This window comes from Acanthopagrus latus, chromosome 20, assembly GCF_904848185.1.
Source record: "Acanthopagrus latus isolate v.2019 chromosome 20, fAcaLat1.1, whole genome shotgun sequence".
NCBI classification, from domain to species: Eukaryota; Metazoa; Chordata; class Actinopteri; order Spariformes; family Sparidae; genus Acanthopagrus; species Acanthopagrus latus.
In genome coordinates this window covers 17,684,537-17,745,484 of record NC_051058.1, presented here as the reverse complement: position 1 = coordinate 17,745,484, position 60,948 = coordinate 17,684,537, and the positions used below count along the sequence as shown (strand labels likewise).

The 60,948-nt window shown below is 43.9% G+C and overlaps 3 protein-coding genes across 22 annotated transcripts in view; 1 reads left to right on the top strand and 2 right to left on the bottom strand.

The window, feature by feature from the left end:
* Positions 1-241: 241 nt before the first annotated feature.
* Positions 242-37,908, top strand: LOC119009963 (neurotrypsin-like). Of its 2 annotated transcripts, none has more exons than XM_037081729.1 (15): positions 242-290; positions 10,274-10,474; positions 16,004-16,046; positions 23,688-23,930; positions 24,124-24,262; positions 24,354-24,532; positions 25,004-25,151; positions 29,378-29,556; positions 29,907-30,048; positions 30,423-30,643; positions 32,341-32,482; positions 32,586-32,867; positions 33,465-33,587; positions 33,682-33,950; positions 34,761-37,908. In XM_037081729.1, exons 1-15 carry the CDS (start codon positions 285-287, stop codon positions 35,312-35,314), a joined length of 2,871 nt encoding a protein of 956 aa, XP_036937624.1. In that variant the 5' UTR covers positions 242-284; the 3' UTR covers positions 35,315-37,908. The 2 variants fall into 2 exon arrangements, with proteins under 2 accessions (XP_036937624.1, XP_036937625.1); XM_037081730.1 differs by having other exon boundaries at positions 270-290; positions 10,277-10,474.
* On the bottom strand, positions 17,304-21,822 carry LOC119009964 (E3 ubiquitin-protein ligase TRIM21-like). Its single transcript, XM_037081731.1, has 2 exons — positions 21,717-21,822; positions 17,304-20,557 (listed from the first exon to the last, which is right to left on the bottom strand). Exon 2 carries the CDS (start codon positions 20,546-20,548, stop codon positions 18,860-18,862), a length of 1,689 nt encoding a protein of 562 aa, XP_036937626.1. The 5' UTR covers positions 20,549-20,557; positions 21,717-21,822; the 3' UTR covers positions 17,304-18,859.
* A 6,708-nt stretch (positions 37,909-44,616) lies between the features above and the next one.
* Positions 44,617-60,948, bottom strand: part of LOC119009403 (calcium/calmodulin-dependent protein kinase type II subunit gamma-like) — a 42,217-nt gene continuing 25,885 nt past the window's right edge. For 2 of the 19 annotated variants that reach the window (XM_037080630.1, XM_037080632.1), the window contains 10 exons: positions 60,543-60,583; positions 58,146-58,229; positions 56,393-56,437; positions 55,983-56,037; positions 55,690-55,770; positions 51,481-51,621; positions 49,663-49,738; positions 49,445-49,539; positions 48,501-48,737; positions 44,617-47,496 (listed from right to left, as the gene is read on the bottom strand). In XM_037080630.1, the coding sequence (XP_036936525.1) occupies positions 48,505-48,737; positions 49,445-49,539; positions 49,663-49,738; positions 51,481-51,621; positions 55,690-55,770; positions 55,983-56,037; positions 56,393-56,437; positions 58,146-58,229; positions 60,543-60,583 (851 nt within the window). In that variant the 3' untranslated portion in view covers positions 44,617-47,496; positions 48,501-48,504. The remainder of the gene's footprint in view (positions 47,497-48,500; positions 48,738-49,444; positions 49,540-49,662; positions 49,739-51,480; positions 51,622-55,689; positions 55,771-55,982; positions 56,038-56,392; positions 56,438-58,145; positions 58,230-60,542; positions 60,584-60,948) is intronic. The other 17 variants (XM_037080637.1, XM_037080642.1, XM_037080634.1 and 14 more) reach the window with 13 other exon arrangements.

Here is a 60,948-nt window from a genome sequence, read left to right as displayed (position 1 = left end):
TGGACAAAATGTCTGAAAACTAACTTCCTTTTCTATCATTTAATATTAGACCACATTATTCAATAACTCATTGACACACATCAGTGAGAGCTTAATGATTTAAATATATTTATTTTAACCGGCGTCACGATCAGGTAAGAAACACCAGTGACAATATTCATGTACAATAAAGTAAAGTAAACAAAAAAAAAAAAAAGAAAGAAAGAAAGAAAGAAAGCAGTCCACTGTATTTAACCGTTCAGCCTGCTGGGAGCTTGCTTATCTCACTGCAGCTGTGCACCTTCATGCAGGTGAGGTCAGTGTCATGTTCCTGTCATTCCAGTGTCCTTGTTTGTGTGTCCTCTGTGTTTTCATGGTGTCTTTCGCCTCTTTTTCCTCCTGTCTTTTTTCCCTCCACACCTGCCCTGCATCTCCCTCATTGGCACTTCCCTCCTCTCTGTGTTTTTCCAGCTCATCTGTTCAGTCTCTGTCCCTGCTGTTCTGTTTCCCTACGTCTGTTCTGTGTCTGTCATCAGTCTTCACCTCACGTTCGACCTGAGTTCGCTGCCCGAGTCCTCCTGATTTCCTGCTTTGTTCTTAGTTTAGTTTTTTTTTTTTTTTTTGCTTGTGGATTATTCCTGTATGTGTTGTGGACTCTAGAGTTCATCTTTATTTCATTAAAGCTTCACTTTTTTTCAGTTACCGACCAGCCTCTGTGAAACTCTAACAGGCAGACTGTACACTCATTATAACAGCTACGTTTTCATTGGTAGAAACAAGTATTCAGAGCTTTTAAGTAAAAGTATCACTGTAAAAATACTGTGGCGTAAACGACAATGCAGCCCAGAAGAAGTCGCCTGATGGCACTGCAGCAGATACTTCTGTATCTCTGGTCAGGTGGCAGCAGAGTGAACAGACTGTGGCTGTGGAGAGTTTTGTCTTTTAGTTTTTTTTCTTCGGGTTCTGTGTAGACGCCTCGCTTCCTCGTTGTCACTGATGCTCGTCAGATGGGCTCCAGTGATCACCTGGGTGGTTTTAATCACCCGCTGCAGAGCTTCCTGTCCTGAGTCGTGATGAACCGTGCCAGTTTGTGAGGTTTCCAGTCAGGATGCTAACAAATGTTCCGTAAGGGTGGTGAAGTGTGGTGACCACGAGAGGTTCTCTGTCATACTGATTCCCAGGATCCTCTAACATTTCACCTGCTCCCCTGATGTAGACAGCGGTGTGCGTCTTTGCCACCTTCTCTCTAAAAAAAACAATCATCTCCTTGGTTTTACTGACGTTGAGCAGTAGATCGTTCTGTGAACCACTCTGCAAGTATGTTCTATAGGTCTGAATGCTGATGCTGGATATGAGGAAGCTAATTTCAGTTTGTACACTCAGCTGCATTATATCTCACAAGACAATGACTTGACGTAAACTAAATCTTTAGTCGCAGCTGCTAAAGCTTCCAAAACCAATGAAGTAGAGCAGAGAGTGTAATATTCACCATTAAAATGACTCGATTTAAAGCTATGAAGTGGCAGAAAATGATCAAAGTTATGATTTTACATATGAATTATAATATAAAATGATGCTAGAAGTGTTTCAAAAGTTACGGAGACACATGACAGGCTGTTTCTTCGTTCATACGTGACCATGTCTGCAATAAATCACGTCCTACAGCTGCTATAAATAGAACCGACCGCCCTCGTACAGATTTGTCATCTCTCGAAACTGCTTTTGTTTTCAGTCTTCGGTTCTTGTTTTCTGGAGCCGGTGACATTTCAACAGGCTGCATTTCAGTGAAGCCGTTGACTCGGAGACAGAAGGTCACCACGGTTAGAGACACACGGGGGGATTTATGTGTCAAACCTCTTCTCTGCTGTCCACGTGTCAGAGAGCGGCGAAACAGAAAAGGTTGAACTCTTCCAGACTGGAGAAAACATGTAGTTTCTTCTAGTTTCCTGTCCCGATAGTTGACTCAGAGTGAGAGGCTGGAGGACGTCGATAGTTGAGTCATCTCTCAGAGCGGGAGGGTTTAACGGTGACTTGTCGAGGTCTCTGGACCTCCTGTGGGCAGCCAGAGATGGAGGATGAGACGCTTTTTGTTAATTTTTTTTCTGAAATAACTGAAATCTTTGGGCCAAGAATCATGTGAAAATGAGTAGAGAGTAAAATCAAGACATTTTGTTACAAAACAAACCAAAGTTTCAGCGTGTCTAATGGATTGTGTGCACAATTATCTGATGTTTTTCTTCTTATTTTGGTGATTACAGTTTTTTTTAAATCCATTTCCATTAAAAGCATATTTCAGTGAAAAGGACTCTTGAGGCGCTCGACGATGGTGTGTACTTCCATCAGCTGGTGGCAGTGTCGTCTCATAATCTGCTCTGAACTTCCTGTTTGACACGACACACAAACATAAAAATCCCCTTTTTTTTCAATCAAATAGGGAGACATGTTACAGGAAACACACTGATTTACAGTCAGTCATTCATTCGACAGGCACTGAAAATATAAATGCAAGCATTTTGTTATATTCAATCAAAAGGAATTAACAGGATCAAATAGATTTAACATGCAGCATTTGATCAGCTGCAGCAGTCAGATTGTTCAGTTTCATTATCAGATGCAGACGGATGAAAACATTCTCCACGCTGGATGTTTTCTGTGAGAAACATCCTGACAGCCGATGATAAATGACGTGCTGCCTCCCCGGAGGATGATGAGCAGAGCATCAGCCCTCTTCATCCTCTCCTCCTCTTGAAATTTATGCAAAACACACGTTCTGCTCGCTGCTGAGCAGAGATGTACTGCATGTTAGTGTCTGTCAGGGCTTTTTATATTAATGTGTCTGGCGGTTTCATCTTTTCTGCGATCATTCGCGTATTTCTCTGTTTATGCTCTCTGTGGCCAAAAGTAAACGGACACCTTGACAGCACACCAGTATTCGATTGTTGGATGTCTAACCTGCAACCGGACAAAGTGAGCTCGCTGGGCTGGGAGATTATTTTTAATTTTATTTGTAAAAGTTGAATTTTTCGATTAATATTATCATAAATGATTTTGGCAGGGTAGATCAGAGGCCAACCTGGACGTGATGATGTCTTTACGTCAGCTCTGTACCTTGAACATCACACAAATTTGTGTTGTCAGTGTCGTGACATCAGCATTTTAACTCAAAGAACTGTTTTGCCAAAGACCAGCCTCACCACAGAGCAGCTTAGCAATGTAAATGCTGTTGTGAGACATCTTTACAAGACAGCCTGCAGGCCTGAAGACCATAAAGATGAAAAACTGGAACAAGACTTTATATCTCCCAGTAATCGTCACATAGGGGTTTTAATTCTCCTTCTCTTAATGGAATTCTGTTAGCCGACTGACTTCCTCCGTTAAAAATGAGATTTGCATCGGTACGGTGATGTGTGCAATGAACGAGCAAATCATTACTACCGTGATAACAAAGTGTCCCTGACCGGGAAGCTGAGTCAGAGCACATTGTGTTGGTGGATGTGAGGCCGGAGGAGTAAGTGACTCTGGCAGCTGCTACATCTCACTAACTCCCCAACCCCGGGTCCAATTTATTCAGCCAGGTTGAGGATTAGACGCTGTAACATCACAAGCTCTTCCTTTAGGCCTCTTAGCTTCAGCCCTTTCATCTCTCGTGTCCTGCTCCCCCCGCCAGCCCCCTTTTGTGCTCCACCCTCAGTGTGTTCCCTCTCTTCCCATCCGTCCTCCACCATCCTCCTTGATTTTCCCCATCTCTGTTTTGTGGCTGTCAGCGAGATGAGAGGAAAAAAGCGGAGCAGGAAGCGAGAGCTCTCTGCGGGGACTCGGCTTCTTGGCGTGATAAAATAGCTGTGATCTTTTTCCTGCAGAATCAACACTGTGTTTGTGTTTCCCTCCTATCTACACTTACACCCGTGGCATTCTTCTGCTTTTATTGATGCTGTATTGCCTTTTTTTTCATTTTGGGGTTTTGCGGGGTGTGAAATGCCAAATGAAAGAATTGGACCCTGTGCACTCTTTCAGCCCCGCTGTTATCCTATCAGAAAATTATAAGAAATGTGTTCCAGGTGTCCCGTCCGTGTGTCAGAGGCATCTTCAAGCAGCACAGTAATGGGCGTGCAAGTAAAAGGAAGTCGGATAAACGGAAAGGGAGGAAATTGAAATATTACAGACGAGAGTGCAAGCAAACAGGATGATTACCACTGTGCTCGCCAACCCATTCACACATCCCTCCTCATCCCCGCAGTGATCTGGGGTTCGGGTAATGGTGTCTCTCGCCGCCACTGAGCGGAGGCAGTGACATTAAAGGCGGCAGCGACTGGTAATGAATCGTTAAAAGAGAAAATTTGGAGCTTTAGTGATCCGCTTCCATACCAACTGTCTTAGCTGTGGGGATTGGATTGTCTCCATGTTTGGTGGGGGGGTGGGGAGGGGACGGTGGGGATGGGTGTAATGGGATTTGAGGAAGTGCTTCTGGGTGGAACTTGAACACACACACACACACACACACACACACACACACACACACACACACACACAATACATATGACAAAACCTCTGAGTGTGCGCGCGCTTGTTTTTAAGCTAATCTTCAAAGCTTTCACATTTTCCAGAAATCCATCGTGACGGACAGAGAGCAGCGAGCCTGAGCAAATTTTTAAATTTATTTTTTTAGTATTTTTCGATCGGTTCTCGACCCCCTTCTGTTGTCTTTTCCCGACGCCTTTTTTTTTTTTTGTCCTGCACATGTACACACAAACAGTCGAGGATGGGAGACGAGCCGCTGCCATGTTGCCATGACAACCAGGCGTTTGCAAAAGTCAGCGTGATGCCAACTCTCATCCAGGATCACATATGGGCTCGTGCATGTGTGTGTGTGTGTGTGTGTGTGTGTGTTGGGTGGGGGGAGAAAAAGGAAAAAAAAAAAAAAAAGAGAGAGAGAAAGAGACAAAGACGCCTGGCAGAAGCAAACAAGCACACATGCCGTACAGTGTATGAGCATGCATGTGTGCGAAGCTGATATTACTTTTATATTGCACCAGTTCCTCCATGTTGTTTACACGCCGCGATGCAATAAACAGAAAATTAGGAAGGAGCGAAATGGGGGAAAAAAAAAACAACCAAGCGACGCAGAGATAACCGCAGAGAGACAGATGACGACGATAAGAGAAATTGGATTTGGGTTAAAGATAGCAAACCGTTATCACTGAACGCTAACATCAAAGGCCTCGTTGGCGGGGGGGAAACCATGGAACTTTAGAAAAAAAAAAAAAAAAAAGTTTAATTTCACAAGTAATCTTCCAGCCTGCGGCTCATGGGTAAAACAAAAACTCTGTGAAGTAGATGAATTTAACTAATCTCTCTCGCACAGCTTCAGGGGATCACAGAGGCGCAGGGATAGAAAATTGCACTAGCGCCGAGTTCGGTTGTTAGATTTATGAAACAGAGACATCTCACCCCGCTAATGGGCCGAGCACAGAAGGTGGTCTGTCCCTGCCCTCAAACACAAAAGGAAAAATGTGCTTTTGACCAGGAAAATTAGCCCGAGAGGATGAAAGGTCTTTGCACTCACAGGTTGACTGACAGCTGTCTCCTGCCCAGATGTTTCCTGCTGTGTGGATGAGAAGGGGAGTGGTTGATGTTGCATCAAAACACAGTGCTGATACAGCAAGACAAGAAGGATGATGGATGGTGTGTGTGTGAGTGTGTGTGAGTGTGTGTGAGAGGACTGTGAACTCCAGTTTCATAAAAGCAATCCAGGTTAGAGCTAAAATGATGAGTCGATCAATCAACGGAATTTTAATCTGCATCTAATTTGAAGAGTTATTCACTGATTAAGTCATTTTCAGAAATACTCTGTGGGTGACAACGTTGGTCGGTCCAGCAGTTTGCTCCAGACTCTCTCAACAACTACTGGATTGATTGCTATGAAATCTGTCCAGACATTTGTCGTTCCCAGAGGATGAATCCTACTGACTTTCGAGATATCCCCATGTTTCACCTGGTGCCACCAGCAGGACGAAGGTTTGACTTACACAGTCAAGTAGCTTGATGCCTATCAAGACTTTCCAGGTGATACAAAACCAGCAACAACAACAAGTCCGATCAGTGGAGGCTCCTTCTTGCTACCCGCAGGACTCAAAGGATCTGCTGCCAACACCCTGGTAGTCTGGTATCACAGGACATCCCAAGAGTGGAGTCTACATGGATCAGACATTTTCTGGTCTGATTTGGATCCGGTGAATTCGGAGGACAGTTCAGCAGCTTAAGCTCTTTGTCAAGGTCTTTGGTTTGGTTGTGTGGTGCGTGGATGGTCAGGACTCAGGGTTTCCCAGCAGAACAGTGCATCGTAACTCAGATCACTGTCCTTTCAGTGTTGATGCGTTTCAGTGTATAAGAACTTCGGTGATCCATTTCATTTTCATCTTTTCGATCATTGCCATTCCCATCAGCCTCAGCTCTACTTACCACAGTCATCCATTCGTTTCCTGCCAGATATCCCTGTCCAGGTCATGATGGCAGCAAGGTAGGCAAGGTAGTCCAGATGATCCTCTCCCCAGCAAGGTTTTCCAGCTCCTCCTGGGCAGGGGATCCAGGATGAGAAATATATTCTCTCCAGATGTTCTGGATCTATCTCGGGCTCACCTACAGGCCAGGTGTGCTTGGAAAACTTTCAGAAGAAGCTACCCAGAGAGTATCTTCATCAGATGCTGGAATCACCTCACGTTTGGCTTGAAGGAGCAGCATTCCTCTGCTGAGCTCGCTGCAGATATCTGAGCACCTCAGGGTGAGCCCAGTTACTTGGAAACTAATTTTGTGTATCGTCTCATTCTTTCTGTCACCCGCAGCGTTTGATCATCGGTGAGAGCTGGAATGTAGGACGACCGGTAAAACGAAAGCTTTGCCCTCAGGCTCCGCTCCCTCTTCATCAAGATGTCCCAGTACAATGGCTAGATTGTGGCTGGTACCACAACAATCTGCAATCTCAAGCTAAATTTGATCCTCACTCGGGCAGCAACTCAAGCCACAATCTACCATTGTTTTTTTGTCAGAGAACCATGGCTTCAGACTTGGAGGCGCAGATTCTCATCCCACATGCTTCATATTTGGTTGAAAACCAGCTGGTTTCTTGCCGAAGGTCAAGGTCCGATGGAACCAAAAGAACTGCATCATCTGCAAAGAACAGAGAAGTGATTCCCCAAACGAGAAACTCTCAAGACCTCTGCTGGGAATATGGGCGAGTTTTTTGAGTTCAAGAGTTCATTCAGATGCACTTTCCACCTTTTGACAATATCCCCCAGTCAGGGTTAAGAGTTCTCCTCCCTTGCTGAACATAGCCTGAACCAAGCTGAACCAAGCTGTTATTCCCTTCGGAGTTGTCGGATGGTTTGCGATCATTTCCGCTAACCAAAATTTCTTCTTCATAGCCTACTTGAACTCCCTCCAGGTTTTTGCTTTGGTGACCATCAAAGATGCAGTCGCTCTGGTCCTCCGCTACCTGTCAGCTTGACGGGCTCTTAGGAAGCTTTTAGAATAACTTTTGGATATGCATGAGCGCTGGCTCGTGTATCCTGTTCGGAGCGTTGGTCATGCACGTCCTCAGAAATTAAGGCTCCGCTTGCATGCAATATGCACATGAATGGCAGGAGCAGTGAAGGGCCAGTATGAGGATGAGACGGGGTTGATCAGGAGTCAAGCAAGCAAGTCATCTTGTTATCCCTGCTTCTGCTAACGTTTGCCATCTAGTGGTATCCGCCGGTGACATACGTAGTATATAGGCAAGTATGTGAACAACTATGTTCTCCATGCAGCCAGCGTGTGAGACAGTATCCAGTTCTAGCTTCTCAAATACGAGGATCTGTTGCTTTTACTTCGTCTTCTATTGTAGTAAACTGGATGCATTTGGGTTTTAGAATGATGGCCATGTAAAACAAGCATTGTCATGGCCCTTTTTCATGATTTTATTCCATTTTATAGACCAAATGTTCAAGAATATAATCAGCAGAGTGATCAGTAAAAAGAAAAAATACTTGGCTGTAGTCCTAATTCGTTTCATTTCTCTCTTTCTGAGTGTCTTTGCTACACACACCCTCACTAGATGTGGGTGTGATTGCATTTATATTGGATCTGATAAGAAACACACACGCAATCTGGAAAACGCTGAGCTGACCACTTCTCCCCAGCAGCACAGTCCAATTGCTGAGTGAAGACAAAACATCCTGGCAGCCGGCTCTGTTTTTTTTATTTTTTTTTATTTGCACTGATCTGAAATGCCTCTTCTTGGATCAGCTTCAAATGCAACATTTCGGGGGCAAAGCATGCGGGCACTTTTGTCAACAGCCATAATCAAAATGCATGTGTCTCTGGAAGAGTTTTGTCACCATCAGCCAGAATCTTTGCAGAGCGGATTTTTTTTTTTATTTCGCAGCCAGTTTCTGTTTTGGATGTGCTCCTCACAAAGCTGATTATGTTTTAGCAGTTTTACAAACAACAGCTGCAAAAAAATAAAAAAAATAAATAAAAAAAATTGGTCAAGTGGGAACATTTATTATTACTGAACACAGACAACTTTTCCCTGATAAACAGCCAATCTGGCCTCTTGCAGCTTATTTGTGTACGATATATTTATATTTATTTGACAGCTTTAGTTCTCGTTGTCATATATCGCTCATCGACTATTCCTACATTTAATGTTTTGATGATGCTGGTGGAGAGTGTTTCTCCATTGATTTGTCACCTGTCTGTGCATTAGAAGAAGCAGTTTGACAGAGAGATTCGGATTTGGTTTCTATCGATGTGGAAAGAAATGCATTTCCTTGCGACAGACACTAGGGGCGTTATCCGTATATTTACGGATACACGGACATCGGTCACATTCGTACGTGGAAACTAGGCGTTAGCGTTAGTAACACATCATGTTTTGGCTTAAAATACCTGGTTTCCTCGCTACAAACACCACAGCAGATGGTCCGACTTCCTGCCAAAAATATCTTTCTTTTGTCTCCAGAAAAACAGCCAGAAATTGTCCTAAGTCTCCTTAAAAATATCCTCTCGTTTCACACTTACAAACGTTGAAACCGAGACTTGAACTGGAGTCACTCAGCTCAGCTTTGTCGCCTGTAACTTGGCCACCGTCCCCTCCACCCCCCGACAGGGAAGTCACATATATACATGTTGTTTTAATGTGATATGACACCTTTTGTGGAAACTGTTGTGTCCTGCAAAGAGAACCTATGAAATGTTACCCACCTGAATGTGCATTTTTCAAAGAGAATGATAAATCAGCCAAAAACACGCAAGACAAGTGCATACATGGTGCACATTTCCACACATCTGAGTCTGTAGCCTATTTGTGCCTTTTGATTACATTAGATTATGTCGCTTTTCCACCCAAATTAGCGGATCCACGCACGTTTTTAAGCGCAGCTCAACCTGCAAAAAATGGGCTGTGTCTGAAACATGTCGTTGTACGTTTTGCTGAAACAGCTGTATAAAAAGAGAAAACAACAGTAGACCGCACAAGACCACATCCCAAATTCTTCCTTTATTTACGTGCCACCTCTGGATGTTGATAATATGTCATCACTTTCGTTCAAGTTCACAGCTTGTCTTTTTAGATCGAAGCCAAGCCGAGGTGTTAAAAACCCCGTGTCTACTGAACCGGGTGTAAATATTGAGTGTACACATGGCCACTGCACACAAAACCCAAACTTAGTGGGTTTCAGTGGGACCAGTGGAAAAGGAGTATTTGGGGAGTCTTTATTGTCGCCGAGGGGCAATTTGGTTTGAAACAGTAGTCGGCGAAAAGTCTCGGGTATCTGTTTGATTTGGCACCGCCAGGGAAAGTAAACCTCCTCCCTGATGGCAGGATGGAGTGCAGGTGAATTTACTGACATTCATTCATCAGCTGAAGAGGTCACAATTGTCCGCAGAGCCCCAGAGCTAAATATACAACATGACCCACAGAGATAAATGTGCAGCAAAAACACAAGTCACATTCAAACAATTCATCAATGATGAATCACACAGCTGACACACACACACACACACACACACACACAGAGAGAGAGAGAGAGAGAGAGAGAGAGAGAGAGAGAGAGAGAGAGAGAGAGAGAGAGAGAGAGAGTGGTGGCATTAGGTTTTTTTTGCAGAGCTCAACACTATTTCAACCAGAATCGGATCGGTGTGTGTGTGTGTGTGTGTGTGTGTGTGAGCGTCTGTGTGCGTTAATAGTGCCGCACCCTGTCCTCTGTGCGTAAAAACCTCCCACGTACATCATCACACACCACGTTTCTTCTCCCAGCAGCGGGACGAGGAGAGGAGAGAAGAGAGGAAGAGGAGAGCGGTTCACCTCGCCGACAGGTTCGGGCTCAGAGATGGGAGAGGAGCGGCCGCTGCTCAGGCTATGACACGGACACACCGGGCGGGAAGGATGGCTCTCACCAGCCGGGAAATGTTGTGCTTGATCGGAACCGCCTGCCTCTGGCTGCCGTTGTTCGCGGAGGTACGTGAAGCCTACACCTCTCTGATGATGATGATGATGATGATGATGATGATTTTGCAATGTGGCCTGTTTTTTTTTTGTTTTTTTTCCCCTCTTTTCTCTCTTGAGTCACGGTTTGATGACCTGAGCTAGACTGGACGCACAATCCTTAAATCGGGTCCATAATTTATGATTGATTTGTGTCGTGCATGTTTCCCTCCGCTCCGTTGATGCGTTCAGGGTGCACCTCCAACAAAAGCAGGTGCATAAAGAGAAAAGGAAGAAGGGGCATTGAAACACCTCATAATCCGCCTTTTTTGTGCCAATTAAAGGCGCCATCAAAGCGCATTGTCCAATTAGGCGGGACAGCATGTTGTCCCTCACACATGCAGGCTCTCAATCACAACCCCTCCACCCTCCTCTTCCTCCTCCTCCTCCCTCCTCCAGCCCCCCCTCGGCGGGGGTATCATGAGAGGAGCCCGTCGGTGGCTCCTGTGCCCCCGCGGTGATGTGGGACCGAGCCGTGCCGGGCTGCTGGAGCCTGTCACAGCAGCTCAGTCAACACGCAGACAGACTGAAAGTGAGGCAGGTTGTTGTCGTCAGCTGTGGGTCAGAGAGGACCTCAGCTGGAACCCCTGAATTCCATCAATTAATACTAAATCAATCCATTAATCATTAGATCCACACACACTCCTCTCCTCCTCCTGTGTTGTACCACAGTAAGTGTGTGTTGTGCTAATGTGCAGCAGATGAGCTGTGTAGCCGCTGTAGAAGTCATTAGTGGAGCACAGTGATGTGCAGGATTTAATTAGAGCTGCTAACACTGGAAGCAGCCGTGCATGTAGCACAAATAGCACACTGCAGATGAGTTTCAGCTCTTTTTTTTTTTCTTTTGTTCATTTCAACTTCATTAGACAAATCTTTTTCATCGGGAGGAGACCGAGCGGAGGCCGAGTGGAGCTACGGTACAGAGAGCAACCAAACCCCTTAAAGATCGTCTGTAGCATGCAAACTCTGCTTCACTCTCGATCATGTGTGATGTATTTTCTGAAATAAGAAGTTTTCAGTTTGCTTCCACTGAATAATCCCTGGTTCTTGAAGTGGTTCTGGTAAAAGCCTCATTCACGCTGTCTCGTCAAGGCGGGAATATCGCGCCGATGCTCTGCCCGTCATCGTCTCTGTGAAAGTTACTGAGGTGTAATGAGGCGACAGTTTCGTTCCACCTCTGATCTTCCAGCGGAGGTACTAACAGCCGCAACAGAGGATGACGTTCCGAAGGCGTTCGCAGTCTGACAGCTAATCAGATCCTTTGCACATGAACTAAAGAGAAATGTCAGCCCTCAGAGCAAAGTTACAAGACCAAACAACAGGGATGTGGTAGCAGGTCGCGTCTCCTGCATGTAACGTGAGAAGGAAAACAAACTTCCACCCGCCCGAAAAACAGCGAGAGGCGGGCGGCTCCAGCAGTTGGCTGGTGATGACTGAAAGAGGAAAAGCTGCCGTGACCCGATCAGCCCCGTCGACCGAGGCTTCAGTGATCAATGTTCTGCGGGAGTGAGAGCCAGACACAGTCCACTATTTACTGATGGTGATTATACGATGTCATTTAGAGCAAAAGACGTATTTTTGTCGCTCTCCGTGATGCATGGTCCAGGATCCCAATCACAACACTTTATTACCGCATCCGTATGATTGCAAACAGTTTGTTTTTATAGATTTTTAGGTCTCAACGTAATGACTTGTACCGTCACTCCTCTTCTGGTTCCGCAGTGCTGGCGTTCTGTGTGAAATGACTCGATGGAGCGGTGTTGTGCCGGCGCTGCTCGGTTCAGTGGTAACAAACAAAGGCAGCATAGAGGCGAGCCTTCGTTCCTGCGATATTACTGAATCTCTGTGTGAAATGGTTGTAAAGATCCTTGGAAATCCTGGTGCTACAGGATCCAGCCCATGTTTCCTCGGATCAAAGTGTCAGAATACGACACCCACACGTCGGTTCCCATTCAAGTTTTTGGGCTATTTTTGGTTCCAACCAGATACGACGTGTATGTCTTGGGTTCAAAACCAGCTGATATTTTGGTGAGGGTATGCTTTTGACAGGGAAACGTAGCTTCTTGGGTCCGCCAGCGTCATGAGAAGATGTTGGTTTATCCCACAAAAAGTGTAACTCACAGCACCTGGTTTAATATCAGGGAAAGATACGAGACTTGACCATTATTAAAGAGTCAAAAGAGACACATTTAGATTTGTAATTATGTCAGAAACTGGTAAAACAGTTAGTTGTGTAGAGATGAGCTCTAGGAGAAAGAGTTGACACCTCAGAGTTCAGACTCAACACACCAGAAATGATGGCGGCAACATTTTAGAATCAGTAGATTGAACTTTTCTACAGACTTCAGTTGTTCAGACAGAACTGACCTATGAGGACAAGCACAGTCCAACAAGCTCAACATGGAGGAAACTGTCGTAGCTACTAAAACACAGGTTGAGCCCGACTGACACGCCTGATGGCGGATAAAATTGGCTGATGTTGGCCTGTGACAGATATCGTATCGTCCTGTATGTTCTCGATATAAAAACATGTTATGGGTTTGAGGAACACGGTGCAGAAAACGCTGTCTTACATTTTACATTTTGCCCCCTGATGTCGGCATCGGCCCCGAAAACTGCCCAGCGGTCGCGCTCTATTTAATTCTGTAAGTCTATAATGGAGACGTGAAAGGCAGATAGGAACGGTGCCGGGCTGCCCTCATTTTTCGTGGGGAGATTTTGTGCCCGGTGGCAGACAAAGAGCACAGCGAAAGCTAGTTTTGTGGGGAAACAATCAAAAGGCGGATGGTGTCATTGTTATTCAGCCATTACATTGTGCCATCGGCAAAAAACAACAACAACAACAACAAAAAAATGTGTCCATCAAATAACAAACAGAATCGATGTTCCAGCCTCTAAAAATGAGAAACTCTTTTTTCTGGGGGGGGTTTTGTACTGACGGTTGGACAAAACCAGCAGTTTTGTTACATGAAATTGGGCTTTATGAAATAATGATGGACGCTGGACGGTGATTAAGTGAATATGAAGCAGGATGATGACTGTAATCTTTAGTCACCTGCAGCTCAGACACAGAGGAGACGGTCTGCAGACAGGAGCAGCTGCTGCTAATGCATTTGCTTTAATTTAGTGTTTAAATTACTGTTATTATCAGAAAGTGTGAGTGGATTTTAATTCAACAACCAGTTTGAAGTTAACACACATTTTTTGTTTTTTTATCATTCAGGACTAAAAGCTCTGACTGGAAACATCATTTCAGAGCTGTTGTTCTGTTCATCGCTGCATCTTTATTTCCTCTGTTTGTTCCAACGTCCTGCTCTGTTCAGTGTGTGTGTGTGTGTGTGTGTGTGTGTGTGTGTGTTTATGTTTGTTTGGATGCAGTGGACGCAGCTGCAGGAGCGTCATAACTGATTAGCGCCGTAATCGAGCCGTGTGATTGATATGAATGGAGATATCAGCACCCGTGTTCACTACCACAGGTCACCTGTTCCTGCTCTAATATCATTAGGATGAGCTGAGACCTCTGGGAGGTGTGTGTGTGTGTGTGTGTGTGTGTGTTGGAGAGAGACAACTGAAGATCAGATCTCACCTGTGTGAAGGTGAAATGTGTTGTATTTCACTGCCCTCACTACAGTTATTCTTCCACAGCGGAAGCACTGTGTGTGTGTGTGTGTGTCTGTTACGTATATGCGCGTGCGTGTGTGTGTTACGTACACGTGTGCATCCTCCCCTCTCCTGCACGGTGCCCCACTGTGGCGAGGTGTGACCTGATTTCTGAGAATGAAACAGACACTCTGTCAGATGCCATCTGAAGCTGTCTGCTACTATCTGTGTGTGTGTGTGTGTGTGTGTGTGTGTGTGTGTGTGTGTGGGGTAGTGTTTGCTCCGAGCTCTCACACCTGGGCGGGTTCCACCTGGTATATTTTCTCCCTTTTGACTGGTGAGGCCCGCTGTTACTAAATGAACTCATCCAGAAAATGTGTAAATTGTCAGAAAACTCCTCCGTTCTTGTTGCGATCTCGTCTCGTGTTTGTGTGTTTTCTGGCTCTGACCTGAGAGTGTTTCATATTCAGAGAGCGAACGCAGCCAAGGTTGAACCCTGCGATACAGAATGTTCCACTTTTTTTTTCTTTATTGCGCCGTTCGGACGAGAATGAGTCAGCTTCATCCTTTTAAGTGGCCGTCAAACTTGTGGGCTGACTCCGAGCTGTTTTCATCTAAATGTGTTTGCGGTTACGCAACGCGCTCGAGGAGACCGGTCATTGTTTTCAAACACTGAAAATAACATATGATCACGTTATTGATGAGTGGACGGCGTGTGGACGTCGGAGTAATGACATGTGGGACGTTGCTCCGAAACCGGTTTGACTGCAGTAGCACTGAGCGGCCTGAAAACTCGCCAACACGTCAGAGAACGCTCAGACGGGCGATAAAGAAACGATATTGTCAAAAGTTAAGGCCGTTTGTGTCAAACATGTGATGTCTACAGCAAGAAACTGACACCCAGTAATAAGAAAAAAACATATAAAATATACAAAAACATATTTTTTTGAACAAACACTGTTTAGTTTGGTTAAGGGAGAAACTAAAAACTGGTGTGTTCACCTCATGGATCAGGAGCTATGAGCCAGATGGATGAAGAAACAGATTTTTTTACACTTTGTAATGTCCTGCATGCTAAATCAATGGCCCATTTCCATATTGATACGTCCTTCAATCAACTATTTTGATTGGTTTTTGGATTCCAGCTTCCTAAATGTGAATATCTTCTGGTTTCTTTATTCCTCTGTGACTGTAAACTGAATGACTTTTGGTCTGAGGACAAATCAAGACGTTTGAGGACGTTTGAAACACTGAGTGATATTTTTCACCATTTTCCGTCATTTAACCGACCACTGATCGGAGAATAACAATGACTATAATCATCGGCTGCAGCTCTGCTCAGCATAAAGACTGTTAATGGGGGGAGAAACAGCTGTCCTGGCTCTGTTGAAATGCAATTAGCGCCTCCAAAGCACATGAATGAATGAACACGCTCTTTTGTTTAATCCACATCACAAACTCTAAAGTTTAAAATCAACGCGCTGCGTGTTAGGAGGGGCTCTCGTGCTCCACTTACTTTACAGACTCCAAGAAAAATCGAAGCAGATCTGTTTATTTCCCAAAATGTCAAACCATGTTTTCAAGCGATGAGGCAAAAAATCCTGAAAATCTGTGACAGTGATTCACGAATACAAACTAGATCTACAAATGTGTTTTTGAGAATTGGTGAATGAATGTCGGTGGAGTGACGCGTGGACAGTTTTTGTGTGTGTCATCCATACGTTTAATTTGTGCATCGTGAAACATCTCTTGATTAAAATCTGCTGGGATATACTCTCTGATTCACAGACCAAAGTAAAAGAAGTCGACCTCGTAACGCTGATGTTCAGTCTCACTGTTAATCTTCCTATATTGCCTTGAATTCTGAGGTTGTTAACGTCTCTCCCCTCGTCTCGTCTGCAGGTGGTGGCGGAGGACAGTTACTTAAACGAGGTGCAGAACTCAGGTAAGTGGGAGGTGATGCTCCTGTCTCCACACCATAAATCAATCTCCTCCTCCTCCCCCTCCTCCTCCTCCATCTCTTCCCTTTTCTGCTTCTATCTTTTCCCTCCAGTTTAACCCACATTCTGTGCTCAGACGCTCATGATTCCCCTCCGTCTCTTTTTATCATCCCCGCTCCCACACTCACTTACAGTCTTACCTCTCCTCTTCCTCCCTCCGGCCCTCGCACCCCTCCGCTTCTTTTTAATTTTCCCCGAGAGGAGGCCGTGATGGGGGGGTGGGGCGAGGAACTCCTCCTCCTCCTCCTCCTCAGGCTCATTTTCCAGTGTTGAAATGTCGCTGCTTTTACAGACGGACTGGCGAAAATCACACGCAAATACAAACACACATGGATCGCACAGAAGCCACCACAAAGCTCTCAGAATATCACCGTTACCGTCGATTTTTATGACCAGAATTTGGAAAATGTCGCACAAAATGCTCATCTGTGGCCGCGTTTTCCCTCCTGCTACCCTTTTTTTTCGCACCAAATTGAATCAAATGCAGGTGAAATTGTGGCAAAAAATGTGAACACACAGTTTCCCCCCCTCCCCGTTCCATATTTATCATAATGTGTGCGTTTTTTGTGCCGAGGACGCCGTCCGCCCACCCCCCATACAGCAAGCCTCCACGTGTGAACCGTGTCAAATACTCATTGTGGCTGGGAAATGGATTATGGGAGCAGGGAGACTGAGTGTTCCCATGGCGATGGGAGGGCGAGTGTTGTTGGTGTGTGTGTGTGTGTGTGTGTGTGTGTGTGTGTGCAGAGATGAATAGAAGAACTTGAATGAGACGTACAGGACGCGAGACGAAGGAGGAGGAAGTGGAATTTAAGAAGGCGACACAAAGAGAGAGGGAGATGTTCATGCTTCCACTGGTGACAGAGATACGGGGGAAATATTGCCCGGTTAAGTTACGTAAGGCTTTTTTTTATATATACTTTATTAATATTTCATCAGGGCTGACTATAAAACTTTTATCACCATTACAGAGCACATGAAGCTTTAAAACATATTTTTATTTATTCATTCCGTTTTGTGGTCATTAAACACACATTTAACAGCAGTGACAACACACACCCACACGTTGTGTTGTCATGAAAACAAAATCAACTAGAAATATCTGACGATTTAAATAAAACATGAATTGATGCTTTTTAAAAATAGTAGGGTATCAGGAGAGCGTCATCATCAAACAGGCTGATAGATGTTTTTTGTCTAAATGTGATTTAAGTGCTGAAAAAATGATCAATTTAAATGATTTTCCAGCATATTGGATTTATTTTCAAAGGAGACGTTTTTGTCATGTCTCAGGAGGAAAAGCTCGGCTGTTACTGACGACATTAAAGATGCAGCTCAGTAGAATTCCACCTTCATTATCTTCATTATTTACACCTGTGCTTTTCCCACCAAGACATGTCAAGATTTGTCTGTAACGCGCTGCTCTTTCTGATTTCATGATTTGTTAAAATTGCGTTTATGAATCAAACAGTTTTGTTGTTTCTTGCGTTACGCCAGGTCTTAAATAATCCACACGCTCGACAGGTAGAAGCGTTAGAAGCGTTTGTGTTTTTAGTGCGTTCGGTCTGTTGAATGCAGATCACGTGCACCTCCAGTCAGTTGGGTTTTTTTTGTTGTTGTAATTATTATTATTGCTCCCGGACTGCCTGCAACAAGACGACATTGCGAGCATCGATATAAGCAATAATCGTCACTCCAACTCCAACAATCCAGGAAAGGACTCATCAATAAAATGAATGTCATAAAAAATACAAACAGAACACAGAAGAAACCATCATGTGAACGTCCTCTTTATTAGTGCTGGGCTGATATTCGGGCATAAGTACATTTAATGCTTCATTACGTCAAGATGCACATCAGGCAGTTTTATAGAGTAATGCAAAAGGAAAAACAACTTTTCTTCAGGGAAGGAATGTAATATTTGTTTTAAAGTAATGTGTAACAGGATCGACTGATGCTGATTATTAGTAAACCAGGAGACAGACGACTGATAATTGGAAGCGATATTCATTTACAGGGAAAATAAAACCGTATTCTCAACATTAAGCTCGGCCACTGATGGAATGTAACCAACATGTGTCAAAATTTTCAGGTACTTTCCATTTTCAGTTTTCACTTTCACTCCACTTCGTCTATTTAGTTGATACGTTCAGCCACTTGTTACTCTGCAAAATCAGATTGTTATCAAAAACACTGATACCACTGATGCCCCTCATCAGTCGACCCCTGATGTGTAATCCATTACTTCCTCAAAGAAAGTACTTTGATATTCTGCTACTTTATACTTCCTCCCCTCTACATAATCTGCAGATCATTCAGATTATTTAGTGTTTATGGGCTACTGATTGTGCTACCAGTCAGATAGTGTTGTGGGCGGGAGGATGCTGCATCAGAGCCATTTTTTAGGGAATTAGTTTATTTTATCGACAAGCTGTCAGAAGAATCATTGACACTGTTAATCAGAAAACAAAATGCAACTGGAGTATCAGCCTTCATGTTTGAGAGGCTTCTGATGCTCAGTCATCCGACCGTCTGCCCTGGAAACTGACGCTGTCTTTATAAATAAAAAATATTAAATAAAATATGACATTTAATCATCAGTAAATTACAGGAAAAAGGGGAAGATGAATCAGGACTCAGGTGTTTGTGATTATAAAAAGTTGCTTTACAAAAAAATCTGTCTGAATGAGTTTGTCTTGGTAAATCAGTTGCGCTGTGATAAGTAACCCACAGATCACCGAGCCGCTGAGGCCTCCGCTCACTCCGTACAGCCGACAGGAACGATTATCATCGGCTCCAGGTTCGAACCATATTCGTTATCACAAGGATTAAAGTACGGATACAGAGGCTCAGTGAACAAACACTCATCAAACGTGTGAATATGTGTTGCAGTCTGAACGTCGTAGAAAGAAATTTGCCGTCTGTTGTAATCCGTGTACACGCCGACCCGCTCCACTTTTCCCATGTACACCGGCACGTTTGGAGCGCTGAAGGTTTCAAATTTATCCACCAGGAACCAGATGGCCCAGAGTCCACAATCGGGACTCCGAAACAGAGACCCCCTCCTCTGGATCGACGCCGTGGCCACGCCAAGGCACCACTCGGTCTTTCCCCCGACGAGCACCTCAAAGTAAAACCTGCGTGACGAGAAACCTCTCTGTCCCAGAACTGCCAGGTGCTCCGTGAACATGCTCGGGTTCAGGATCTGGTTGGCCCACAGGCCGGAGCCTTGGCTGTACCTCACCTGCTTCCTGTCGTCCGATATGATGAGCAGAGGGTGAGCGGTGTCGGGGTCGAGCAGGACGTCCTCCTCGTAGCGCTGCAGGTATCTCAGCACCGCATCGTTCGACGCGTCTGTGCCGGCGGAGAGTTTGATTTCCGCGTTCATTTTACTCAGCAGCTTTCGCAGCTGAGACAGCGACGTGCTCAAAGATTTCCGAACGTGATTGATCTCCACGAGTCTGTCGAAGCTGAATGTGGACAGGTCCATAGTGTGAGGCAGGAGCGGCGAGTTTATGAATCTCTGGAGGAAACAGAACTGGTCGTCGGTCCGTCTGAGCTCCTCCAGCTCCGTCGTCGACGCCTGCAGCTCGGCGATCTCCTGCTCCATGCTGCTTATGAACCCGACGGCTTGTTCCTCTGCTGCCTTTTGCTTCTCCTCCATCACCTTTATGAGCTCCGTCCGGCTCTCCTGGACCTCAGAAACCAGCGCCGTCAACTCCTGCAAACCACTCGCGATCACATCTTTGGTTTCCGTCGCGCTTTGCTTCACTGAGTCCGTCACATCTTGAACCTTCTGCAGCCTTTCCTGGATCATCTGCTGCACTTTGGTCTCTGCTTCCCCCAGCAGGACCTTCATCTCCGTGTACGCTCGCCGCACGGGGACGACGTCATGCCTCGCGTGGCGCGAGCTGGCGCAGACGTCGCACACCAAAACCTTGTCCTTTCTGCAGAACATCACGAGGAGTCTGGTGTGCTCCTTGCAGATCCGGTCCTCCAGCCTCGCCAAGGGCTCAACCAGCGTGTGTCTCTTGAGCCCGACGGCTCTGTGGTGAGGCTCCAGATGAACGTCGCAGTAAGAAGTCAGACACTCCAGACAGGATTTGACAGCTTCTTGCTGGGTGTCAGTACAAATATCACACAGCACCACGCCGCCACAGCTGGCCTGCTGTTGATCTGAGTTCCAGATGTCAAGGTCTGTCACTTGAAGCGACTTGAACTGCAACGCGAGCTCAGAAATGAAAGTGTTGACTTTGAGATCCGGCCTCCTTTGAAACGTTTCCTTACAGATGGGACACCGGCAGACCGATCCGTCCACCCAGTAGGTCGTGAGGCAGGACATGCAGAAGTTGTGTCCGCACGGGGTGGTGACGGGCCGAGTGAACACGTCCAGGCAGATCGGACAGAGAAACTGATCCTCGGACAGGAGGCTGCTGCCGGAGGCCATGTCTGAAAACTAACACAGTTCAATTAAGTTAATATTTACAAAGCTGAGACTCAAAGTTCACTCTCGGGAACAGAGATGCAAAGTCTTAATCTCACCACAAGATCTGTTTAGGAGCTTTCATCTAAATCAGAGGGTGGATTCTGCCCAGATGTTCAAACTGAACATGTTTTGGAGCATTTTGTGGATTTTCCTTCTTTTATTTGACTTTTTGTGCCTTTTTATTTGATAGGACAGCTTGTCAATAGAGAGGTGGGATGACGGGGAGAACGCTCGGGGCTACTGGGACGCCTGTGGATTTGCAACTATTAATAGTTTAATAGTTTAATTCAATTGTGAATAAATGAATAAATCTTTTAGTTTCAGACTGCTGGATCAGTCTGTTAGCTTGGGATTCCCCGATTTTCTGATATATTATAGATCAAATAACTTGCAAGGTCAGTTTCTTGCATGTTCATATTCATGTTTGGGCTCGTAGACATCTTCAATGCAGCTTTGAATAACTTCATGTGTAAGCATCAAAAATACTGAAACAGAACAAGAAAGCTGAATACTTATTTTATCTGCTTCTTTTCCTCTTTACCTATATTTGGCTTAAACATTAAACAGAGCAGACAGATTTAGGAGTGATACACTGTCTTTTTTATTGGTCTTTACTGACTTCTGATCCACGTCAGCTTAAAAGCGGAAGTCCGAAGTTCATTCTTGACCTCATGAACGGCAGAAAGAACGTAAAAATCACCACAATATCATTCTTGATTTCCATGCATGCAACGTGAAAACTCCTGTGAGGCTCATAACCGGAAGATTTTAGATGTTTTTTTTTTGTGACAACTGCTGTTTACAAGGTCATGAATCAGCTCCTCTTTCAGCCAAAATGAAACAGAAGTCATTAAAGTGCATTCAGAGGAGAAAAAAAGGACATTTTAAATTTGAATCTTAATGAGAAACTCTCTCTGCTGTTGGGAGATCATGTCATGTGAAACCTATAATGAACAGACCTTGTGATTTAGATTGTTGCTCCCACCAGACAAAGCATTTGTTGTGCTACAATTTCTCTACTTAAAACCTGTCAAACGGTATGAAACCTGATTAAACTACAACCTTAACACGACATATGTTTCACCACTTGATGTTACAGAGAAAGTCTGGCTGTGTCACGACTACTTACGTGTGTTAGGTGTCGGCCTGTGGAGGAGAAACAGTGTCGGCAGAGCGCTCGGTTGTTTCCCAGGAAGGAACTTTACTTTCAGTTTCCTCCTGTGTCATGTTTCTTAAAGGGACAGCGCGCCTTTTTTTGTCTGAGCTTGAAGGGTTTTTTTTTTGTTTTTGTTTTTTTTAATAGATTGGCTGTTTTTGAGTGTGTGCTCTGTATTATTTATTGTTCGAGGATGGATTTCTGCTTTAGTTCGGTACATTTTCCTCTGCGCTTCCTCTTATCTTCCTCCAAATTGGACCCAGCAGTGTGTGTGTGTATGTGTGTGTGTTTCTGTGCCTGACAGTACTGTAGTGTGTGTTTCTGTCTTGATCACTATGCAGCAAATCTCCTGTGTATGTGTGTGTGTGTGTGTGTGTGTGTTACTGTGCAAGGTGGGCTTGAGGGGTTGCTCTGCCTAGATAATGTTCCAGGACGGCCGAGCTGTGTGTGTGTGTGGAGGAGATAAGACGCTGCCGGTCGCTGAAGCACCGCCTGCTATTAATCATAGTTTAGTAGACGCTTGGCCCTCGAAAAAACACTTAAAGCTCCAGTGTTCACCGCGGGGGGAGAAACACTCCATTACATGCAGAAATGAACATTCACCGTTGTTTTGTTGTTCTGGTTTTCATACTCTCTGATCAGTTGATGAACGAGAGGAGAGAACAAGGACGGAGAGAAAAGAGCAAGAAAATAGAATATAAATAGTACGTTGGTGGTGTTTTTTTTTTTTTAAATCTCGCTACTGAATCCTTAAGTGTTTAATATTAAAAGCGCATTCGTAAATAGTCTCTCCATTCAGTGGAGCTCGGATGGGACCATTTGTAAATACACTGCTTGGTTATTCAGAGCAGCACACGTTAGCTAACTGTGAGCTAGAAGCTTGTAGCTTGCATTAGTGTTGCAGTAGTGTCTCTCCTCTTTTTTTACACTCTTGCCCTTCATTATATGTTACATCCATAGGAAAGTTTTCATTTTCAGACCATTTGAAAACAAGTTATTGTGCTTTTTTATTGCAATTGGCCCAAAAACTCGATTCCGTGAAAGGATTTGCGACTCCTCGTGTAACACTGAATAAGTGAATAACTCTGGAACAAATACTCCACATCATCTCGTCTCACAGCGGTCGTTTTCATTATTTATTGAACATCGGTCTTCATAAACACACATCTTGCTTTTTCCAGACGTACAGTGGTGGATCTGGTCCGAGCGACGTGCACACACAACCTCCACAAATTCAAAAGTACATTTTGAAAGCTCTGATTATCAGAATAGAAATTTAAACAATTTAAACAAGGATGCAGAAGCTGTCAGTCAAGTCAAAACAAGCGGAGGAAGTTGTACTAAAAGCCTCTTCAATAAAGCGTTTTGCACCTTTACCTTGCCCCGCTGAGTGCTTCAGTTTGTGTGCTGCGGTTATGAGTGCCACTCTGCTTGTTATGTTCTGCAATATAAATCCTTTTCAAGTTTATCACAGGCGGCAGAAAATATAACCTGCTCTACATTTTGTGGCCTAATTTCGCTCCACTTTGAAGTCAGCGGTTTCTCTGTCTCAGTCCATCTCGCGTCCCTCCTCCTCCTCCTCCTCCTCCTCCTCCTCCTCCTCAAAAGGAGATTACTGGAAGTGTCCGATCACCACCGCGTTCAGTGCTCTTGGTTTGAGGTTAATGGAGATTTCTCCGGTCCAACATGGATCAGCAGTGGGGGGAAAATGCATTAGAGGGAGATCCCGCTGTGGTGGTGGACAGTGGATGAGCCTCATCCATGTAAGTCCTTTATGTGGAGATGAAACGCAGACATGGGGGATAATGTGACTTGAATAGAGGCGATTCCACTCCTTAAAACTTTCACTCCCTCTTTCTTCACATTGTCCTCTCCGACCCAAATCCTCCCTGCTTTCATCCACAACATCTTATCCTCTCATCTCCCTCCCTCCTCTTCGTGCAGTGCCTCTGTCCTGCTCTGAAGGATTCACAGAGTTGGGGTACTACAATGGCACCGTGTCTCAGACGGACTCTGGCGCCCCCTGTCTGAAGTGGACCGAGTTCCCGGACTACGTTATGCAGTACCCGGGCCGAGGGCTGGGCGACCACAGCTACTGCAGGAACCCAGACCGGGAGTCCAACCCCTGGTGCTTCTTCAGGCAAAACTCTGGAGCCATCGGATGGGCCTACTGCGACTGCCACCAGGGTACGACTGCGGACCGGCTGGTGACTTTTACAATGACAATAAGCTTTTGTTTTATAGCTCTTCCTTAAACTACAGAGTGATTTGTGATCCAAATAAAACACAGTAAAACATCAAACAAGAGGCGTTCAGACGGCTGGTGAATATCGATCTCGTCTCTTCTTCTTCTTCTTCTTTTTCTGTGGGTGTTTTTTAGGCGCAGCTCGTCTGGTTGGCAGCTCGTCCTCCGGCAGTGGGCGCGTCGAGGTCTACCTGAACGGTCAGTGGGGGGCGGTGTGCGACTCCCACTGGTCCGACCGAGACGCCAGTGTGGTCTGCAGACAGCTGGGCCTCGGGTCAGAGGAAATCAGAGCACACAACGTCTCACAGCTTGTTCTCACTGCTGATTATTTTATTTATTTATTTATTTTTTTCCCACCCCGACAGTGAAATCGGCACGGCCCTGCAGCACTCCCAGTTCGGCTCCGGCTCGGGCCTCTTCCACTACGAGCGCCTGGGTTGCCGTGGCGACGAGAACAGTGTGAGTAAGTGCCGGAGCAGGACGTTCGTCACCGGCGACTGTAGCCATGGAAACGAGGCGGCAGTGGTGTGCGCGGCGCCGGAAGGTCAGTGTGACTTCAGTCGGACCCCAACGTTTCCTCCACACACCTGAGAGACACGAGGCTGAGCTGTATTTGATTCATCCACAGATTATTAATTTTTTTTTCCTTCATACCGAGCTGTGTAATGATATTTTATAAATTCTCCGTTTGGACCTCGAGCAGTTTCGGGGCTTTTTCTTCTGTGCTGCTGTCACATTTCCACTCACTTTGGGCTTTTTTTTTCACTGCAGTGTAAAACTACTGCACCTCTGTGGAAACAACACAGTCATGGCTGGAAGGAGGGACAAATCAAAAATGTCTTTTGTGCAGTTTAAGACAGTTATAAAGTCATAAATCAGAGAAAAAAATCTTTGATAATTAATAAGGATTGAATAAAAATTGCCCACAAGCGTCACCAATACTGTAAAAAAATGAGTGGCCTCCACCTGAAATGTAATAAACTGTTGGTACGTGTGCGTCGTCATCCTCTCTCAGGCAGCGGGCCTCCCCTGCGACTGGTCGGAGGCGAGGAGGACTTTGAAGGTCGCGTGGAGGTGTTCCACGCCGGAAGGTGGGGCTCCGTCTGCGACGACCAGTGGGACGACAGAGACGCCGAGGTGGTGTGCAGACAGCTGGGCTTCGGGTGAGTGGCGGCAGGGATTTCTCGCACCTTCGCACCAGGTTAACATGTGATGCTCAGCCCCCTTAATTGCACTTGACGGATTAAATCACACTTTAAGCTGCATTAAAAGGATGAGGACGGCGTCATTGTATGTTTTCCTTAATGTCATTAAATCCTATTAAAGAGCGAGGCCGACACTTTACTTCCTGAATTATCCCTCCTCCTTCCCTCCTGACGACATGAATCACTAACATTTGGCTTAATTGAGTAAATTGAATGCGTACGGATGCTTTCAGCGAGTGTTACTCATGTCAGACTCTATTTTCAGATGTGGATTAATACACAGGACGCAGTAGCGAGGGGGACAGGAGATGTGGGATGAAGTCAAAATAAACTACAGCGCCCAGCGTGTTCATTATGATGAAGACACGCGTCACCCGGTGCAACACTGTGAATCATTTTATGTGTTTTTAATAGTTTCTGGATGACAATGGAGCGCCGCAGCTCAGAGGAGTGTGACCACACAAGTCATACTCATTAGTAGGAGGAATTCATAGTCGCTTTCGGTCTTTTCATGGGATTGTTTTACGATTTAAAAAAAGAACAGAACATCACCAGATTCATCCTTTAACCCTCGCCAGCTTCTGGAATTTATGTTAAATTATCCTAATTATCCTAAACATCCATCTTATTCAGGCTCAGAGTAAATTCAAAGCTGTTGTTGAGTTATGTGGAGAAGCCTATCAGCAGGGTTTTGGGCTCTTTTGAAAGGTTATAAGCTTAATAATTTTTTTCCCAAGCCGACAAAAGCTCTGTTAGTGCTTCTGGCACACATGGTCCAAGTTCAAGTTTAATAACAGTATCACTGAAAAAAGGACACTTAACACACATTTTTCTGAGGAAATATTCAGGCGCCTGGCAAAATATGTAATTTTCTGACCTCAAAATACTGATAGTGACGGTGGCACAAACTCATTATAGTCCTTTATTTCCTTATTTACACTAATTTTGTGCATTTAAATAGTCAAAAACAAACCTGATATAAACTATATATTACTGGATTTGAAATCTCAGTGGCTACAAGATGCATAGCGAGGAGAATGGGGCCTTCAGAACAGGAACAGGTTGACATGGTGTGTGAATAAACATGCAGAGCTGAAGGATCCAGATACTTCCAGACGCTTCGCTCGCTGGTGTGTTAAATCACGCACCGTTTCCCCAAAACGAGCCCGTGCTGCAGGCGGATTCTCACTGAAACCTGCATATTCCATAAGATAATCTGCTCTTTATTTAAATCCACCTGAAAAGAGTTCGCGTTTTTATGTCTGACGAAGTGTTATTTAAATATGTAGGACGTCTCCTGCTTTTCCTGCAGTTCTTGCATTTGGGTAATGAAGTTCACTAAATCAGCTGGTGTAACGTTTCTGTCAGAGGGTTTTATGGTCCACGTTCAGTCCTGCCTCGCCCTCAGGGAGGAAAAATCCTCCTTGTTAACACTCAAAAGAGGCAGGAGCCAGATCTACTTACCGTCCCACCATCCTGCATCTGCCAGAGAATGAAAAAGATGTGGTATTTTGACTAAACAGGAGCTGAATTAATGAGTTGATTTCCTGAAGCTGCTCAGTTAATAATCATCACTGAACAACAACCCAATCTTTGTATAGTAAGTTATAGCAAGTTTGTACATGTGATGTTGAAACATTTTTACATTTCTTCAATTTACAGTTTCATCTTGCGTCTGTGTTCATGGTTTGTTATGGTCAGGGAAAAAAATCCTGTTCTGGCTTAAAAATACATGTAATTGCCGGCAAAACTTGTCTGGAAATGTCATCCGGTTGCTTTCACACTTATATATGTTAAAACATTTCATTTTGCTTCTCCAAAACCAAAAACTTGAACAGACGCCATTTTAACCAGCAGAGGGCAGTACAAAATCCACAAGGCAGCATACAACAAGCAGATCAAAATTAACATTGAGCAAAATAATGTCAACACACAAAACAGGGGTACGATCATCTGGTGCGATGTTGAGTTATAACTTCCGGAGAAAATCTGGTTTTCTTTTGGCGATGGCCAGCAGTATTTTTGTCTTATAGTGTAAAGTTCCAACAGGAATGTTTGTTAAGGTGTCACGTACCCACGTCCTTCATCTGAGCTGCGTCAGTGTTGCAGATGTTGAAATAACCTCCACCGTCTCGTTGTGACGTTTTGTAGAAATGTTTTATGCTCCGTGTGTCACAGATCTAAACACAGAAACGTAAAATGCCAATGCTCATTCTGGCGTCTGGGCTGGAAACAGTTGAGTGTCGAGACAGAGCTCTTGGGTCTCATTTGGATCAGGGAGGAGAATCCTTGAGAAACATATTTATGTAGATTGAGTTTTGAATGCGAGCAGGTGTTCCCTCCTCGTCTCCCCGGCAGAGAGGGAGGCGTGTAAACGTCGTCGAGTGTCAGACGGTGATGAAGTTGTATCTGCGGAGACAAAGAGCTTCCCTCCGTGTTCAACACCAGGTCGCGTTTCATCTCCTCCAACACGGCGGGACTTCTCACCATCTGCGTCGGCGGATCTGAATAATAGATGCTGTGACGCTGCCGTGCAGGTTGACATGCAGCCGCTGATGTGACAAAATGAAGCGAGGATGATTTTTTTTTTCCCACCTGGATCTGCACGTCAAACATTTAGACACTCGTCATTTGATTTGGCTTTTGTGGAGTTTTTGCCGAACGACACTCAAAGTTCCAGTTGCTGCTACACGAGCTAACGAAGCTAATGTGGTTTTTATATGATTGGATGTAGCTTCCCAAACTCAAAGAAAGTTTGACTTATTCATTAGTAGACGAGATAATAGAACCATTTTTATTATTAGAACAGAAAATGTTGATGTTTGTACATGCAGCACAGAGCAGGAGGTGACTGAGGTAAGACTTTATCGATCGCTCAGCGGGGAAATTCACTTGTTACTGCAGCTCGAGAGCATCTTGTTACAAATCCTATAACTTTCCATGTTGTTTCTTCCTCCTGTGCTCTGATATTTTCCCCCATTTTCCTATTTAAAAGCTCCATATTTACAATGATGATGACGTGGACGTCTCTACAACATGACTGCAGCCCGGGTTCTCTGTAGCTGCTCTATACGCTCTGTGCTTCAGTAAAAGCCACAAACACACTAAAGTCGATGCTTTTCGCAGCGTTTCAGCATCAATAAATAATCACCACATGATGCAGTAACATCCTCAGCAGGAGTGATCTATTATTAACTTGGATGATTTGATTTATTTTGGTATTCGCTTTATGCTCTGAGTGTTTTCATTATGTTACACGTGATTAGTTTGTGGCCCTGACTCATATTTAGCTGAAGCTCATGGGAAGGATCTCTTTCCTCTGCAGATGATTTACTGTAGCTCCGACTGCTGAGGCTTCATTTTTGGCTCATTTCTTTCTTTCTTTTTGGGCGTTTTTGTTCCATATTTCTTTTGAGGTTGGAGGTCTGGTAATTCTGACTTGACCCATTCTATTGTTCTGTTTGGCCAGACCTCCAAAGGTTTGGTTAATTAAGGTGTTATCTGTGTATAAAATAATTTCCCTTTTAAACTACTCCTCCTGTCTACATGTTCCTTGTCACGGAGTTGAGGTTTGTTGCGACCGTAACATATTCCTCACTTTGACATCCAGTAGTTTGGCAGGTATAGACTCAGTTTACACTTGTCTGTTTGACACTTTGTCCACACTGAATTATCTCAAAATCTCACAAGAAAACTCTCAAACACTCCCTTTTAAACCATTAAAATGCATTTGTTATCAGGGCATGTTAGACCTTAAAAACAAACACTGACGTGTTTCGGCATCAAGCCTTCATCTGCGACCAGGAAGTGCTTCTTCCCTGGAATTTATCGACCTATCGAATGCGTTGTTGTGAAATGTGGTCAAACATCAGTGATTTACCAGATGATGCATCCTAGAAAAGCTGATTGGATGACTTCTCACCAGCACCACCATGAGGTTGATTGTTGTCATCATTAGTAAAATATATGGACAACTATTAGATGGGTGACCATTAAATGTTGTGCAGATATTTGTTGATATAATATCACGTTGAGGATCCCTAACTTTTCAGAGAATTCCTTTAAAATCCTCAAGTCAAGTCACAAATTCGTCAGGATATCCGCAGAGTATACAAATAAATATAAATACACACAATGTTTAGCTTCATACAAACTGTGTGTGTGTGTGTGTGTGTGTGTTGCAGTGGCGTGGCGAAGGCCTGGTCCTGGGCTCACTTCGGTCAGGGTTCCGGCCCGATCCTGCTCGATGCCGTGAAGTGCACCGGGAACGAGCTCTTCCTGGATCAGTGTCCCCACGGCGACTGGGAGCAGCACAACTGTGACCACATGGAGGACGCCGGGGTCTCCTGCAGCCCGTATACAGGTACACACACACACACACACACACACACACACACACACACACACACACACACACACACACTACTGTACACAGGCTGCTATTTATAGCCCCTGAACATCAATTAATCATTACTGCATGAAGCTGCACCGTCCTCTGACAGGCAGAAACAGGATTTATGGGATCTGAGCAGTTACTGATCTGAGACAGCAGCTGCTATTCATTAAACTACCCGTGATTAATAATTAACCTGAAAATTATACATTAATGTTAATGGAACATGGCCGAGTGATTTATTTTTTTTTTTCATCGGAGCGCCTTCAACCACATGAACAGCGTTTATTTATAACGACCACAATGTGACACCGTTTCAGACGGAGTGGTGCGCCTGGTGGGTGGAGACAGTCCCTGGGAGGGTCGGGTGGAGGTCTTCCACAACGGCGACTGGGGGACGGTGTGTGACGACAACTGGTCCCAGCAGCACGCAGAGGTGGTCTGCAGACAGCTGGGCTACAGGTACGGGGGGAAAAAAAGTACTTAAAGAAAACAAGTGAATCCTTCTCCTCCTCTGTTGTTTTATATTATTTATGTTTTTTTCTACACAATAGTAATTATATATTCCCCTCAGCTGTGATATATTTGTTTGTGCTAATTGATTTGTTTGTGTCTGTGTTGAATATTTCACATTAGGAGGCTCATTGACGAGCTTATACAGGTTTTCTTTAGGCTCTTCCTGCATATTTACTCATCTTTTATCTGTTTTTGTCTGATGTCAGAGAAATAAAGAAATAGATACATACATGAAAAAATAACGTTCAAATTCTTTATAAGGAAAAACTAAACAGACATAAAACTACTGCAGATCTGTGACCTTGTTTCTCCACCTTTAGGGGTCACGCTGAGGTCGTAGCCGACGGGGCGTTCGGCGAGGGCGTCGGTCTGATCCTCCTGGACGACGTCCACTGTGAGGGGTCTGAGACGTCCCTGCTGGACTGCCGCCACGGGATCTGGGGCCGGACCGACTGCGCCCACACCGAGGACGTCGGCGTCCGTTGCCGGGGTCGATCCAGCCAGGAGACCAACGAGGTGCCGGTCATCGCACCTTCCACAGGTGAGGGATGAAACTGAAGGCCCCATATCGTGCTCATGTTCAGGTTCAGACTTTTATTTTGGGTGTCTACACTTTATTTTTTCATATACTGCAGCACCTCTATTCACCCTCTGTCTGGACCCTCCTGTTGCTTCTCAGTCGGTTCTCATCAAACGTTTTCTTCGCTGCACGTTTGTAAGCAACGACTGGTGAAGCTTCATTCTGTTATTATGCGTCCATCATACAAATCAAGCTTTAAACCCAGCGTGGTAGATACGGGACTGATGACTTCATATCACCCATACTGAGAACATTTATATTGCTGGCTATTTATCTGAATCAGTGAAATTATAGCTGATGAATGAACCTCATAATGTGAAGTCGATTTGCAGAGTCAGAGGAAGACAACACGAATGCAATTAGCAGTAAATGTCCTTCAAGAGACGGGAAGAGTGAGTCTGCGAGTTTTATCGCGGCAGATGTTATTAGAGCTGTGGAATATTAAATCGTCCGTCTCTGCTCGCTGCGTCTGAGCCTCTCTTACAGACTGCCGGGTGTGAAGTTCTTTTGAAAATACAAAAAAATGTCTTCATCATAGAAATATTACTCACGTTGTTTTCATAGTCCTTATCGAAACATGTCACAAAGCACTTCACACGGAATATAGGTTCAAATAAAGTTCACAGAATACATGAGAGTGACAATTTGCAGGTGAAAAGTGATTCATGAAATATATTTAGATGAAACAAAAGCTCCAGCCACCAGAGTTATGGATCAGAAAGGTGAAACACTCTGCTGTCAGAAGCCGTGCTCAGCCGTCAGAAAGGCTTTCCTATAAAAACATGCACTGACTTAAAAAATAGGGAGTGTGTTTTGCAAATCTCCAGAATTATCCACAAAAAGCAGGTCGTTGTCATTTATCTCAATGGCTGAAAAGAAGCCATCCATATCGTGCATCCCTATCACTTTCTGCTACCTTCTACTTTTCTTTGCATATCTTTTATTTTGTCTTTCAGTTATGCCTGAAAACTTCTCTGTAGGAATAAACGTGTCTGAACAATCAGCAGAATCGCTGTAGCTCCGGCTTTGATGATTGGTTGCATGGGAGCGCAGCGGACAGACGGTGTGTGAGTTTTTGTTAATTGGAAAGCGACTGCAGTCGGACACAAAGGAGGGACGAAAGAGAAAAAAAACAAGTGCGCATCACCTCACTGCACTGCAGAAGTTTGGTGACTGCAATTAATTAAGTACGAAAGGGCAAACTGTCCCTGCAGAGAGCTGGTCCACTGCCAGACTGTCAGCTGTTTTCTTTTCTTTAGCAAACTATCTATCTATCTATCTATCTATCTATCTATCTATCTATCTATCTATCTATCTATCTATCTATCTATCTATCTATCTATCTATCTCCTCTTCTGTCTCCCTTTGTTACTGTGTCGTTCCCTCGGTGTGAACACAGGTGCATGTCTGAGGTGAGTTTAAATGCCACATGTTGACAGCGGAGAGAATAAAGCCGTGTTTACCGTCTCGTCGCTGCAGAGCTCCGGCGCCTCCTGTAGACACGCAGCCCATTAGAATGAGAATAGGCGGCGAGCGCAGCAGCGCCGCGCTGCAGATGACATTTAACACCGTCAGCGGACATATAACTCCTCGACCGGAGTACGTAGATGCGCCCGCATGAATATGAATGAGGTGTGTTTGTGTGTGTTTGCTGTCAGGTCCCCTGGTGCGTCTGGTGGGCGGCAGCAGCAGAAAGGAGGGTCGGGTCGAGGTCTATCTCCATGGCGACTGGGGAAGTATTTGTGACTCGGGCTGGAACGACCTGAACGCGGTCGTGGTGTGCAGACAGCTCGGACACAGGTAAAACAAAAAGACGACTTGTATTAAGGTCCTTGTGATAACTGTCATAGATACGATCAGTCAAGCAACAACACTACACAATAATTCACATCTCTGTCGTCAGCGGTGGAGCAGTAGCAGCCCGAGGGTTCGGTCAGGGGAAAGGGCCCATCCACCTGGACCAGGTGAGGTGCACGGGGAAGGAGGAGTTCCTGGGGGAGTGCCCCTCTCTGGGCCAGAGCATCCAGGGCTGCAGGCGCAGGCAGGACGCGGGGGTGAAGTGCGACGTCGCGCCTCGCCAGGAGGCAGCGGCGCAGGTCAAACCTCAAGAGCTGAGCTGCGGGCTGAGGAAGCTGGTGGAGGAGGAGGGCAAGAGGAAGAACCAGGGGGAGGAGAACATGCTCAGGTAGGGTTCAGGATTCTCAGGAGCTTCATTACACACACAGAGAGCAAAAACTGCTAGAACTCCTCAGATAAAACACAACTTTATTATTCAATTATTCAGTTCAGGAGTTACAATTTACACCAGAGACAAACAGTAAAACCAGATTTTGAAAAAGGGTCATCTAGAAAACTAGTTACATTAGGTGTAAAAAATAATAAGTCTTCATATCTGCACACATCAAAGTCTTTCAATGTGTCTGTCACTGGTTGAGCTCTATTCTTTAATGTGCTACATTCAGTTCGTGATGAATCTTCAACCCACCAGCAGATGTCGCTGATAGAAGTCGCCTCATTTTGCCTCTTTTCCTTTTTTTTTCCAGCACCAGCTCCTCAAAACGTCTGTGCACGTCCTTTTCCTCCCGTGCACAGAACTGAGAGTATTTTTTTTCCCGTGGCAGTTTCTTTCAAAATGAACAGAAGTAGAAGTGTACTGTCAGTTAGCAGCGTGTGGCTGACGAGATGACAAAAACAAAAAAAATACAAAAACAGCCTTCAGGCGCTCATAAAGAGAAGAGAGGAGGAGTTGTGTGACTGAGATTTGTGTCTCGTTCTCCGTCAGGACCACGTGGCCGTGGCAGGTGTCGGTGTGGCTTCAGTCTCAAGACAAAGATGGCGGCCCTCTCTGCAGCGGCACTCTGATCAGCCCCTGCTGGGCTCTGACGTCGGCATACTGTGTCAGCAGGTAAATCCAATAGTTGTTACTTGTGACATTTGTGAGTATAAATCCGCCTCCTTCTCTCCTCCTCACCCTCTCTCCTCTCTCCTCTCTGCTGCAGGTTTGGCAGCGACCCGTCCAGGTACGTGGTGCGTGTCGGCGCTTCGGAGCAGACCGTCACCCCGGAGCAGGTGGTGGTTCACAGGAAGTTCAAGGGTCAGAGCGGAGGTCACGATCTGGCTTTGTTGAGGCTGCCCAACAGCAAAGGTCACTGTCTGACCTTCGACCCCAACACCAACGCAGCATGCCTCCCTCCCGCAGACAGAGCCTCAGGTGGAAGCACTCCATCTTCCTGTGTTGTCATGGTTACCGCTGGCTGGACAGGAGCAGGTGGGTGTTGTTCTCTCGAGCGTGTGCTGCATGCGTCTCTTTAGAAATCAAGCGGGATGCAGCTAAAAATGTGCTTTCGATACGACGCCAGCGCATGACGCAACACTTTTATCATGCTCGGATTTATTAAATCACACGTAACGTTTCTCTGCAGTCGACTGCAGTGAAATGTGGTTTCATGAATGAGTTTGTTTTCGTGTCAACATTTTCTTTAATGTGGTAAATGAAGTGAGCGATCAGTCGAGAGTAAACCTTTTTGTTGATTTTTGATCTACTGTCAATTTAGTTTCAGTGTCTCTGACCACAGACTGTAAGATAGTGGACGCAGCTACTGGCTCTGAAAAGTGAAGCCAATGCAGAAGTGATGTAAACGTGCATTCTTTCTCACGAACGCTGGTTTCAAAAATAATTTGATTGTATGTAAGCTTATAAGGAAAATAAGCTTTCTTCTCACTTGATTATTCCCTCAGAAATCAGTTTCCTAATGAGTTTATAGTCTCGTCCGTTAGTTTCAAGTCCTGTTCAACACAGAATGATGCTCATTTTTTAAAATGTTGGTCCCATTTAGAGTAAAACAGACGATAAACCAGGGTGTGCTTAAGGGGTGTGGCTATCTTGTGATTGACACCTTGTCACCAAATATGGTCACTTCTTGCTCCAGTAAACCAAGATGGCGACCACCTAATGCCAAACTCAAGGCCTCAGATTGTTACTCCACAAACAAACGGGTGGCTACATCTAATATTTATTATACAGTCTGTGTTTGTGACGTGCTGCTCCTTTAATCATCTCCTCCGTCCTCTCTCCTAGACTCCGTTCTTGCATCCTGGGTCCCTCTGATGTCGTCATGGCAGTGTAAGAAGCGCTATGGCGACAGCTTCTCCAGCCACGGCACCCTGTGCGCCGGCAGTCCTCCCGACACCAGCCTCCTCCATGACGACAGTTGTCAGGGCAACTCCGGCGGCGGCCTGGTGTGTCAGGAGGAGACGGGTCGCTGGGTCCTCACTGGGGTCGTCGCCGGGGGCTACGGCTGCAGCGACCCTTCCTCGCCCTCGCTGTACACGCGAGTCAGCCGCTTCAGGAGCTGGATCAACGAGGTCATCGGCACACGTGCCGAAGAGCCGCGCACACGCTCGAACACGCAGGACGATCTGACACACAAAGACCTGACGCACACACACGAGGAACACGAGGAAAAATACCTCCACGCGCACGGCAAGCTCAAACACACGCATGATCAGCAGGAAACAAACGAAATCAGCGACATCACACACGCCCATCACTCACACGCCAGTCAGCACGCTCACACTAAAAGCACACACGCCCACCGCGAGGCCGACACGAACACACAAATTCTGGTCTGATCGAGGCCGCGCCATTGGCTTACCATCTGTGCCATGTGACCGCCCGAGGAGGGAGTGTTAAAGGAAAGTCAAAAGTTAACTTTACCAGTAAAAGAAAAGAGAGATGCTCCTAACTTAAGTCAGTACAAACGGCCGTCTCTGTGCTCATTTCAAATCTCAGTGTTGTGAATCCCGAGTGTTTTATCCGTTGGACGAGTACAGCAGTGTGGGCAGACCTCCCCGAGCTGCCAGGATGACAGAGCGAGTGTGTGGGTGATTTTTCTTTTTTTTTTTTTTGGTGCTTTTAAATGTGAGCTGCAGCCCGCTGAGAGGCAGAGCGATGACTGATGGGTCGGCAACATTTAGGTCGAGCCTGGCATGCCGATCAGGGGGCCTCTCACCAGTACTGAAAATCAAAAAAAAAAAAAAAAAAAAATCAGCATGGCATGTATTTAAAGGACAATAGTGTTAGCATAAAAACATTCGGGGCGGGTGGGGGGAGATGGTCACACAAGAATCTATGCTAAAATTCACCTATTAACGTGCGTCTTCTGTGCGACTAACCACCAGAACATCTAGGATTAAGGCTGATTGTGTATCATCATCGTCCCTCTGCGACTACTAATACAGATAAACTCCTTCATCGGGCGACGCTCGTCCCGAGTTTTGATAAATATTCAGACGTGGGTGATGTTGCTTTTATTCAAACAGGGCTGTTAACTTATAACCTTTACTGGACCCAAGACTAAGCTATGTGACTTAGGATCATACCGGCGATTTTTCATGTCTAACCACTGCTGACTACTGTAAGTCCTAAAGCTCATGATGACATCCTGAAGGGTGCAAAGTGCAAATGAAGGGAAACGGCGTCTTTGGAAGGTCTGAATAAATAAATACAGGAAGCAATCAGGAAGTCAAAATGATGGAGACACACGTCAGAAGTAATAAAGGTGCTCCTGTGCCTTTGCATTCAAGTACAGACGGAGTAAGTGGCGTCTCTCGGAGGTCAAAAACAAACCATGAATAAACACAGAAAAAAAATCAGGACGTTGAAATAATGAAATCCAAAAGGATCCTCCAGATAGAAACCAATAATGTTGCAAAAGCTTTCCTTCATCGATACACATCTGGTCACCTAATCAGCCGTGTTCATGTAATATATGATGTTAATAAATAGATCAGCTGGAAGCATCAAATTTAACCTTCACTGTTGGCTTATTGGAAACAGAACTCGACCTGAAATAAAAACTTTATTACTAACTCACATTTATAATGGAAGGCTTTTTATTTAGACACTCATCGTTAACTTCTTGAGAGATTTCTCACAACCTGGCAACCCAAACGTTGTTAGTGGCTTACAGTTGAGCTATAAAGTGATCATTTATCAATAAGTAATCATAATATGAAAGCCTGCAATTAGACCTGCAGGATGCCGAGAGCTCGACGCGATCTTCCCTTTTTGCCCTCTTGAATCTTCTTCAGTGCCGCTTCGAAACCATGGCAGGAAGCTTTTTTTTTTTTTTTTTTGCAGATATGAAAATCAATGAGCCGACTCTTGAAACTTAGCAGAACAGGTCATAATAAATGTAGAACCTGCATTTATTTTGCCAAAGCCACATGATTGTTAAGAGGTTTGCTTCTTTTCCGGATCAATTAAACTGCTCTGCCCGACAACAGTAATGGTTTTAAGAGGCTGCCCATTGATTTTCTATTCTAAAGTGAGAAGCTGCGGAAACAGAAACCACCTAGGACAAAAAAACACACTCCAACTACAGTTCAGTCAGCAGTTACATCATGTGTAGATAATTTCTTGTATTTAAGGAGCTAAAAACATGCAAAAAAACCCCCAAACAAACAAAAAAAAAACACCGGTATGTTCCTTTAAAACTGTACAGGACTCTTCTCCTTTCAAAGCCATCGGTCGTGAAATATCTTTTTGTACTGATTCCAGCAGGCGGCTCTAGATAGATAGCTAGATAAATAGATAGATGGATAGACAGCTGCTCCTCCTGAGTTTAGATAGTATGTGTGCCGCGTCATTCTTGACTGAACTAGATAGCCGAACTCTTGAACTCTAAGTGTCGTCCGTTCCGTTGTACTCCGAGCAGACGCGCAATCTGACCACAAGATGGCGACGTCGCTCTATTTTCACAGGGCCGGCGTTCGTCCGGGACAGCGAGGCCCTGATGGTTCTTTTTGTTTTTTATACTGTTGCTCCTCTAAGTGTTCGGACTTGACTTGTGCTTTTGATGTGCCGTGAACCATTGTGTCGTGAAAAGCATCCTGTAACCTGCAACTGCTGTTTTTCTTTTTTTTCTTTTTTGTTTCCTCCTCCTCCTCCTCCGACATGGACCTGTCCCCCTGCCTGTTGTTATAACCCTGTACATAAAACTTGATCCTGTCACTGCTCCCTCCTACCTGAGAGTTGATGTTCTATCATGCAGATGCCTGTAGGTTGATGTAGATACTGTATGTCTGTGGCTGGACGCCGCGGAGGGGGGGAAGCAGTGCGAAGCGTTCAAAGGCTTCAGCCGCGTCAAACCCCCTCAGCTGTTCCTCGGTGTAATGTGCTGAATCATGGTTGAGTATTAAAACATATACCTGGTGAGAACAAGTCTGCAGTGTGTGTGTGTGTGTGTGTGTGTGTGTGCGTGTGGCCTCTCTCCTCTGTTCTAATCAATGATGAGCTCCAGCGTGCAGGATTTAGAATATGATATTCATAATTATGTTTTCATCAGCGTACAATCACCTGAATGTAAGAACCAGAACCACTGTGTCGGCACAAACCGACATCGCCATGTTGGTGTTGATGCTGGAACATCATCCAGGACTGTGATTGCAGCTGACCAATGTGAAAGGCTATATTTGGACCCAAACCATGTTTTCCTAAACCTAACCAAGTATTTTAAATTCCCTAAACGCAGCGTTGGGTGCAGTAAAGAAGTAAACTGTTACGTTACTGTGTTAAGTAACACGTTGGAGTGCTTTAGAGGTACCAAAAATGACTTTGCAACCCGTTGTGCATGTCGGTTATATGTGCAGCCGACTGTACACGCACCTTTGAACGTTTTGACTCCACCGTCATTTTGTAGACTGTGTTTATTTTCAGTTTGTACACGCATTTGGCACAATTTGTGGTCAGCATGAAGAAAGTGCTGGAGAGCCATTCTCAAAGATTATCTGGAGAGGAATCCTTTCTATTGTTATTAGAGAGTCATTATAATAATGTCCCAAAGTTTCAAATGTGCTCAAAATGTTCCCCTAAATGATTCATGTAAAGATATAAAGACACAATTTTTAAAATCATCATCATCAGCAAATGTAATCATAATCTTAACTAAACCTGTCAAACTGCCGGTAATATTACTACCAGTTCTAATTCTATAATTATGGCGTACTGCAGTTCTGCTGCTGTGGTTCGTTACAATCAACGTCAAACGTGTTCATCACTTTTAGACGTATCAAACACTGGAGAACTAAAATGTTATAGAGGATAAATCAGTTCACTGTGCTGTGAAAATGATCCCTCAGTGTCGACTCCGTGTCTGTCACATAACATGAGATACGTACGTGTTTCATCAAATCAGTTATTAAAGCGCCGCAGAAATCACACGCTCACAACACATGGATTTGTCCAAGTAAGAAAATAATAATAATAATAATATAAAAGATTGCTTACCAAAGATTTATTGCGTCCAAGTAAATGAAAAGTAAATCTGCTTAGCTGCTGCTGCTCTCAGTCACTCATGAGCCGTGTTAATCTTCTCTTTTGTTTGGACTCTGAAACGAGAGGGATCAGAGGATACCCTCGCTGCAGCGGATTGGCCAGATTTTATTGAAAACGGCAGGAAAAGTGATTTATAATGAGCATAAATCAGTCAGCGTGTGGGACACGGGTGAATAATGGGCCCACTCTTCTTGAAAAGCCTCTTTTTGTATTCATTTTTTTTCCCCTCTACTTCATTTATGTGTTAAATTATGAAACTGCATTCATTTCTTTTCTTTTCAACGGCTCTGGACTTGACTCCCACTCAGACTCCCCATCAAGTCCTCGTGGGCCTGGAAAAGGTACAACAGTCCTTAACTTAAGTAAAAGTATTAATATCACAGTACAGAAATATTAATACAGGTGTTAGATGTCCCTCACTCAGGTACTATCAGTTCAATTTACTTTAAGATTCAAAAGTAAAAGTACAGAAGAGTCCTTGTCAGTATTCTTATCTACTACTACAACCCTGACTCTGTGATTCGATGACATTTATCTACTTACTGAACTGGACCGAACGTGCATCTAAAATTTGAACATACAAAATAACTAAAGCTGACGAATAAACGTAGTGGTGTTGCATTGTGGGTGATGTAGGCACCAGGTTTTGAAAAGCAGTGTTTCACCTCTATAACCCTGTTGGACTCATCACGGATGGCTGAAAACAACAATCGACACAGCGATTCCACGCGCTTCTTCTTCCTTTTTTTTTTAACACAACCTGGTGCCTACATTACCCACAATGCAACACCACTGGAGGCAATGTATCAGATTATGTGCAGCTTCCTCTGGAGCCACAAAAAGACTACTTTTTTCACCTGTACAGCAGTTCTCCCCAAGACCTGTAAACACACTTTAATGTGTAAAATTGGTGGATTTACCCTTTAACAACATGTTTAACTCTGGACTCGATATAAAGAGGAAAAGAAATACCTCACACAAAATATACATCAGTGAAATGTGAAAATATGATACTTTTGTTGCAACCAAGGTTTTTTCCAGCTTTTCCAGAGTAAAGAAATACTTAGTTACATTCCTCCACTGCCTTGATTTGTGCACAGCGCGTTGATAAACGTGTTATATCAATGAAATTGTGTCTATCCTGCGGCATGCACAATAAGCAGTTTTGATTAATTACACACATTATGTTTGTGAGTGAGTCCTTAAAAGGGTGAAACAGCATCTGTCTGCAACTGGAACCGCAGCATAGCAGCGTGACGGGTAGGAAGAGGAAGACGTCCTGAGTTAAGATGATGAACTATAAAGACATCTAAACTGCTGTGTCAGCGTGATACTTCAGTTTGCAGAGCGTGTGTCTGGGCTGCATTCACACCCTCAGGTGAGTCCGTGACATCTGTGTGAACTTGTAAATACCGTACGCGGTCCTTCAGGAAGATGTAAGATAATCCGTCTGTCTGCACGTCTTCAACTCGGAGTCTGAATTCCAGGGACGGAGTGTGGTTACTCTGATGTCATCTGGCCCGTTTGACGTGTGAGAGTACAAGAGGAAAGAAAAACACGAGCTCACATATTGGTCTGAAAGATTAAAAAACAAAAGCTGATCTGTTTTCCAGGAAGTAACGCTGTGGTTTACGTAACGCTGCAGGCACGGCTCTCTGCAGCAGTCTGGTGTGTGAAGAGCAGTTTCAGTGCTCAGTCTGCCTGGAGGTCCTCATTCAGCCCGTTGAACCCAACCATCGTCTGTGGCCACAACTCCTGCAAGGCCCGCGACATCTGCACTCCGCCGAAGGTCTGAGCGCCTGACATCTTTCTGTGAGATTCACCTGGAGCCTCATTACAGAGCTGCAGGACTGAAGAGAACTCACTCTGCTCGACCCCGAGGTCATGCCGTACCTCCGGAGGCTCAGCGTGACGAGGTCAAGATTCGGTTTGGAAAGATGGAGTTCAAGCTATGATGAATGATCCAGGAGAAGCTGCAGAAGGTCCAGGAGGTCAAATACCTGGTGAGGGACACCAGTTGCCTCAATTGAAAGGAGGGCCGTCTTCTCAAGCAACAAATCGCCGCATGACAGCGAAGATGCGCGGAGACGGAGCAGCTCTCCACGACCTCCTGATCGCCACCTCTCTCCGGCCGCTCACATGTGAAACATCAGCCGGCGTTCAGCAGCCAGTACGAGCACTGTGCGACAAGAACTGTCTGACTTTGAGGACAAGTTCGACAGAAAGACGCATAAGTGGATCTGACACAACGCCGTGGTTCTAACTCTGCACCCCTCACTCTCTCCGATGAAGGGAAGACAGTGAGGGAAGGCAAGTGTGAAAAAGTGACCTTTCGATGCCAAAAGATTCACAGCGTTACTGGGATCATCGGTTGTAGCGAAGGAAGGAAACTTGTCAGGAAGATTTAACTCTAAGGCGAAGGTGGAGGTGGAGGGGAAGGATAAATGCGCCATTGGAGTCGTTAGAGAGTCTATTGACCGGAAGAAACGGTTGCAGATATCAACTGAGCGTGGATGCTGTACGACCGGGCCGGGGGATGTATATAAAGCCGACACCGCTTCTTCTGTCCTCCTCGACCCGCGGCAGGAAGTCACAGGGAGTTTGTGGATTACGAGGAAGGGCAGGTCTCGTTTTACAATACCGACGTCAACTCTCACATGTACTCGTTCATCATTCATTCACCTTTACCGAAAAACTCTACCAGTACTTTAACTCGATCAATGGCAGCTGTAAATCTTGAGTAGTAAAACTTTGGACAAATCCCAAATACGTTAGTTCGTCTCTCAATACTTTACAACTTAATCGACCTGATAGTGGCTCATTTTTCCTGCTGAACACTAAAAAAACAACTCACATAAATGCTCCTAAATTCCCCTCTACTTAAACAGCGTGGGTTAAAACCTTTACAGTACGTTTGTGACAAGCAACACAAATAAATGATGAATGGACTCATTAGCTTTCTAACAAATGATCAAATGACCAGAATGAGGTTGTTAAAGGGCCGCATTTGTCCCCGCGGGCCGCCAATAGCGCAGGTCCGGTTTGGGCCTTCAAAAGCAGGATGAAGCTCCTTCTCCACGACAGGAAGCTCTCAGGCCTGAGTGTCCCATCATTAAAAATGGATGTGCCTCCTTCCTTTTGCCGTTTCTGCAAGTTTGCAATGGTTTTGTGTTAGAAATATATATACATATATATATATATATATATATATATATATATATATATATATATATATATATATATATAAAAAACTCTCTGAATTCAGTGTGGGCTTGTTTTCCAGAAATAGATGCATCCATGGTTCCTGACGACCACCTTGGGAAACGAAAAAGCTCTTGTTGAGGTGGCTGCTCTGCGCGCTTACATAAGATCGGAAATGTTTGCGTAAGCTCCGAGAGGGAACTTGTCCTTTAACACCCGGACAAAGTCAAGAGTAATTTAAGATTCAGGAGCCTCGTTCTGCGCCGGCCTTCTCCCCTAATTTCATTGACACGAGGAGTCGGAGGTCAGACGGAGCTAACAAGACACATTCCCCTCAAGAGTTTCTTTTTTTTTTGTGCATGTGTGCTCGTCTTTGAGAAAGTAAGTGCGAGTGTCGAACTTAACCAACTGCTGAGCTCTCCTCATTAATCACACAGAAAGCAGAGGAACCAGTGGGAGCTGTCCTACATCCCAGGGACACACACACACACACACACACACAAACACACAGACTCAATCCTTAAAATAACTGGGACCATCATAAATAACAGCATGAAGCCCTTTTTTTTAAATAAGGCTGCACCATTACTCAACAGGGCTCGATCCAGCTAAAAGAAGAGCGATGGGAGACGGTGGGAAGGCTGAGAGGTGGTGAGACGGTGAAGATGCACGAGCTGTTGAACAGACATCAGTGATTATTTGATCCTGCGTCTATGTTAATGGCCTGAGGGGGTTATGCAGCGTTACGCGGGGCTTAAATCTGACATTATGCGATGACAGACGAGTATGGAGGGCAGACAGGATGCCAGGCCCGCCATTGCCGGGCCGGCGTTCAGAGCAAATCCAGCCAAAGCTGCAGACGCAAGCAAGGTCCAGTTTCGTTGCGGCACGATTCAATCAGAGCCCTTTTAAAGAACAGCCAGTGTTCGTGAAAGCGAAATGTCACCTGAGACGATCTAGTTTCATTTTCCTAAAATTGGACCACATGCGCAGATATTCAGCGTGACTAATCAATGTTGCAGTGTTACATAATCGGATCTCTATTAGCTCCAAATTTGGTGATTTCAGGGCGAGACCGTGCCGATGAAACTCCCTAAATCCAGGCTGAAAATGTCAAAAATGCAGTCATCAGACCGAGGCTACTTAAAACAGTTCTTTTTATGAAAGCTTCTGGAAATGTTTCATGTTTTATTTATACCGTTACATATTTTTGATCCAACACATTATTGCCTTTACTTCCTCTGCACTGACGTACTTTGCCGACATTCTCATTTTATCTTCCTGATCTTGTTTATTTTCTTTTGCAGAACACTTTGTGACATTAAAACTACTTTTTAAATAAATGTGTTATTAAAATGATGCTAAAATAAAAAAGGGTCATGTTGTCATGTCACTGAGTGTGTGTGGTACCAGTGTGAGAGTTCAGAAACCATGGAGTTAGAAAGCAGCCGAGGTAAACACTGAACTGTTTGGCAGGTTGGTTGGAGCGATATTTCCAGGGAATGGATGCCTTCCCAATAAGATATTTTTTTGGAGAAGGTTCAGAAATGTTTCCGTGTGACAACAAACGCTAAATCCGACAGGACCAGACGGGGACAAAGCTTAAATGTTTCCTCTACACTTGTATTGAGACGTTAAAACAGTCGAACGTGTGTCTGAACTCCTTAGAAGGGCTCCTACTTCTTCCTCATTTAAATTCCAGAATATATGAAGGTGCAAATATTTTTCATTTCACAAGATGTCTCCTCCTTCACAGTGAAGTCCATTAGTTACACTTGAATCTGCGTCAGAAAATATCAACCGTTTGTTTTTACGCCATGACAACTCTCTTTTTTTGCATTTTCAGAGTTAAAACTTCTTTACTTATTTTTAATGCTTTCTGTGAGACGAGACGAGGTGTGGGTAGCTGGTCAGTCAGCTTATCTGCGTCACAGCACAAAGACTTCTTTGAAGAAATATCAAGGTTTTCTTCCCACTCTGTTGATCACGTTTGTTCATTTGTTGAATGTGTTCAACTACATCCAATCCTTTAGAGATTGCATTAGTAAGAAAAGTAGATTTCTGAGTTCCAAACTTGTAGCGTCAGTTTTGGGGAGTGGAGTTGGGGGTGAGACTCAAATCACCTTTTCTTACAAATGGGACCTTAAAGCTAGCTTTTTTTCCCCATGATCAGAATCGGATGTAGCACCTTGTCTGAGTTCAACAGCTCTATGAATGAGGCCCCAGTGTCCTAAAAATCAGACTTTGAACGAGCACAGCAGAATGAAAACACGGAATTAAAGCGAAAGCAGCCTTCTAGTGTCGAACTCTGCTCGTACATCGGTCTACGCCGTGTGGCTCAAACCTTCAACTGCAGGAGCAAGAAGGAAAATAAAACGAGTCGAGAGAGACAAACCAGTGCTGAAATAGTATTTTTATTAAATACTTTCAAGATCCAAGTTTCGAAGAATAACAAAGCTATGATGAAGACCAACTAACACTCAGACAAACACTTGATAGTCGTCAATTCATGGTTGTATTTCATTGTACATCATGATCATGCAAAAAAACTCCAGCATCCATGTGAAGGCTGGGGGAGAAAGCGCAGCCCAATAGTATATCATTACAACGCAGGGAAAACGCTAACATCGAGGGCCTCATACCAAGCTACGGCTCCTGAATCCTTTTTTTAAAAATTTTGCATTTTTTTGTATTTTTCATGTCACCTATTCAACATTCTGGATGGAGGAAAATTCTTATTTCAAAAGATGCAAATATCATATATTAACACTAGCTCCATCCTTATTCAGGTAGGTACATGGTAGAAATGCGTAACTGAAACATGCATATAACTAGGTCTCCCGCTCTGGTTCAACAGTGCAGGTCACAGAAAACCTGCACACCCACACCGACTCGTTCTCTCTCGCTCTCTCTCTCTCTGGCTTTTTTCAAAAAACTCCTCTCGACTGAGCAGGCACGATTTTTAAAACCACCAAGGGTAGATTACATTAATAAATAATTTAGTCCCTATCAATCTGAGATCGCTCAATCTGTAAAAATTTGTGTTGTCTTCCTCCCTCTGTTTCCCTTTTTTATCTTCTTCTTCCTCTTCTTCTTCGTCTTCTCTGTGCGAGGGAGAGTGCAGAACTCCAGCTTGGCAGATCGGCAAAATTTACCAAAACGACAAGTTTAACAGCAACGGCGACGACGACAAAAAAACTCAAACCAGTAACACACGGGAACAGAGAAACAACAGAGAGAGGTACAAATAAACATCTCGAGAGCAGGTACACGGGAGGAGGGAGGGTGGAGGTTTGGGGTGGGTGGGTGGAGGAGGGGGAGGAGGAGGAAGAGGGGAGGGGATATCGGGTGGGTTTTTTTTTTTTTTTAAAGATTCGACTGTCGCGGATGGATGGAGACAATTAAGCAGCACAGCAAGGGTGGCACCGTGGTCACACAGCAGTGGTGCAGATATGTTACAAAGCTGAAACACACCACCAGGCGTGTGTGTGTGTGTGTGTGTGTGAGTGCATATGATATGAAGAGATGGCTCACAGCATTGTGGGATCAGGAGTTAAGGACACTATGATGGAGGTTGTTTTAAAAAGTCTCGTTGGGCAGAAGGGTTTAATTATTTTCAACCTGTTATTTTTTTTTAATTCCCCCGTCTTTAAAAACAGTCTTATGGCCACGGGACTCGAGCGTGTGTGTGTGTGTGTGTGTGTGTGATCATCGTGAATCGTCAAGAGCTACCAATATCTTTAAGGAAGTATTTTAAGGAGAATTGAAGCAAATCGTTGAGGAAAAATGTTGCTTTTCTAAACTAGAACGGGGTCACAGAGGTTTCATGCCCAGATGCACAGGATGAGTGTCTCTTAGATACATGTACATATATTACACTTTTCTACATATATCTATACATACACTGTATTTACACAGTGATTATAAACAAACCAGGCCCTTGCAGAAAGCAGAGAAAAAGGGGGGTAAGAGGGAATGGTTTAAGAAGAGAGAAAAAAGGGGGGAGGGGTCGGGGATGGGGGGTGAACGAGGGAGAGGCGGCGGGCAAACATGCAAAACGCAGACGCCTTCCCCGGACCGCCGTCTCCCTCCACTGCATACAGACACAACAGAACGTGTTAACACGCGCAGGTTAGCTTTAAACTTGCACAATAAAATCCCTCTTTTTTTAAAAACTCAGCTGCTTTAAAAAGGAGCCTTGATTATAGGATCAGTCAGACAAAAATATATAATAATAATAATAATAATAATAATAATAATAATAATAATAATAATAATAATAATAATAAAAGACAAAAAAAAAATAAAAATAAAATAAAATAAAATAAAAAAGAGGCTCCGGTTATTCACAGGAAGGGAACAGGACGCTCAAAACACAACAAAAACATTTAACCTCAAATCAGACGCCCACCCCGCCCAAATCCCACGATGACACGATTTTTCTGCTCGGTCGAAGAAAAAACAAAAACAAAAACAAAAACAGAAAAAGAAAAACAAACAAAAAACAAGCACACAAACGAAAACACATAAACACATAAAAAGCCTAAAGTTCTACACTTTGGTGCTTCATGTTTTTGATATCAAGTTTCTCTCGTCATCAAGTTCTCTGACTGAGCCCACTTGACTTTTTTTTTCCCCCCTCGAGAATTCAGTTGTGGGGTGGGAATACCTCCCTACGTCTTCACACCAACGCCCCGGGTAACGAGCACAACACTTTCAACCCGGTTTAATCCCTAGAATACCAACAAAAAAAAAAAAAGGAAAAAAAAAAAAAAAAAGAAGTGTCCAAAATCTCAGCTGCTTTAACCTCACACTCCCTTCTGTTCCTCCCTTATTTAGATAGTGAATATAAATGCTTGGTTGGGTTTTGGTGGTTTCTGGTACATCTAGTCATAATTTACACAGCATATTCATAACTCATACTCATAAACTGTCACAAGTTCAACTGTAAATCCTCTCCTCACGCAGGACGTCTCATCTCGCGCGGGCAGAAAAAAGATGGCTGCCAGGGGAGGGATAGAGGGCAAAGACGCGCCCTCCAATCAGGCGCCAGATGCATGCATCATCCCATGGGGGCGGTGTCTTGTGTTCAGCCGGCCCCCAGCAGGTCAAAGGGGGGACAGGATTGGTTGGTATCGTGGAGAGGGATGCGATCTCGCCCGGCCGGGCTCCTGGCACTAGCCAATCCACGCAGAGGACGTGCCTCCGAAACACGCTCGCTGAAATAAACTGCCCCCCAAAACACACACTCCAGTAGACTGGAGGCTCAGGACCACTGGGGGGGAGAGAGGAGACTGACATTAGGCTTCATTTCAAAAAAGATGCTTCACTAAAATTGTCTGAAGTTATTAAAGAATAATTCTGGTTTATTACTGGATCTTATGTTTGTATTTTGGCCTTTGTGTGATTTGGGAAAGTTGCCTCCAAAAAGAAGTCCATGAGCAGTCAGGCATTCAGACAGCTTTTTTTAAAAAAAAAAAAAAAGTATTTGTTTGCCTTTTTAAGTAGCATTCAGCAGAAAGCTGACAGGAAATGAGGACAGAGCGGGCGGTGGCAGAGGTCCCCAGCTGGACTTCATTGGGAAGCTTTGCGATTACATGGCAGATTTAACCTCCAGGGCCACCAGCATGTCCTCAGACAGGGTTTTTAAAGAAAACCTCAAAATTAGCGAAAATTATTCAGAGGAGAAAATGCAAAGAGTGAAGTTTTCATCGGTCAGTTTACTGACCGACTTTAGAACTTATTTACTGAAGTTAACCTACCATTCTTAGAATACTCGTGGAAGAGATGCACAAATATATCTGCAGATATTTGCCTTGTTAACAGTTTTCTGCAAATATGATGACGTTCATTGATGGCAGCAGCTTATCATCTGTTGTGTCGCATCAATTTTGCACGAGAACATTTATGAGCTACAGGCTCTCAGTGTCCCTGCCATCAGTTTGTAAGGCTACGCAAATACTGAAATATTCTTATTAGTGTACAGCAGGTTGAAAAGGCTTTTGAAGTTACTTAGTAAGAGAAAAAAAAATAAATCTTTTACATATGAGAGAATGTTCTTTTAAAGGCTGCTTCAGAAATGTATATGATCAAATGTGTGCAGTGTTATGGCGAAGATTTATTTCTTCCAGGACACCAAAGAGGGGATAAAATAACAAGCGCACACACACAACCGATCAGCATCGACTAATAGTTATTTCAAATATTAGTGTCAGATATCAAAATTAGCTACTTCATACATGTGTGACACCATCTGTGTGTGTGTGTGTATGTGCGTACCTGATCACTGTAGTGGTGCAGCAGGCGCTCCTGAGCAGTGGAAGTGAACATTGAGCCACTTGCCATCGCGACGATGCCACACCCTGGTCTCCTCCGATTGGCTGGAACGAGGGCGGCCCGTGGTGTCCACAAACTGTGTGAGCCGAATGTAGGCGACGCACGCGGCGTCCTCGCCGATCAGGTGCACGTGTGGGTTGAGCAGGGTGGTGTGCACGGGCTTGCTGTTCTTGCTCAGCACTGAATAAAACAAACGGAGACAGACAATGAAATGTATCCTTGAATACCAGATAGACCAGTGGATTTTGAGTGTTTAACAGTTTTATTAGATTTTTTTAAATTTTATTTATTTATTTATTTATTTATTTGGAGTTTTTTGCTTCTTTTTGGGATGTTAAAGGGCACCTCCACCAATTTTACACATTAAACTGTGTTTACAGATCTTGGGGAGTACTACGTCATGTGTGAAAAAAGTAGTATAAAGCTTTTTGTAGCTCCAGACAAAGCTGCATGTAATCTGCCACCAGTGATGTCACTCAGTGGCCAAGTTGCATTGTGGGTATCCAGATTTTCATAAGCAGCACTGTACTCCTATAACACTGTTGGACTCATTATGGACAACAAATGATCAAAATCGATACAGCAGAATCAGAAGGCACCTTTTTTAAACTCTACTTGGTCTTCCTGCCTACATTACCCACAATTCAACTTGCTGGTTACAGGATTTCAAATTATTTAGTAGTGTCCGGTCGAGTAATCAGATTATTGTTGCACCGGACTAGGAGATTTCAGATACTGTCATGAAAAAAAAACAAAAAACAAATTTACTTTCCCCAAACTGAGCACCCTTTGTGGTGAACCTGACTCTAAGACAAAGCTTCACCTGGCTGTTGTTCAGGCAGATTAAAATAGACGGATGCTTTGTGTAGCTACAAGAGGAGACTCACAGTTTTCAAAGTAGAACTTGTGAAAGTCCATGCCCTCCACCAGGTTCCCCAGGGCCTCGGGTTCAAAAGAGGTGAGTCCGGGATCGCAAATCCTCCTGAGAAAGAAAAGGAGACGGGTGAGAAAGCAGAGACATTCGTGCAGAGAAACACAGTCGCTGTTGGAACATTACATAAAATTCACCCACTGCTTTTCATTATACTCGTGCAGTCGTACTCACGTGTAGGCCTCGAAATCTCCATTGTTGATCGCTTCAATCAGCTGCTCTGTTATCTTGATGATCTCCTGTTTACGAGCTAGCGAGAGAGCAGCAGAGAGAAGAGACAGACAGATGGTAAATGGTGAGAGGTCTGTTAGAAGCCGAGACAACAATTAACTATGGTGTGGTTTTGCTTGATGACATTTTCTCTCTCTGCTCTCTCCTCTGTGGCTACAAGCTCCACGCTCGTCTCTATCATCATCACCATCATCATACGGTCTGAAGCAGCTTCGTCGCCGCGTCTCTACCCCTCATCACTATCCGTCGCTCTGATTCTCACCTTCTGTGCGGCACAAAAACTGACTGAACACTCTGCTGTGTGAGAAAACACTGCCACCAAAACAAAACACAGACAAATTCTGCTTGTAAACACCATAAGCTTAGTTTGACACGAGAAATCTGAACTCAAGCTCCATTTACAACTGAGCAGACTCGTTGACAGGAAGACTTCCAGAAGCTACTGAAAGCTCCAGAAACAAGATAATCAGCGGCCTTGAGATAAGATTTGTAGCTCATAAACTTACTTTTGCAACACATCAGTTTCAAGACTACAGTCATTTTCTAAAAACAAAAAACAAAGAACGGTTTAACGGCTGCCTCTGAACAGGTTTACAAATAAATTAACAGGATTTTAATAATGTCAATAGAGACAATGTCAGTCCCAAATTACTGTCTCCCCTCCTAACAAAACCACAGTCCTGCAAAAATAGCCTCACTAACCCTGGACAATTCAAGACACTGATCTGAAATTACTTAACCTCAGTAAGCAACTGTTTTAATTCAATATATTATCTTAATGCTGCAGATTTATGAAAATCTTGACAAGATTGCAAATGAGGAAAAAGAGGGGAAAAAAAGGTATTCAGTATCCTGAATACCTGTAACTTTTCAGCACATAAATCTTAAAGGGTTAGTTCGTTACTTTTGTGACTTTGGTGTTTAAAAATTCACACACTACCACAAGCAGAGGAAACAGGCGGGCAGAAAATTCCTGCGAGTTCTGTGAGGTAAAATTAGTATTAGTAAATTAATCAATGGAGTTTGGTGGATTTTAATAAAAGCTTGGTAACGGTTGTGCTGGTAAAACAAAAACATCTTACTGCTTATTAGAAAGGTCTCTCTCTGGAGGGATTCTTTATGCTTTGTTTTCAGACATTTAACATCTGAGCCTGTCCACAAGGACTGCACTGCAGCTGTTGGAGCCCGTTTATCGACTGCTAGCCGAGGTGATCTACTGCACCGACTCCAAAACTTTACTCATTTAAACACATCCAACTATGTAAACATAGGGCTCAGGTTTGAACATACCAGGACTCATTTTTAAAACGACATGTGAAGCTTCATAACATTAAATGAATGTGTGGCAATCCGCAGCTGAAAACATTTACATTTAGTTACATTTAGTCCCGTTTCAGCGATGTTTAATAAAAAACTACAATGACTAAATGTTTAAGGAAATAACCTTCACACCTGCAACTACTTTTTCAAGATTTACTTCTTTAGTAAATGGAAAGTATTGAGACCATCTACAACATTGTTGTTTTTGGTCCCTCATGCCATTTTTTATTTACCTGCAGCAAATGTAACTGAACTCCCCAACTAAGTACCATGTGGAGGTATGCGCCTAATTTCAACTCTTAAAACTGGAGAAAACTCACCAGAATGAAGAGTCTGGAACCTGACTTAATGACTGAGATGCAGCTTTTTAGTGTGAGACAGCTACAGTGAGTAGACAGCAGGGAAAAGCTGAAGTCAAGTTAGTCAAGACTGTGTCCTTACTCTGCTTAGTGTTGTTTATAGCAGCGACAGTGTTGCTCCCTAGTGGAGCGGCAGGCATGGAGGACTGTGAGAGCTCAGAGTCAGGGCAGGAGCTGTTGCCTGTGCTGTTCCATGCCATGCGCTTTACGTCATGCGGTGGAACTGAAACACACAACGGGGTGGTCAACAAAACACAAAACAACGTGGATGGATGACAAGGGTGACAGAAACGTACATGTGAGCATCCCCAAACACACAAACAGCATGCAGTAAAATTAAAAACTGAATGAGACAAAGCTGACGTGGGTTAGAAATCAGTAAAATTAGGAATAAATGAAGGACACTCAAAAGTTTGCGTGGGTTTAGTTCATGTAGGGTTCGTACAGCTTATTAAGAGGAAAACTCTTGTAGAGGTCTACTGATAAAATCAGTTTGGCTGATTAGTCTGCATCGATGTTTCTTCAAACTATCGTTAACGGCAGATGATCATCAATGGATCAGTGAATGTCCAGTAATATTGTCTATACCTGGTTTTAAAGATTATATTACAGTCAATCGATGCAACTTTCTGAACTTGGACTGTTCTACTTTATTTAAAACTTGCCTTATCCCACGTTGTCATTAAATCCACATTACTGATGACTATTGATCAAAAACATCGTGTTACTGTTTTATCAAAAAGCAAACAGTCACCCACACAATACTGTCACAAAATCAATAAAGAGGCATTTCATCAATAACTTTGTGACATCTGATTTAGTTTAGTCACATCTATGATGTGCTTTTAAAGAGATTTAAAAAAAATCTAACGATATATTGCGTATTTTGATTTAACCTTACACTAGAATCTTTGCCTCACAGTTGTCTGCCTCAGTGCACCAGTCAAGTTGCTGTTCCTGAGCTGTGGTGTTGAACGATGGAGTATTTTTTGCCAAAATATCATGATATTGCAGGGAAGTTGACCTTTGACCTTTTGGATATAAGTGTCAAAACTTCTTCGTAGCTTAATTGGCTGATCAACTTTTCCCTGCTCCAAAATATTGTTATTAAATCTGCCTTTAAAAAGGTGCAGTATGTGGGCTCTGGGGAAGAAATGTTAATCAATGTAAAAACTAAAAGTAAATCAACTGGCCTTGAGGGACAACACAAAATATTAAAATTCTGAGCCTGAATTTCTTAAATTCAAAGTTTAAATAAAAGTGCCCTTACAATACCACGCAGTCAACCTCTTCTATCATGGTATCTTAACATGAAACGGTCAAAGCTTTATGACCAAATCTAAATTTTTTATATAAATGTAATTGTGAAAAATCTAGTAAACAAAAAAATCAATGTATATTGTCACTTTGGTAATGGTTGTTAAGTTTAATCATGATTATCATGATCATGATTATTCAGTTCTTGTTCATTTTGAAGCCCGGAGACAAACAAGAATGACGACATGATCGTTTCATTTCAAATATTAATAGTGATTATGTAGATGAAACACCAGATTACGTCAAAAGATTAAACCCAAACTCAAGCATACACCCAACCTTATTTCATTTTCCAAATTTTCAATACTCTGTACGAACCCTGTTTATGACAAGCATGCAGATGAGCAACATGAGGACAGGATGGCAGCTCTGATTGTGATGCTGTGTGATGTGGAAATCATTTAACTGCCTGCTCTGCTCACGTCTACTCAACTCTAATGCGCACATACATTAATAAAATCTCGTCTGATGAGCTGCAGCACCCAGCAAAGAGAGGATCGAAGACATTGTTTGCCATTAGCTTGTGTTATGCCTGTGTGTGTTGGGGGGAGGACTAAGCATGTTCAGGAAGAAAGGAAGGTGAGAGTGGATAAACGATGCAGGAGAGGAGTTAAGAGGACGAGAGGGGGAAAGAGATCAGTCCGTCCTGTAAGTGCAGGTGTGTATGACGAGAGAGCAGGAAGTGAGGACGAGAGGTCGAGGGAGATTAGAGTGGGCAAGATTTGAAAGGGGGACGAGGTGAGATAACGATGTAGCAGAGAATGCCGTATTAGAGAGAGATGGAGAATAAATTAAAAGATTAAAGTACATGACAGAGGAGAGGAGCATGGAGGAGACAATGTGAGGACAAAGAGAAACCTGATGCTCTGTGGTGTGTGTGCACGGACTCCGGGAAAGTCAGACAGGCAAGCAGGGCCTGTCAGACTGGGAGGCCGGTTTAGGACACCCAGCTGCAAGGTAAGCAAGGCTTCCTCCAGCTGGTGCTGTCACATTAGGAGGACAAGGGGATAGATGCACCAAGAAACACACACACACACACACACACACACACACACACACACACTCAGACACACACACATTTCAGGGTTCCCACAGTGGCCCTGATGAAAAATTCCACAACTTTTCTTTTTTTTCTTTAAATGACTTTCTATAATTAGGTCAAAGTGCCTGTGTGACCTAAAAAAAAAAAAAAAAACATTAAAAAAAGCCCCTGCTGTTATTTTTTTCTTTAAGTTTCTTCTGAGTTCAGTGAAGTTAAATTCAGGTAGTAAAGCAGTTAAAAGTTTTGCTCTTAAGAAGTGAGCCCACAGTGTAGAGTGTAATGGATGTAAACAGCAGGAAACGACCTACAATCAGTTTGTGAGAAACTAATAAGTCTGGTAATGCATCCCGATAAAGGAACATTCCGCTTCATAACAACTTGGGTCTCATTAACCGTCAGACAATCATATCAATGGAAACAGGGCATTTATTGATCCACCTTTATTGAGCAGATTGCTTTTGAAGGAGCGTGAGTGATGAAACACATTAAATAATTATAGTTCTATCATCTTTAGCATTATAAACATTCATAAAGACGAGCAGCTGGTTAAGAATTTAGTGCCCCAGCAGTCCATGACCTAATTTTAGTACACAATGACCTTCATGAAGTCACGTGCAGATTTAAATTTAGGAAAATCAACGTTGGTGTTGGCAGATTACTGTATCCTTATTTACCTCTGAAGTGTCACTATCACACCAACAGATCACGGTTTCTGTTACCCAGTAATTGCAGTGAATTTTACCAGGAGTATCTGTTTAAGTCTCTTTAACCCTCTGATCGCCAAGTTTTTCCTAGTTTTGGTTCGCTTTTTGTGTAATAACGCTTGAAAACATCAACTCTTTTTCAGGATGACCTGGGCTATCAGAATATGTATGCTGCAGTGATGTCACATGACTGTGTAAGTAATAAAATTACCTTCAAGACAGTAAAAAGGGGACATTTTTGAAGTTGACAAGGAGCAACCGTTTGCACACATAAACAACATATTCTGCTCTAATACTGAACTGTTAGCAGCGAATGGAGAGTTCAAGGTTATTGTTTTTTACTTTTGAGATTTAAAAGTAGCTTTATCCTCACTTTGGCCTCTCTACTTCTCTGCAGTGGCGAGTTTAGGAGATGCATAACCTCCACTGTCAGGTGTATCGTAATCTTGATGACTGGAGGGGAAATGTACTTCACTTAATGAACGTACAGAGAAAAGAGGGGAAGAGACTTGATGGAAGTAATTGAAGTCTCTAGTGAGTGCCGAGTACAGCCAGAGGCTGGACTGAATACAAACACGATGTTCGAATGAGACGCAACAATCAACCACCTTTCTAAACTTTAAACTAGTTGATTGATACTCTGTAACAGATAATAATGACATCTACCTGCATGTCTTCATCTAAAATCAAGAAAGAAAAAGGACATATTTGTGTCTGATTTCACCTTAACGTTTTGGTCACGAATCAGCTACTGCAGTTATTGGTGTCCCAAAAACAGGTTTATGTCAAACATGCTTGCCTACTTGTGAGGTTGGGCTTGTTCTTAGTGATTATCAGACCAATCTGAATCAAATCCAATGCGGCAAAAATATGATCCAAGTTGTAATAAACTGGAATTTATATCCTTAAAATAAATATAATCAATTCTAATATTAAGCAAGGTAAAAACTGTATGATGGTCCCTGAGTTTTTCTTTTCTTTTTTTTTTTTTAATTCAAAACAAAAAACATAAATCAACAATATTCCACAATTGCCAAAACCAGTGGGAACCCTCAAAAAGAGCTTGGTGGATCAGAGTGAGGGAGCTCAAAGATGTAAGACGTCATTGCCAGTGACTACAAAAAGCCAAGGTGGGAGTGGGGGTGGGGCGGGTGGTTGGGTGGGTGGGGGTGTTAGGTCCTTGCCAGTGGCGACCGTATAGCTTCTGGTTGCCATGGTTAAAACTTACTGGCAGGTGAACTTTGAGGTGAGGGCAGAAGTGGGGGCATCTCCTCTGTGGCGCTGCTCTGACTCAGCACCGAACTGTCCGCTAGAACACACACACGAAAAACGCAGCCGCACACACGATAAATACGTACGTACACACACCACAGGCACACAGTCAAGAGTGTGAGAGACACGTGTCGCATCTCGGCACACCTGCCAGTCACAACAGTCAAATTAAACACACTTCACTAGATGGGAGACAGAGAAAGAGAGAGCGGATAAGAACAGGAAATGGGGAAGAAAACACTTGAGTACCTTTCCTACCTTTCATTTCCTCCTCGTCGTTGGTGGCGTTGCTCTCTGTTGATCCCTGTGGAGTGCAGACAGACAATCAGAAACAGACTGAAGTGAACACAGAGAGCTTCTTTTCCAACAGGCCCAAGAGGGAAGCACTGCTTAAATGGACACCACAAAAAAACCCACCAACACCAACTAACATCTGGTTTCTGTCTCCAGCCAGAAAGGGTACAATCAGCATTCATTTGTGGGTCAAATGACTCTGAAGTAATCATGGTATTTATCAGCTTCAGTCTGCAGTGACAGAAACATGACACCTGGGTGGACACGCTAATCTTCACCCCGTTTCTGCTGAGAAGATCGGCGATGAAGGTCGATTTTGGTGCTAATTTTATTGTATAAATGCTGAGACAATATACACTTTTTACCTTGACTCCATCTGGAGGGTTGTGCACCACTGTGCTCTGAGATTCCTGCAGCACAAAACACAGCAGTTAGACCACGACATCATAATCCTGAACCAGTGCCTCTCAACTGGCTGTTAACTGGGCCCCATACCTCACCTCGGCAATGGACTCTATAACCTAACACATCTCCTTCCTAGCAGTAGGTTTGTCTTCAAAACTGGCAGCTACACCCACAGCTAGGGCTGGGATATATTCAGTCACACTAACCATTATTTTCATTAGTGATTAGTTTAATAATAGTGGAAAACGGTGAGACGATCATCAGAATTTCACAGTGTTCAAGCTGACATGTTAATGTGGCAAAAAGTATTTCAGTTGCCATCACTGAAAATCGTTGCTTCATAGTTTTCTGTAATTGTTTTGTGATGATGTCATTCTCTGCCGTCATCAGAAATCACCATCAGAAAAAATTAATTAAAAGCTAACAAAACTACAGTATGTTTTTATGTCAGTTTTATCAGACAGAAAGCAAAATCCCATTTTCTCATAGTCCCAGTTGCCTGAATCCAAGATAAGATATTCAAATGTCTTGTTCTATCCAACCAGCAGTCCTAAACACAGGTTCAAGCTACTATTAGTTTGTCTGTTGGTTTGTAAGCAAGATTTCATAAAAACTACTGAATAGATCACCACCAAGCTCGGATAGAGGATGTGTCCAATTAACTTTTGCCGTGCCATCAAGGTTTACATTGGGTTAGGGTTGGTTGAATTAAAGGCTGTTGGGCCTTGACAGAGGTATGCACTCTACTGAGAGCCATTCTTGTTTATCAAAATAGTTGATGGATCAATTCTTCTGTGGGGCGACTAATCCGTTAATTGTTTATGCCCTAGTTTTATCTGCACTGAACATCAATTATATATGTAATGTGTGTAACATTTTCCATAACTTACAAAACCTACTGCTAAAATGTTAATTCATATCCTGATACTAATTCAAGCCTCATCACTCAGGTCTTATTCAGGGTCCTGCACCACCAGTTGAGAAGCATCACCTTAACGATCAGACTGCATATTATGTAGCCACACCAGAACAAGATGTTATATATAATGCATGCTAGTAAAGCGTCTTAAAATCTCAACATGCTAACACTGAATAACAGCACAATGGTAAACATATGGCAGTATGGAAAGGATGTCAATGGTCTGAGTGAGAAAGATAGTTAGATGGGCTTAAAAAAAAAATTCTGATGACAAAGGACAGATGGGTGCAAGGGCGTGCTGACTTCAGTGAGAAAGTTAGAGGGAGAGCTGGTTAAGCAGGGGCGAAAAAGCAGATAACACAGAGGCCAATACATGATAAATCCTACTTGGATATCAGCAGCTGGAACTAACTGAACCAGGACTCTGCAGTTCTCTGTGCTGCCACTTTAGAGGCATATAATCCTAAAGACAAGTTCATGCTCCTTAGGAATCCAACAAGGGTGCACATGTGCAGCCTGAGATTCAAAGTGATGATGAGCTTTTTTTTAATCGTTTCCAATAAGCTTTGATTCAGGAACACATGTGCAGCCTGGGGGGAGGATAAAACAGCTAAAATGGATGGGAACTGCCGGGGCAGGGGGTGTTACGGTGCAACACCTCCTGGATGGTAGATGAAGGATGACAAGCAGCAACTATGACGACGGAGGATGAGGCACAACGGGCTACTATGCAACTACTGGGGGGGTTGGGGGTGTTAAGAGGCGGGAACTGACACTCCGGCGGCCTACTGTACCATCTGGGCGTTGGTTGCCATGTTGGTGTCTTTCAGGGCATTGATGGCGCTCACTATACTGTTCTTACTGTTGTTGGTAGAAGGCTGGGACGAGAACGCAGACACTCAAAGTGAACACACACGCACACATACGTTACACACACAGATGCATTAGAATTATACGCCTTTTAGGGAATGGGGCTAATGTTGGTCGACGCTCCCAGGCTGTTGAGCGCTAACAGGGTAAATGAGAGGGTGAGTGCCACAGAATGGCCTCTAGATCATCCTTTTTACTGCCTCACTAACTCTCTATGCCTCTGCCACTTAACTGCACAGAGAGACCCCTGGGGCAGGGGAGAAAGACAGGGAGGCAGGGGGAGGAAGAGGAGAGGGAGAGAGAGGCTTAATAGCAGCAGAGAATGACGGAGACTGCTCGGAAGAAAGAGAGCAGCAACCCTCTGAGTGAGACTGACTAAAGGTGGAAGACTAAAACCAACACAGGAAAGAATTGGCTGATGAAGACACACAACACTAGCTGTGTTTCCATTAACTTAATTTTATGCACATTTTGAAGTATTGCATAAGAAGATGTTGATGGAAACGGGATAACAGGAGAAAACTACATCAGTTTCACACAAGGGTTTTTATTCTTGCCTTTAGGTGTTTAGGTGAACATAAACTCAAATGCATGATCAGCTTTTTCCACTTCAAGTGAAGAAGAAGAAGCTTTCCTCTGTCAGCCTCCAATGGTTATTACCATAAGATTCCCATTCCCAGATTATTTTTAAACTTGGGTGATCTCCAAAATTGTATATATTGCAACACTGTCCTGCCCAAATATTGTGATAGACGATCCCATCATCACTTGTTCACTTGGCAAGATGAGCTGAGAGAATTGTGCTGTATGATGGACTTGGAGGCAAAACTACAATTTGTATCGTTGTCCTGTGCATTTAACACCTGCTTACAGGAAAGATGGCATATTGCGTCTTTCAAATCCCTCGGCTCCTCGTTTTTTCCCCCACTTTAAACCCAAAACACTACGAAGTTGGTGAGCTGGCCGCCTTCTTATAAACTATGTCCTCCATTTCTGTGTTAAAGCACATGTTGCTGCATCTGGCCAATAAACCTGCAGCTACCTCCAAGATATCGACACGCACTGCCCCAGCTGCCATGATAGCCCTTGTGCATTTTCTTTTTAAAATAAAAAAAGCGCAAAAATGCTGTAACGGATGCTCGATATTTGATATTGTGAAAAAAATATCGCATATAGAGGCAAATATTGCGATATTTGATAATATCTAATATCGGCCCATGCCGAATTATTTCCCACATTTCCTTGTTGTTTTGCACCAGGGAGGTGAGCCCCAATGCTAAAATGGCTAAATCCCTGCTAAAGTAAAAGTAGGAGCTGCTAGCTTGTTTAGGTTTATCCCATTAGTGAAATGGATAGTGTTAGGGTAACATGCCATTTTCAGTGCAGGTTGCTAGCTCGGAGATTGTTGTTGTTGTTCCTTAGCAGGGTTTTAAAAATGAGAGGATGGGGAATGCTGCACCTGAAATAAGCGCAAAATAGCAGACTTTATACCAAGAGTCTACATCTGGCTATTCAGACTTAGTCATCCAAACCAGCTGATGGAAAGACGCCTAATTTGCATTTTCTTTTTTGTCCTTTTTTTTTCACTCAAAAGTCTGCCTACAATGACCTCAACAATTGTGGTGCAGTATGTAAGAGATTTAGCTGATAACATTTAAACATCAACTACAACAGAAGGGGGAGAAATAACAGTTTTGACATTATCAAGAGTGTGTATTGTGTGGCAGAGATATCAACTGGAGTTAGCATGCTATCCACTCAGGCCCGACCCTGTCCTGGCCCAAAGCTCCTTTGCTAGCGGTGTAGCGGTGGGTGTAAACACTCCCATGGTTGGCTCAACTCCCAGTATGGACCGCTAGCTGCATGGTGAATGGAGCTAGCTATCTAAAATAGCTACCATTAGCAGCAGTCAGCAGTTACTCTAGCGATGTGCTGTCTCTTAGCTGTTTAGAGTAAACATATTTTTTCACATATCTCTCTTTTGATAGAAACACAGCTAATGAGACCACAACTGGATAAAAGGCCAGTCTCTCAAACTTGTGGATGGGATTCTAGGATCTGAAAACAGGCCACAAAAGTTTGAGAAACGCTGAGTTATAACATAATCCCCAATTAAAATAATGCGAAATTTAAGCCAAAGGGAAAAAAAGTCTTTAAACTGTATGAAGATTGTTCTTGTTATAATACAAGGAAGAGGACATGAGCCCCAGAGAGAAACAGAAAGAAGAACAGAAAGTAAAAAAGGGGGTCATCAAATAGAGAAGGAGAGGACACAGCATGGGAGAACAAAGGAGGGCACAGAGGTGACAAGACAACCTTACCTTAGCAGAATCTGACTTCTTGTTGAGTAAACTTTTGCATGCTGAAAAAAAGGGTGGAGGAGGATAGAAAGGGAGAGAAACAGGTAGAGTTTAACTGTTGACGACAGCATCCACACGGCTCTTTTGCAGCTTTGAGAGAAAATCCACAACTTGAGCAAGAAATCTGCAGCTTGTCACAATCTATGAAACCCAAATACCTGAGCCTTTATGACAGTAAGTCTAGATTGATGTCTGAGAATAACATGCATTTAATGGATTTGTTGTGCAATTTTTTTTCCCTTGGCTGTGCAAGTTGCTACACTCTGCAAAACCCATTCAACATCATAATCCATTCATTGCCATCTGGGGATAAAAGAGAAACCTGAGAGCAAAGTAAACTTCCTAAATCCATTTCCTGCCTGGAAGA

What these genes read in the sequence shown, in the direction of transcription:
- LOC119009963 (XM_037081729.1), top strand. An exon ending in AAACGAGGTGCAGAACTCAG is followed by an intron (nt 16,047 to 23,687) that starts GTAAGTGGGAGG and finishes CTCTTCGTGCAG; the next exon opens with TGCCTCTGTCCTGCTCTGAA. An exon ending in TGCAGACAGCTCGGACACAG is followed by an intron (nt 32,483 to 32,585) that starts GTAAAACAAAAA and finishes CTCTGTCGTCAG; the next exon opens with CGGTGGAGCAGTAGCAGCCC.
- LOC119009964 (XM_037081731.1), bottom strand. Translation starts at nt 20,548, where the DNA reads ATGGCCTCCGGCAGCAGCCTCCTGTCCGAGGATCAGTTTCTCTGTCCG.